The sequence below is a fragment of the Lygodium microphyllum genome, chromosome 7 (assembly GCF_053477565.2).
Source record: "Lygodium microphyllum isolate KBCC chromosome 7, Lygodium_microphyllum_v1.1.10, whole genome shotgun sequence".
Taxonomy (NCBI): Eukaryota; Viridiplantae; Streptophyta; class Polypodiopsida; order Schizaeales; family Lygodiaceae; genus Lygodium; species Lygodium microphyllum.
The window spans coordinates 134241025-134313113 of record NC_141141.1 but is presented as its reverse complement, the minus strand read 5'-3'; the positions used below and the strand labels follow the sequence as shown (position 1 = coordinate 134313113).

Sequence of the window (72089 nt, the reverse complement as noted above, 5' to 3'; positions counted from 1 at the left end):
ACGATGTTAGCTTAAGAAATAATTTGAGTATCAAACTCTAATATTAACGCTATATAAATTTCATAAAGTTTAACTTGGGAATTCTTGAAAAATTCCCAGAATTTCACACCCACAATAATTTTCAATGAAGCCCAAGAGAAAAGAAATATTTTGAAGCAGTCAAACCTCTGGAATTTGATGAAAAATGCGAGAATGTGGAAGTCAATACAAAAATTTGGATTGAATCCATGGAAAATTATCTTACTACTGCTAGAACTGTCCCAGCCAACCAAGCCATGATAGTTAAGCTAAAATTAATTGGTGAAGCTCGACTTTGGTGGAAGCAGTGGTGCCGAGATCAAGGTGTCCCTAAAAATACCATTACTTGGGATTTGCTGAAAGAAGCTGTAAGAGGAAGATATTTGTCTCCAACTTATTGCACCTAGAAGATGAATGAGTTCTTTAATTTGAAGCAAATGGGACTCACCCTGGAGGCATATTAATCCAAGTTTGTTTCACTTCTTAAATATGCACCCCCCATGGATAGGTCCAAGTTCTGCAATGGGCTAAATTCTTCTCTAAACACTCGTTTGGAATCAATGCGCCCAATAGACCTCCAAGATGTTTTGATTTGAGCTGCTCCTATTGTGCAGGATTTACAATTAAATCCTAACAATAATAAATGCTGGAGCTACAATAACTAGAACAAAGGAGGATTCAAAGGTCAAGCAAAAAGAACCTAAGGCCAATTTTATCAAAGTCAGAAGAAAAAGGCAAAATCCAATGTAGTTGGAAATTTTGTTCCTACCCAAGGAAACAGGGATGGTCTTGGTGCTTTCACTATAATGAGCCAAGGCATTTCAATAGAGATTGTCCAAAGCTTGGTGGAAACCATTGCCAAGGCCAATTTCGAGGTCAAGGCAGAGTTTCCCAAGGCTGTGGTCAAGTAGCTATGGCAAGAGGAAGAACATCAAATATTACCCTAAAAGAGACTAATAGGGAGGAAGACCCTACTATGGAAGGAGATATTGAAAGAGAAACTTTTCATGTTGCATTCCACAGAAAAGGTCCAAATTGTCAATATTTCTAATACAGGCATCAGTTAATTACCGAGGTAAATCATTTAAAGTTTTGGTTGACTGTGGAAGTACGCACTCATTTATTTCACCCGTGTGCTAAGAAGTTAGGAATAGATACAATAAATGCATCAAAACTGCTTGTGGAATTAGCAAATGGAAAGGAAGTACTTTCTACACAGCAAACTGCCAAGGTAGATTTTAACTATGAGAAAACCTTTCAAGTATGAGGTTCAGATTAATGAACTTAGGAGCTTATGAATGTTTACTGGGAATGAATTGGTTGATTCCCAATGATGCTCATATCCATTGTGGAAAAGGTCAAGTCACATTTCAGGATTTGAATGGTGAAATAGCAACTACACAAGGTGAAACAGAAAAACCTAAAGTTCAATTAGCAAAAGCTTCTCGAATTGTGAAAGGATTGAAGAAATGATTACCTATTTATTTGATCAAACTTAACAAGGTAAATCAAGATAGTCACAGATAGAAAAAGAACCATCCTAGTTAAAATAGTATGGTGACATATTTCATGAAGAGCTAACTGAGTTACCTCCGGAAAGAGAAGTTGATCATGAGATCAAACTTGTTCTAGGAGCCGCTCTAGTTGCAAAGGGACCTTATAAAATGTCTATTCCTAAAACCATCGAACTAAAAGAGAAACTCAAGCAACTTCTAGAACAAAGGTATATATGGGGCCAAGTAGTTCACCATGGGGAGCCCCAATATTATTCCAAAAGAAGAAAGATGGAACTCTCTGTCTTTGTATCAATGACCGAGGGCTAAACCAGGTACGGTGAAGAATAAGTACCCTATCCCAAGGATAGACGAGCTTCTTGATCATTTACAAGAAACAAGGATCTTTTCTAAGATCAATCTTCGGTCAGGATATTATTAGATTAGAGTCAAGGATGAAGATATTCCTAAAACTGCCTTCAACACAAGATACGGTCATTTCGAATTCATTGTGATGTCATTTGGGTTGACAAATACTCCAGCTACCTTCAACATGTTAATGCAGAACATTTTCAGACCTCGTCTCGATGGCTTTGTTCTTGTATCCTTTGATGACGTCCTAATTTATTCTAAGGAGGAAGAAGATAATGAACCACATCTTCGCATTTTCCTGGAGACAATGAGAGCACACAAGTTGTATGCCAAGAAGAAGAGGTGTGCCTTCTTCACAAAAGGAAGATTGAGTACTTGGGATTCATAGTGTCTGCTGAAGGTATATCATTAGGTCCTACCAAGGTCAAAGATGTTCAAGATTGGCCACCCCCAACCACTATCAAGGAAGTGAGAAGTTTTCTAAGTCTGACAGGATGGTATTGGGTATTCATCAGAAACTATGCCCAAATTGTAGCACCTCTTACAGATCTACTGAAAAAGCAAGTTGCCATTATCTGAACGCCAATTGAACAGTCTAGCTTTGAGCAACTAAAGCATAGTTTGATAAGTGCTCCTATCTTAAAGCTACCTGACTTAAGCAAGGAATTTGAAGTTGTGATAGATGCCAACTCTATTGCATTAGGATGCGTACTAATGCAAGAAGATCATCCTATAGCTTACTCTTCAAGAAAGTTGAAAGCCCATGAAAAGAGATACGCTACTCACGACCTGGAGTTGTTAGATGTGATTCATGCTCTCAAATTATGAAGACGTTACTTGCTTGGAAATAAGTTTTCCTTAGTCCACTAATCATAAAAGCCTTAAGTGCATTTTTACTCAGCCTAATCTTAATATGAGGCAACGATGGTGGATCAAAATTTTGTAGGTGTATGACTTTGAAATTAAGTTCAGACCTGGTAAAGAAAATGTAGTAGTAGATGCCCTTAGTCGTAAAGCCTTCCTTAATGCTCTTATCGTTGAAGAACCATCTAGGACAAAAACTCTGGCTGTACAATGGTATCAATGCCAACTAATCCTATCATCAAATTGACCAAGGATGAAGCAAATAAGGACCCAGACTATCAACAATTGTTTTGGGAAGTTCAAAATAAGGAATAGGATCCCAAACTCAAGACCAAGTATCAAGAATTCTCTACAGATGAAGACAAAGGACTTGTTTATTTCAGAATGAGACTATTCATCTCTTCAAGTCAAACTCTCAAGAGAAGGGTACTTTGGGAAGCACATGATTCTCCTTTTTCAGGACACCCCGGGGTATGCAAAAACTCTTAATGCTATCAAAAAAAGCCATTATTAGCAAAAACTCAAGGGTAATATACTTAAGTATGTTATTGAATGTCTAAATTGCCAAAGGATAAAATTTGAACGTATCAATTACCAAGAAAACTCCAGCTACTTGACATTTCCCAAATGAAATGGGATTTTATTAGCATGGACTTTGTAGCTGGATTACCTTTTGTACAAGAAGGATATAACTCAATAATGGTAATAGTAGACATGCTAACAAAGGTCGCTCATCTTATTCCAACAAAAACCAATTACAAAGCTTTAGAGAGATTTTTAGGTTACATGGGTTACCTAAAAGGATCATCAGTGATCATGATTCTCTTTTCACATCACATTTTTGGAAGAGTTTATTTGAAGCCATTGGAATCCAACCTTGTTTCAGTACTACTTATCATCCACAAATTGATGGGCAAACAAAATGAGTTAATCAAGTGATTGAGGATATTTTGCTTGCATATGGTAGCAAGGAACCTAAATGGTGGATTCAGTATCTAACCTTAGTGGAATTTGCTTATAATGCCTCCTATCATCGAAGTATTCAAATGACTCCATTTCAGGCACTATATGGTCAAGATTGTCGTATGCCACTAAATTTTTCTGATCCTACTCTAAGGATAGAAGCTTTGAGAAAAATGTTGGAAGAAATGGATGATCGAATCAAGATTATCAGAAAAGATATTCAAGCTGCCAAGGACTGACAAAATGCGTATGCTGATATGAAAAGGCAAGAATGAATCTTCAAAGAAGGAGACATGGTCTTCATCTATGTCCATCCAAAGAAGAGTTCTTTATCTTTAGGAAAATTTAAGAAGCTAGGTCTGAGATATAGTGGACCCTATAAGCTTCTCAAGTGCTTAGGACCAAGCGCTTACAAGATACAACTCCGTGAGAATATAAAAATCCATAATGTATTTCATGTTAGCTTATTGAAAACATACGTAGCTAACCCTAACCATATGCTTGATGATCAACAAGTTGTAATATCTAACCAAGGAGTCCTTGAGCTACAACCTGACAGAGTAATTGATGTAACATAGAGAAATTTGAGGAGTAGAACCCTTAGAGAATACCTTGTCCAGTGGAAGGATTATCCTGAAGAAGATGCGACATGGATAGATGAGAATGTTCTTTATCAACAATACCCACGATTTCTCTTGAGATGAGGATGTCTCAATTTCTCTAAGCGGAGGTGGATGTAATACTTCCACGCAATTAAAAGTTAGTTGGTTAGTTTGAAAGTAAGTCAATTAATAAGTTAGTAAGGTTACTAACTAAAGTAAAAACTAATTAACATTAATAACTAACAATTTTTATGTAATTAAAAAAATCGAGGATTGTAACCTGATATTTTTTTCGGATTGAAAAGAACTGTAGCCACCCATCACGGAAGTTACTACGTGAACAAGACTTATGAGCCATATTAGTCATTAATATCAATGTGTATAGTATGGATGGTCCAAAAATACTAGATTTTTGGATAAAACTAGCATATTTTGATATTGTGGATATTATTTATTGTAAATATCCCAAAAAGCTATGGAAATTTCTAGAACATGATTTCATATTTAAAAAAGCAAGTGGTTTTTTCAGCCAGTTTTGGAGATTTAATGAAAAAAAGAAGGATTGGTGAAATTGCACGTGTCGCAATCACAGTAGTTTACAAGCAGTAAATAGCACTTTGAACAGTGAGAAGGAGTGATCTCGAAGATTTCTAATCAAATGTGTTGGGGTTTTACCCCCATTCTGGAGTCAACGGAACCATCAGATTTGTGATTTGAGCATCAGATTGCATCTTAAAAGTTTTAGATCGTTGATTTTGCCAAGATTCCCTCCATAAAGAGCTCTTCTTCTCATCCACAACCCTTCTTCTCTAATTCAACTATAAATAAGAGGCATGGAGAGCAGTTAGAGAAGCACAAGGATACCCCAAGACACTATGAGAGAGAGGTAGAGAGAGGGAGGTAAAAGGATACCCCTCCAAGAGGTTGTGAGAAGGAGCTTGAGAGAGAGAGAGAGAGAGAGAGAGAGAGAGAGAGAGAGGAGTTACTCTGAGAGGCTGTGAGGGAGAGAGTTAGCTCAATCCCCCTATCTCGGTCTTTGAATAAGCCATCTTCTCTTACGCTCTCCGATCTCAAATTTATTCCACCTTCCCTATCTCTCGAGCATGCTCGCGGATGATGGTTCCAAATTGACGAGGTGGAAAGACCATGGGAACCACCACAATCGGTGGGTATTGTCAGAGATACAGGAGTGCCTGAGGTTACTGGAGTTGCCACTACCAACGGAACATCGGGTGTGGCGAAAGCAAGCAGAGCAAAGATGAAATTCCCAATGTCATTGTGCCAAACCAGGTTATTCACTATTAGGCTATTATTTTTCACATAAAATAATAATATTTATGTCATTTTTTTACAAAAAATAAATGTTAGTCTTTGCATCAAATGGTAGAATAGCTACTTGTTAGATTGCATGGACAGGATCCATATAAGAGTTAATTACGCAAAATATTAGCTCTATATTTTACACTTACATGAATTGACAAATCATCTAGAAAGCATACTAGTACATGCATAAACAATTAATCGCTATGATTTGTAATTGGATTAAGTGATATTCTAAATCATGGAATCATGATGGAAAGAGTTGCAAGAGGTTATTGCACGTATGACTTTATGTGCACTAGAGATTAGTAAAATAACTAGATATAACATGACAAGGTTGAGTGTCGCTTAAAAAGTGAAACTCTATTTAAAAGATCTGTAAGTCATCTCGTTAAGTTATTGGCATAATATATTTCTTTAAAGAATTCCACTTATGTTGGGTAAGATAGCCCAAACGAAAAATTCATGCCTTGCTTAACATGTTGTAAGAGATGTACTCAACAATTCTTTATGGGGAGGAGAATCCTCATTAGAATGTAAGGTTACCTTAGGATAAGGTCTACCTTGGCTATATAGAAGCTATGAACTGCATGATGGTGTGATTGATATACATTTGAAAGGACTTGAGCTTGTGCTTGAGAGAGGGAGTGTGAGAGTGTGTGGAGTGAGTGTGTGAGGGTGAGGGACGGTGGTGGAGAAGCTCTCCATCTTCTCCTCTCTTCTTCTCCTCTTTTCTCTTCTCTTCTCTTCTCTTGCTCGTGACAATGAAGCTTGGAGCATGGAGCTTGAGGATCGAGCTCGCTTGAAGCTCGCACTTGGATTGTGGAGCTATTGGAGTGTCCGGGAGAGGAGGCAACTCAATAGGGCATGGAGGTAAGCTCACTACACTCGTAGAGAGAGATAGCGCATTGGCTATGTGAGAGGTAGTCATTAGTGCTCAGCTTGAAACGCTTGTGAACAATAAGCGGTCCTCTATGGGTCTTGGCAGTTGACCCAACATTTTGGTTCCATTGTCTAGATCAACAGATTCAAGATTTGAGTGCTTGCGCACTCCGAATCAAGCATTGACCCTAAATCGATACTTGAGCTAGATAGGTAGGAAGTGAGGGAGTTTGAAGAGGAATTTGATCTCCTTAGTAAGTAAGTTTTTGGTTTTTTGGATTTGGAAAAGCATGTTGTAGCAGTGTAGGTGTTTGCTTTGTAATTTGGATGCATTAGGGTAGGAAAAAATGGAGAAAAAAAAGGAAAACAAGCATTAGGGTTTTTGTTGTCATAATAGGGCAAGAGGGTTTGATTTGTTTGTCAATTTTTTTTTTGGATTTTATTTGCTATTCTAGGTATATACAACTCTTCTCCTCTATCCATAGCTTTGATCTAGAGGTGCGTGCTATATGTTGTGACCTAAATCATACGATTTGATCGATTCACCATTGTATCTACCAAAATCGTGCTGCGTTCCGCTAACTCGAGTGACGATGATTCTCGACCGAACCCTAGAATTGGCCCTTGGCCCTATTGTATTCGGCCATTCTGCCCACCATCATTCGGACGCTTAGGACTCAACCCGACTAAATCAACCATTTGGCCCATCTTACTTGAACACTTGAAAACTCGGCCCTCTGCCAGCCCTGCCCACTTAGCCCAACTCCACTTGGACAAGCTGACATTTGGCACGGCCGAATTTGACATTTGGACCAGTTGCATTTTTTCCTTTCTCATTCGGCCCTCAACCATTCGAACAAGCCGAATAGGACATTCAACCCTTGCAATTCGGATTTGTTGGGCCGAATTTGGATTTTTTCAAATTTTTAACATCTAACCCCTAAAATCGACCTAGAGAACGTATAGAGCCGAAAGCACATCATAGATTTATCACTGGGCTGAAATCTAAAGCAAGTAGTTCAAAACTTGGCAAAGAACGGTCCTTCAAATCCTGCATGCTATTTAGTGTAATAGCCCTATGGGTTGGGGGGACTATCGCCGCCCCCCAAGATCCTTGCAGAGGGGGCTCTACCCCCTCCACACCTCCCATAGTTATCGCCTCAAGAGGCTTAGAGTAGCTCCGTAGTAGCAAAAGGTCTGCCTGTAGAGATAGTCTCGGGCAATAGGAAATGTGGGTACCAGGGGGGGCTCTGGCCATAAATCCTGCATTGTTCCTAGAATCTGTGGAGCCCCTTCGTGACCCAAGATGGGATCCTGGAACCCTAAATACTAGTTACATGGGTGGAATCTTGGTGGGTAGAATACCCTCGTGGAATTCTATATATCTTTCGCAGGGTCGAAAAGATAGAAATTGTAATAAGGTTCTAATATAATAAAGAAGTTTGTTTTATTCAGGGATTTTTTGAATTATATGCGTGTCCGTGAGATAAATTACGTGAAGGAACCTGTGATTTAATGGACTAATTAAGGAAGCTAGTTGTATACGTTCCAATAAATGTGTTGTAGGTAATTAAAATACGAAATATGATTATATTCATCAAAGGAAAGTGGGTGGGTGTAGCCCCCGATGGGTCCGCGTCCAATGGTAGGGTGGTCCAAGTTAGTTGGGAGCTTTTCTAAATCGGCAATAGAAATAGGAAGACAATAAATTGACCAACTAGTCGTTAGGTAGAACCAACTTGCATTGTTTTGAGGAGGTTGGAATGGGATTTTGCCTTATGGGCAAGAGGGTTGACGTACCGCACTCCCCTCCGTCTCCCATTCTCTTTGAACCAAGTGCAATGGCAAGTCCACTTCAGATCGAGTAATCCTATAGAAGTGGGAACTCAAAGTTATTGATGCTAGCTGGCATTTAGGAGACCCATCTGATTTTAGAAACCCAAAAATCCAGGCAGATCCTAGTGGATTTGGCCGGAACTCTTCCGTTGCGATGTAGACTTGGTGGGGTCTAAGTGACAAACCCCGTGATGTTCCAAGGGAGCGTCGGGCGATGTCATTTGGAAAACCTACTGATGGACTACAAAAAGATGCGCCTTCTGGCGGACACGTCACAACATTAGTGCTAATGATACACTCTAAAATTATGCTTCTTGTTCATTCGATTATGATTCTGGCATTCTTAAACATAGACTACTTCAATGCACTAACCTTGTTTGCCATGAACTTATTATTTATATGCCAATTCAACTACAAGAGACAATATGATATTGTGCTAATGGAGAGGTCATGAACAACTGTTATAGTGGTACTTTGCCACGTGTTGCTCAGTTTTTAGTTTATGCTCGAAATGGTAGCTTAGAAAAAGGGATTCCTCTGGCTTGGCCATCTTCAACCAACATAGGAAACATAGGCTATCTAATTGTTGGCCTTAGATTTTTCAAACTATATGACTATGACATTGTGAGTAATCTATTCCACTCATGCACTAGGAAACATCATGCTAACTACGAGCAATTCACTAGTGAGGTGACGTGTTGTGTGGGCATTATAATAACAATTGGTGAGGCATGGGGAGTCAATGATTTTTCCTTGTTGACTTGATCACCTTACAACGCTAGTTGGTATGGCCCGTAGATGGCATTGTGTGGCTTTTCTAGCTCTCCTAGCATGTGGTTGTACCTTAGATGCTATCTTAGTGTGTAGCGGTACCTTAAATGCATATTTCAATAAGTTCTCGATTTGTTTTGGCCTATTATAGGTTTAAGTGAGTCTCTAGGTGTAATGTCTCAATTTTCATCAATACAAAAGACAATCTTATCAAATTTACTTTCCAGTGATTGGCCGAGCCTCAAATAGATCAAATTTCTAGCCATGATAATAGATTAAACTTAGCCCAACTTAATATTCTAGCTCTCAATGCACATATGGGCTCCCAACATAAGCATCAAAATTCTCAACTTTAAAAACCAAATTTGGGTGTTAAGTGACACGTGAATTAGCCCTAAATTTAAAGGCTTAAAGGCTAAATAAGATAAAGTTAATTGAAACTTGTTAAGCTTTTGAATTGCTACACTAGAAAAAGAAGTGATGCCATATAATTTCCTACAAGGGAATTCAATCTAGATTACAACTACTAGGGAAAGCAAGGCATAGCAAAAGTGTAGGCAAATTGTAGTTAGTGTTATGTGTCAATTAAATAGTTAATATGAAGTGTTATTAGCAAATAACTAGCGTTAGTATTACTAGTGTTATTGTAAACTAATTAGGTTTATTTAAACTAATTAGTTATTGTTTCTATGTTAAGATACATAAACTTGTTGATTGATTGGCTGATTCTGATTCATTCTGAGTTTTTGCACCTAAATAGAGTTAGAGTGGCAAAAGTCAATGAGTCAATCCTAAGTGAGTCCTAAATTAGGATTACAGAGACATTACATGTGAGCAGTTGTTAGTGTCAATATAGTTAGTGATAGTTAGTTAGCATGCATTAATCAATTAGTGTTAGTGTTAATTAAATTAGTGCTAGTATTAGTTATAGTTAGTTAATTGATTCATGTTAATGTTATTTAGTTAACTGATTAGTGTTAGTGCTAATTATTGTTAGTGTTTGAATTAGTTGTTAATCAATTATTATTAGTGTTAGTTATAGTTAGTTAATTACCATTATTCAATTACCCTTAATATTATTAATATTTAGCATTTATTGATTAATTATTAGTTAGTTATTAATGTTTATTATTAATAGTAGTTTGCATTAATTAAGAAAGTTTTTTTTTTCAATTTTAGTAGTAGTTTTAGTAGCCTTGATCAGTCTGCCTTAATATTATCAATATTTAGCATTGATTAATTAGTTATTAGTGCATACCTTCTACTTATGTTTAAAAAAAGAGTGTCAATGTACTATCTTGATTTTATATTTCTCACACTAGCACGCAAGCTCTATTTGTGAGTCAATGAATAAAAATATCAACACCAAGTTTAATCTCTTTTATCTCTATTTATGCAGATTCAGATTCCTCTCGTACATCATCACCTCCGCATTAAAGTCGTGGTAGTCATGTGGCATTCATAATTCCAGAGAGTGCTCCTTCACATGAATCAAAGTCTTCGTCTTATTATGGGGAGAAGTAAATTCTATGTTGATGTGATAGATGTCGAGGCTTGTATATCAGAGGCCGCAATGCCACTGTCATTCCCATGAGTCAGAATATGGTGTTTTTGTTCATGCACCGACGCCAACATAATGACATCGGCCTATGGTTAGTGTTCTTTATATCCTATTTACTTATTAATGTTTATTATTAATGTTAAAGTTAGTTTCTAGAGTTTGTAGTTTTTAATTACACTATTTTAAGACGAGTTATAAGGGGGTTAGTTAGGTGTTAGTCATAAGGGATTATTTTAATTTATAAATTATCATTAGTTTAGAATTAAGTAGTTAGTGTTAGTTATAGTAGTTAATATTTACTCTAGCAATTTTAATAATCAATATTTAATGGTAGTTTTAGTAGTTGTAACTTTAGGTAATTAGTGATAAAGATTTTAAAAAGGGGATTAGTAGCATGTTAGACCTAAGAAATTAGTTTCAAACAAGAGGATTAGTTAGGGACTAAAATACTTAGCTTAACCTAAATTATTTGATTGATTAGTTATTAAGGATTAGTTTTAACTAAGTTGATTGGATAATAAGCGGGTTACTTAGGTATTAGGATTAATGGATTAACTTTAAGTAAATGGCTATTTGTCATTAAATAATTCATTATTCATTGTTATTTTTCATCATCACACTAATAATTATTTTACTTAAAATTAAACTAGTTTTCTCACTTACTTCTATCTAATCATTGTAGGCTTCAATTTAGCAAAGGCAACTGGAATCATCATACCTACAATCTTTGACAAGGTTAGATTCTACATTTTCCCATTTTTGTTCTCATTGACAGTAAAGGAAAGAGGAGAAAAGAAAAGAAAATTCTACACCTTCTCAAAAGACAGGGGAACTGCACCTTTTCCCATAATTATAAAATAACAAAAAGACATGTGCCAGCTCTTCAGCATGTTGTTTATATAGCATGTTCATGTGTTCTCTTTTCTCATTGCTTTTACAAAGTTATAAGTTAAGCCCCAAACAAAACATGTTTTTAAAAAAAGTCAAACATAAAAGACACCACATCTCAAGCTCTAATAGGGTAAATTTTGGTTTTCCATTTTATGTTTTGCAAGGTGCTCTTCATCAACGCAACATGCCAGGCCATATGAAAAGTTTCTAACCAAATCTAATTAACTCTAAACACTCGTAAGTATTATTTATGTAATGCATAGTTTAAAAGAAATGATGTTTCATTTTACTTAGATATAGTTGAAGACATTTTCTAGTTTTTCCAAGCATACAAATTAAGATGTAAAAGTACATTCACAATCAAGGAATAGTACTATTCGATTGGATAGATATATATTTTTATGCTAATAAGATACACAACAATAATGGACTTTATGTAGATGAGGACCTCATTAAGGTCTTTTGGGAAAAGGAAAACTATGGCTTATTTAAAAACATCACTAAAACCATTTGCTACAAGTTGGTATGATATACGCAAATTTGAATTACCTTGGAAAACAAAATGTGCAAGCATCATTGGCACACTAACAATATGTTCAAATTGTGGAATAGTCATGATACATCATTAAACTACTACCTTACTAACAAGTAATAGATACTCACAACAAATGCAAATTTCGACAACTTTGTAAAGCAATATCCTCATTCTTGTATGCCAACAATACACGATTGATATCATAGTCACAAAATATGTACCATATCATGCAAATAAAGGCCAAAACAAGCATGTAGTGGCCCTAGTACCAAACTACACAAAAGGGATTCTCCATGCTAAATCATTACAACTATAGCTTCTAAGCAATTGCAAATGGAACATTGGATCAACAATCAATTCTTGATAGTCCTTTGGTCTCGTGGAATGATGCACTACTTGCTCATCCATTCACCAGACTTAACTTGACAATGTCTACCATGGTTGATGTATTCGCATTTAATATGATGCATAATCCAATTATCCACATACAAAGATATGTCTTTGTGCCCTTAGCAAGCAATCAATTGAAAGGATTCTAAAGCTCCACCATGAAAGATTCCCGTTTGACCCAATGTTAGAAAAAAAAATGAAGCAACTTATACTTTGCTCGATAACATAGTCAAGCCCAACCGATGACAAGCATTTGAAAGGGCCAACCAATAGAAAATGAAGTAGGTTATACTTTGCTCGATAACATAGTCAAGCCCAACCAACAACAAGCATTTGAAAGGGCCAATCAACATGAGTTTGTATGCATCATCTTTTGGGATGTAACTTGACGGATCTTATCACAATGGTGGACTTGTGGAGCATGCCTCGCTTTTTTCTTATGTTCACTATAAATGAAATGACTAATGCATTATGGATTGAGATCAACACATTGAAAGCCATTGGGAAGGAGTTCAATCTAGAATTCTCATGGAAATATTATCTTGTCAAGTGTGTTATCTTGTTTCACAATATCAATAACCAAAAATAGACCCTGAAACCCAACAGTACATCTAATATTACCCCCTAGAGATGAGTACTACAATGTTGTGCCATATCACACAACATTACTAGCCTCGCGGGAGCCCACATAAACATTCAATGAGCAAAAAACTCATCCATCTCATTCTACCTACTGAAGGACACAATGAAGGTCGATTCAATCACAAGATTAAAGATTCAATTAAAAGATGCCAAAATACTAGGTCTACAAGACTTGGATTCAAACAAACAAAACTAGTCTCCATTGCAATACTTTCCAAGCTAATAACTCCCACCAAAGTGGCCTTGAACTACATGCAAATTCTAATACTAACAAGAAGCAAAGTTATTGAATACATAGATACCTCCTTGCTAGCATACAACAATGAAACCTCACAAGGACATAGATATCTTTGTGTACACAATTGACCTATACTATGCCCAACCATCATGCTTAGACAACTTGACATTCTATGAGTACCACAAAAATTACAAAATGTCATACGCAAGCCTAAACATGACAAGCTACAACCATGTGGTAATTAAATAATATTTAAAAATCCATAAAAATAAATTTAAATTTTGTCTTATTTTTTACATAATTATTCATGTAATTTTGATAATACCAACCCCCATTTGGTGAACTCAATGTGAAAGGCCTACCTTCAAAGTCCATAAGATGGGAGAACTAGTTAAAGATGAAGTTGTTATGACAATAGATACCAGAGATTTCATGAGAACTTAAAAATTGATTAAACATGAAGATATTGTTACCAAGGCTCTATAATAAGTGATTGTAGAGATGAAACTATTTGATGGCTAAAAACATTTCCAACTTTCTTTGCTTTTATGCAGAGAAGCTAGAGCTAGCTAGTGTACTAATAGATGATATGCTGAGATATTTTACCATGGTTATTTCTTATCAAATCTAGAGCCACATACAGTCCATCTATATAGATTATGAAAATATGTGGTCTAGTTTTAAGAGAGTCCTAAAAGAGGAGTATTTCATAGAGGATGTAGATAGAGTAACCAAGTGAACTTTCTTGGAGTGGGTTCATAAACCTGAAAATGGCCTTTATGCTCTAGTACTACAAAGAGAGTTTGAGATGAAATTTGATTAATTGGACAGTGTAGAGTAAATATATTTGCTTATAGAGAAAGTTCTTTTGTGTTTAAGGTTGCAGACCCTTTGTTGTAGCTAGAGCTAGAGAAGCTATTAGAGGATGATACTACATAGCAAGGCATAAAGATTAAGTGGAAAGATATGCAGGATATTGTATCTAAGGAGTAGGCTTCAACTCTCATCTTGATAATTTGCTTCATTACAAGGTCATTGAGCATCTACTCTCTACCTTTCTAATTATCCACCACAAGTCATCTTCATACTATCCTTAGGCCAATGGCCAAGCTGAGTCCACCATTAAGATTTTGCTTAATATTTTGGCCAAGACCATTTTTGCTTCACACTCTAATTGGGATAGCAAGCTTTGGCTACCCTTTGGGCCTATTGTAGAGCCATTAAATTTTCAACTAACTAGACTCCATTTCGACTCATCGATGGCACTGATGCTATTATGCCCATTGAGTTTCTAATTTCCCGTCTTCACATTGCAGTCCAGGAGCTTGGGACATGATACCACCCGTAGCTCTCGGCCAAAGGCTATGCCTGTGCAATCTAGTGTGACTAGATCAACTGAGGCTCGATCTACACAAGTGAATGTTTAAAGGGCAACAAAAGACACAACCACTTCTGATCTTCCTGAGAACTTGACACTGCAATCTACTAACAATAGCCAATCCACTAAACTTTCCATATCATATTATATGTTTAATTGAAAGGAAAGACATAAGTTTTTGCAAAGTTATAAGTGGACACACACACACACACACACACACACACACACACACACACACACACACACACACACACACACACACACACACACATCTTTTAATTATTATATCACCCTTTTTAAAAAATACCACTCTTTATTTCTTAAATATCAAACCTCTCCTCCTTATGGTATATAGGCTCACAAATCTTTTGGTTAGTCTGGGACCCCTAAGTTAAAGCTCTAACTAATATATAGAATATAGTACATATCACAATTGATTGTTCACATAAACCATTTATGATATACTTAGCTACTCTTTAGAGGAACCCTTGTACTTTGAATTCTATCTCTAAGGAATTTTCTCCAACGTGTTCTTAACTAAAATTTTATTTTCTTTGAAAAATTTGAAGCTAATAGAAATCAAACGTTTGGACATATGGAATGTCTATAGAGGGGCTTCTCTTAGTGGGACTTGGAAGCTCATTGAAACGATCTTCCAAATTACCACTTTTTCATGCTATAATAACTTATTTTGTGTAGGTTAGGAATATAATGGGAAGAACTTCCATTAGACTTACTCTTTTTTATATTTGAACTATTACATACATGTCACATTGTCAGAACACTATGTGTCTAAATTGTGTCATTGGATTTCAATGTGTGCCTATGGGATGAGTTATTTAGTGATTTATGTGACATGTTAAGAGTGAGTCAATGAATGACACAATGTAAAGTATTCATTCATATGCCAGATATGTAAGTGACCAAAATCAAATTGTTAGAGACCATTATGAGTATGCTATGATTTATTTTGAGTGGTACAAGTCTTCCAAGCTGAAAAATATCAAAATGTGAAATGTTTACAATAATAATAATATGTTTGACTATTTTCAAGGGATTTTTGTAATTTCACTTGCATTGGCTTATTGATCAAGTCTATTCGCTTCGATTTTGAGTACCTGATGATCCTATTCTGCGTTTGTATGTGAAAGCAATGGTCAAAAAAAGTTGTAGCCAATCATAGAAAAAACGAATACAAGAAAAGCAAATAACAAGAATTTGAAAGGCAAAAAACATGAAAAGAAATCGTGAACAGTAGGCTGGCAAATAAAAAAGTAATCTACTACTGTAATTAATAGGGATGAAGTAAAGGACAAATTATTCTACCTCTTTACGAGTGTCTTAGGCCTAAAAAGGCCTACTTGTTGTAAGAGGTTGTTTTTGGGACAAATTTGAAGATTTCTTTACCTACAGCTATATGTGATGACTAAAGGTTTTACTTGGTACTTTTATTATTGTAATTTCTTTTGGCCTAGAAGAGTGGTGCTAAGCTATCGTCTCAGACAAAGTTTGCTTAAAACACCATATTAGGGAATATGGGAATTTCCCATAAGTTTAGAACATGTGGTCAAATCTTTGGGTTTTTCATAACTTGAACACTATAACTCCAAATTGAGCTCTCTATAGCTCAATAGATTCCATTTTTCAAGTAATTTCCAATGATAGGTCACATCATATGGTTTTGAGAAACTTATGGGCATGTTATCCGAGTGCCACCTTTTTAGTATTCAAAAAATGGGAATTGGGAGATTCCCAAAATCACTAATATTGTGTTTTAAGCTATTGTCTTAGGGGCAATGTATTCAACTTGAAGGGGTTTGTTGTGGCTGTGCATAAAAGCAATATACTTGCTTGTTGGGTCTATTTGTTTCTTCTATTCTTGAATGTATTCAAGAGTTCCTATTTCAGTATTTCTATCTTTCATATGTCTTATCTTTTATTTGATCCCCATTAAATTTAGGCCTAGACCTTTCCAATAGTTAGAAGAAATCACCATAGCTTTATTGGAATCGAAAAAAATTCGAGAACAACTAATTGCCAAAAAATAGAGTTAAGAGAGAAGAGTGCACTAGAGATCAATTAGGCATAACCATCCCCCCATGCATGTATTTATTTATTTTGATTTTCTTGGTGCCTAAAATACAAAAAAATATCCCCAAAAATTGGCCACACATTTCTTTTCCTTGCATGGCTCATCTTTTCCAATTCTTTTTTCTAAAGGGGTTTGTTTTTCCTAAATGTAAGATCTAGAATATCAATCCTAATCTAAACAAAATATACAAGCATAAAATAATAATTTCAAGCTTTTATAAATTGGCCTAAAAATAATTCCTAGCACTTGTGCACATAGTCATCATGCTAAAGAATGTGGTATCCATACAATAATTCCACACTACTTGAGCACCTAATAAAAACTCATTGCACACCATTAAAAATTCTTTGATAGAATAATATCTTATTTTAATAATTTACTTCACCAAACACAAATCACATTAGTCCTTGCTATTTAACTACCAAACATTAGTAACTAGTGTCATATGCAAGCCTACACACAACAAGCTACAATCATAATATAATCAAATAATGTTAAAATCCATAAAAATAAAATTAATCATCATATTATTTTTCATAATTATTCTTATAATTTTGATAACATGCTGGGGGTTTAAAAATAGATGTCCTAAAATTGAACAAGATAATTCACAAATAAATGTACGAGTGGCCAACCATATGCTAGTGTTGCCTCAATGCAGTGAATCTACACTAAGATAATAAGAATTAAAAGATTTATGTATTACCTTAATGCAACGAATTTGTACGTACCCCCCAAAGGAAAATGAGATAGCCATGGATTTTCATAAGTCATTGCCTCAATGCGGTAAATTTGTGACCTTTGGACTGTTAATGTGATTGTGAATGGTAAGCAAGTTTCAATTTCTACTTATGGCCTTTAAGAGAATACAAGAGCACTAGGTCACCTTTATTAAAGGAATGCTATTGCACATGTCTATCAAACTAGGCCTTACATTGGGCCTTTTCAGCAAAAGAAAGGCATGTGCGGCCAAAAGACGAGTTTCAGTGAGGTGATCCAACTCCACACGATGGTTGGTACAAGCACTAGAGCCGTGATGTGAAATGTGGATGCAATGTGTACATACCTAAAAATACCACAATTTTGTTGAGATGGCAAGCTCAACATGTGCGAACATTGATGATGGACCACCTAGATGGGTCCACATGTCTACATTTAGCATGTTGGTGGTTATTATGATCCTCACATGGCCATTGACTTATCAGTTATTATATTTAGTTTGTTGCACCTACCTATAACTAGCATAGTTATAGTGCTAGTCGATTAGTATAGTCAATTATGCATTGTTTGACTTAGTAGGTCACTTTCCTTTATGTTGTATCTCATCTATACTTTGTGTATATTGTATTGTATGAAAAGAAGAAGAAGAAACCAGTAAGAAAATATTTTGGCCTCCATCTCTCCTCTTGTGCTCTTTAGCGAGCTTTCTCTTGTGTGTATGGTGCGTGTTTATCATAGCAACTCAGGCAAGTCCCCCCACCACACGATTCATGACATGGTATCAGAGCGATGCCACTAAGGGAGCCTGATTTTGAAGGCTGAAGTGAAGAAGAAAAAGAAGCAATGATTCGAGCAATCAAGCAATGGGTAAGCAACTCTCCTATTCTTCCACTCATTCTCTAGAATAGTGCATATGGAGGTACCGAAAGTAGAGTAGAGCAAAATTTTCAATTTGCTACGAGATTTGCTGTGCAAGCAAAGGATTGCATATTCTACAAATAGAATCTTTAGGGTTGTCCCTCCACTTTTTTGGGCATCTGAGGCCATTTTGACCCCGATTTCAAACTCACAAGGTTGTAGACACAATTTCATGATACATTGCAAGTTCGATTGTGTTGACTGAAAGAGGGCATGCAGGTTAAAGATTTCGAATCTATAAGTTATATGGTGTCTGCCTGGAAGAAAACACAAGTTTTCTTTGCTAACAAATTGTAGATTACATGTATTATTGAGCAGCTAGTGAAAAAGACTACTTCATGTGTTGCTTTGCACTTGTTGTGAAAGGTTATAGAAGACTTACTTGCTATTTTGAATCAATTTTGTGATCATGGTAGAGAATAGTAGAAACCCCATCATTAAGAAGCTGGACACGAACAACTACGCATCATGGAATTTTCGTGTAACAAACTTCCTTATTGGAAAAGGCCTCTATGAGTTTGTTTTAGGTGAAGAAAATGAGTCAGAGCTAAGTAATCATGTGATTGCAGAAGAATTAAAGGCATACAAAGAATGGAATACAAAAGAGAAAAAGGTAATGTATTGGCTATCTATAGTCATTGATAACATTATGTTGGGGCATATCAAAAATGTAAAAACTTCACACGTAACTTGGTCAATTTTTAAGAACATGTTTTTAGTAAATACAAAGGCACGAAAGATTCAACTCAAGCAACAGTTGAATACTTTGAAGAAAGGGAAGATGTCTATAAATGAGTATGTTTCGAAAGCGAAAAGCATTATAGATACCTTAGTAGCTATTTATGCAATGGCCTGATGATGATGATTTGGTTTCATCTATCTTAGATGGCCTTAATAATAAAAAGGTCTTATCACTTTTGTGTATGTATGAAAGCCATTCTCATTTTTTGATGAGTTGGTCTCTCTCATGATCACAGAAGAGATCAACATGTAAGGTAAATCATCTAAAAGAAGTAGTGAGCAGGTCTAAGCATTTAACTCAAGTTCAAGAAGGAGATGCGGTAGATCCTCTTCAAGAGGCTGTGGTATGGGACTTGTTGGTGATAACCAACAAAACAAGTTAAATCAACAATTCGATAAAATATAAGTTTCAGGAGGCTATGGAAACTTTAGAGGCAAGGGGAGCTCCAGAGAAATAGGCGGATGATAGAATAAATGTTCTAGCAATTCTGGTATTATTTATCATTATTAAGGCAAAACAGGTCATATTACAGCCCATTGTTATACTAAGAAGGATGATATTCATAGTGGTAAATTGTAGCAAGAAAACTATGCATCACATTCGTAACAAAATGAAGACAAAAATGAGTGTATGTTTTTTATGCAACATATGATGAATGTTGTTACAAGAAAGGGAATACATGATGATGTATGTTATGTTGATTCGAATATATCTAATCATATGAACAATCATACTGAATGGTTTGGAGAGATGTAGGATTTACAAAATCTAGCTTATGTGTAGACAAGTGATGATTCATGCAACCCAATCTCACACATTAAGAAAGTTCACTTGTCCTTGCATGATGGTTGGGGACAAAGAGTCTGTCAAATGTATTACATGTGCCATCTATCATAAAGATTTTAATGCCTATTGGTCAAATGGTAGAGCAAGGATTGTAGGTTTGATTTAATGCAAAAGACTTCTTTATGGAAGATTTTAATGATAAGTGCAGGTTGATTGCAAAAGAAAGTAGAGTTGATTGCATGTTTACTTTAGATGCTAAAATTCATGCTATGAATGTTGCTATGTATGCTAAAGGAAAATATGATATTATAGATATTGAAATATGGCACAAATGTATTGGGCATGCAGATGTGCAAAGGCTAAAATTAATGCACTCCCAAGGGTTGGTTACATGATTACCTATTTTTAAAGTTGTAAAATTTCATTAAGTGTATGAAGCATGTCAGTTTGATAAGTATGGAAAATAACATTTTTTGCATAGTAGAGATGTGAGTAATAATATACTTAATATTGTGCATACAAATGTTTGGGGGCCTACACAAAATATATCTCTTGGTGACAGCAAATATTTTGTCACGTTTATTGATGATTATTCAAGAAAGTTGTGGATATGTTTTATGAAGGAAAAGAGTGATATATTTGAGCACTTCAAAACTTTCAAGGCTATTGTTAAAATATAAATAGGCTTGAAAGTTAAGTGCTTGAGATCAGATGGAGAGGAAAAATACCTCTCTAATGAGTTTATTGACGTCTTGAGGTCTCATGGGATAAATAAATAGTTTACTTGTAGGTATATCCCACAACAAAATATGATTAAAAAAGAAAAAATAAGAATATTACAAAAGTTGCATTGGCATTAATGGTTGAAAAGAATATGCCAAAATATTTTTGGTATAAAGCTATTCATACTACTATCTATATTATAAATAGAACTCCCACAGCTGTAGTTCATGAAATGACCCACAAACAATGCTTTACAAGCAATAAGTTTGATGTGTCACACTTAAAAGTGTTTAGTTATATGCATATGTTCATGTACCAGATGAGCTACGAAAGAAGCTTGATCAAAAGGCTAAAAAATGTATTTTTGTTAGATACTCTTTAAAGCAAAAAGGGTATCATTGTTATAACCCTATCATAGGTGAGTTTAGAGTGAACAAGGATATTATTTTTTATGAGATGAGTAGTTGGTATGCATCTACTAGTGACGCATTGGATGATGGTGATGATTATGATAGTTATGTGAAAAAAGAAAAGTAAGAATCATGGAGCCCTAGTGGACCATAAACATCGTTTAGTGCTACATTTATAGTTACCCCTTGGTCTAGGAGACTAATAAGCAACTACATGATTCAGTGATACAAAAGTCTAGAATGGTTAGATGCCTTGTTAAAAGATTTGGTTTTGAAAGTTATATAAGTCACCATTATGCTTATATGGTAAAGGCAATTGACAATGTTGAGCCCACTTATTTTGAGAATGTTATTGGTAATGCTCATTAGGATGCATCAATGGATGAGGAGATGGCTACATCAGAAGCCAATAAGACTTGGGAGATCTAGTACTAGTGCATAAGGGCAAGAAAGCTATTGCGTAAATGGGTCTACAAAATTAATCATAATGCAGATGGTTCTATTAGTAGGAATAAGGCTAGGCTGATTGGCAAAAGGCTATGCTTAAACATATGGCATAAATCATGAAGAGACATTCAATCCACTTGCTAGGATGGCAACTGTTAGATGTGTGATTGCTTTTCGACAACATCCAAAGGTTAGAGTTTGTAGTAAATAGATGTAAAGAATGTCTTTTTGCATGGTGAATTGAAAGAAAATGTATATATAGAGTAGTCAATAGGTTATGAGAATTTAGAGAATCCCACATGCATGTGCAAGTTAAAGAAGGTGCTCTATGGGTTGAAACAAACACCTAGAGCATGGCCTGACAAGATTGGAGAGTACCTAATCAACATTAGGTTTTATGTTTCTCATGTTGATCACTCACTTTATGTGAGAAAGGAAGGTGCAAGTTTAATTATCAGTCATTTATGTGGATGACTTGATCATTGCAAGGGACAGTGATAGTGGGATTGCAGAAGTCAAGAACCGTTTGAAGAAGAAGTTTGAGATGAAGAATTTAGGTGAGCTAAGGTACTTTCTTAGTATTGAGGTGATCAAATGTGACAATGGTATATGGCTATCCCAAAGGCAGTATGACTTGAATATGTTGTTCAAGTATGGTATGACAACATGTAAGCCTCTTTCAGTGCCATTGGAGCAAAATGTAAAGTTGAGTGTTGATGTTGGGGGTGAGATAGAAGACCCTACTAGGTTCAAGAGGATAGTAGGAAGTTTATTTTACATAAGTATTACAAGGCTAGTAGACTTGAGTTATGCTATTGGCCTTGTCAGTTAGTCTATGCAAATACCTAGAAAGCCTCATTTGGATGCAATTTAACACATATTGAGGTATGTGAAGTCCACTTTACATTATGGAATTTTTTATGAGGTAAGTAAGGATATACAAATCTTTGGATACACAAATGTAGATTAGGCTAGTAGACAGAAGGTCTACTAGCATATTCATATTTTTTCTTAGTAGTGCAGCAGTTACATAAAGCAACCTACCATTGATTTATCGAGTGCAGACGCTAAGTACAAAGCTACTGTTATGGCAATACGTGAGATGGTATGGCTGTAAAAGTTATTGGGTGATTTAGATGTGTAGGGAGATGGTCAAGTTGTCAATCATTGTGACAAGATGAGTAGCATACAACTAGCTAGGAACCCAATGTTTCATGCTAGGACAAACCACATTGAGGTGCATTACCACTTTGTAAGAGAGAAAGTACTTGCAAGTGAGATTGACTTGGTATATGTCAACACATAAGATCAAATAGTTGACATTTTCACAAAGGCATTGGGTACAGAGAGGCTTCAAAAATTTCGAAGCTCATGTGGAGTTGTAGAGATATAGTTGAGCTTGAGAGGAAGTGTTGAGATGGTAAGCTAAACACATGCAGACATTAACGATGGACTGCCTAGTTAGATAGGTCCACACATCTATGCTTAACATGTTAGTGGTCATTATGATCCTCACATGGCCACTAGCTTATCACTTATTACATTTAGTTTTTTGTACCTACCTATAGCTAGCATAGTTATAATGCTAGTCACATACTGAGTATAATCAGTTATGTATTGTTTAGCTTAGTAGGCCACTTTCCTTTATATTGTATCTTATCTATACTTTGTGTACATTGTATTGTGTGAAAAAGAATAAGAATAAACCAACAAAAAAATGTTTTGGCCTCCATCTCTCCTTTTGTATTCTTGGGTGAGCTTTCTCTTATGTGTATATGTGTATGGTGTGTGTTTGGCATAGTAGCTCAAGCAAGTCCCCCTACTACGCAATTTGTGACAAAATGCACATATATTATAAAAAGAGAGTTGGATTTTCTTTTAGAGAAATGAGATTATATTTTAATGATTCAACATGACCATTTGTATACATATTCTAAAAATGCTCGTAATTGTATATATATTATGAAAACACATATACAATATACATTCATACATACATGTAAACACACACACGTATGCACATGAACACGAGTAAGATAAAAAATAGCGAGAGAGAGGGAGAGAGGGAGGGAGGGAGGGAGACTAGAATAATCAATGAGAAAGAGAGAGAACTATAAAAGAGAGAAGGCAGAAACTAAAGGAGAGGAGAGAATGGATACAAACTTATATAACATGTACTTAAATGCATTCATGCACACATATGCAAATACATACATCCATACACAAACACATACCTACCTCCATACATGTATACAAATGCACACACGTGTAAACAATATGTACACATATGAGGTGAAAAAATATAGAGACAAGGGACTTGAAAATAATGATGAGAGGAAGAGAGAGGACACACACTTATGAGACCACAAAAATGGAAACACTTCTATTAAACACACACCTTTATATATACATATACATATATATATGCACATGGAGAGAGAGAGAGAGAGAGAGAGAGAGAGAGAGAGAGAGAGAGAGAGAGGAGAAGGAGGAGAAGCAAGAGGGACATGACAATGAAAAGGAAAGGAGAGACAATATAGCGTTAAAAAAAGGGAGGAGAAACAATGATGAGTTGATGAGACCTTACAAATGGATATCTCATGGACACACACACACACACACACACACACACACACACACACACACACACACACACACACGCACGCACGCACGCATACATATATAAATATAATTATACACATGGACACAAATTCAACTACCTACTTTAGAGAAGATAATAGAATAATATTTAGAGTGAACAATTCAAAAAATATATAGTTTGAAACATTTAATTGATTATATTGAGGCCTCAATATAATATCAATAATATTCATTAGTATTATATTATTATGATTTATTATAACCTATTCTCACAAAAATAACTTTTATTAACATATTATATTTTACTTATTAAAATTTATAATTTAAAGTAGATAATTTAATAATATTTAAAATAAATAATCCAAAAAGTATGAAGTTAATACACTTTTTATAATGTGATATTTTGTTATAACATTCATTACAATATGTATTTCTACATGAAAAAGTACTATAGCATTTTCTTATTACTTTATTCATCACCTAAAAATAAAAACATTTTAATATCTATGATGATAAAAAAATAATATTCAAAATGTTTATATGATACGTATTAGTATTAACATCTAACCATAAAAGTTGTTATATACAGTCCATTACGTATTATATATTTTTTAAAATATGATATTTATTATTACATTAATGATACATACTACACACTACATATTATTATGTTATTAACACATTTTATCATATAATATCTTTCATGTATATTATTAATTTATTATTATTAACATTCTAATATATATTACACTATAAGATATATGTATCATACCGACGTTCAAAGCGATGAAAATGTTCATAAAAAAATTTGCCCCGGTCATTGCTAAATGCGTCGATATTAGCATCTCCATAGAACCATTGATATTGGCATCACTATCAGCGTCTGTATTTGTGTCATTTTTTGCGATGCAAATACCGACGCCAATAGTGACGATTTGCGATGCATATTGTGATGTCAATAGCAACACGTGCAGATAAATTTGTGACGCTAATAGTGACGGTTACAGAGAAAAAAAATTTGTGGCAGGGTAACTTTCTACCCTATCACATATAGCACATGTATTGTATTTACATTCTACAAATGGATTACATGTTAAGTGTACAATGGTCATCAAAATGAGCGCAAAATGTACTAAAAAACCCACAAGATTGAAACATAAATAAATACAAGATTGCTTATGAAAACTCATGGAATCATAGCAAGATACAAAGAATGATAATAACATAGTACATAGAAGATGCCTGCATAAATCATAGGACCAAAAAGGAAGAGGATGTGCACTCCATGAATCCAAGCGTGAGCTATAGATCCTCGCCATCCGAAAGCTCGTCCCAATGCAAAGGATATTGAATGGAGTTTGCAAAAAAAAAAAGTTGCACATCTGTCCACTATACATAATGCATTTTAATAAAAATAGTAACTAGGGACAAGAAAGATAAGTAACTTATTGGACCACCGCGTGCATAAAGCCTATTGATCAATGCAGTGAGACCGTGTCTCTCTGCATATCGAGTCTCTAGGCCGGTGGGATCACGGTTTATAATGGAGTGCTGCAAAGAAAACAAAATACAACCGTTAGAAATACGATTGTCAATACAAGCGATATTGAAAAAAGAAAGTGAGAAGAACAAAAGAAAAACTTACAAAGTCCTCCAAATAAGTCATGTGGCCACCACTCCCAAGATGATGGACCACCCTTGCCTCCAATTGTGCACTCATTACCTCACGTTGTTGTCTCTAACGTCCCGAAGAATCTACAGCCTTTTCCCCGAGTCTCCGCCAATCATCTACATCAAGCCACTCACGCTTTGAGGCACTACTCTTGAGTGCCTTATGTGCGTCCGATCATCTGTATGACATGTACGCACGCATGCACTCTATCATCCAGCCTGTGGAAAACCTCAGTGCTGCAGTGGGTACTAGAAACTCCTCATGCAAGGATGCTACTATATGGTCCTTGCTCCCCTCCGGTATGTTCTTCCAATGGTCCAAGACATTGTGCCGAAAAACTTGTTGGCACAACTCTTTCATACGAGCCATCACCCTCCTCCCCTCATCATTCATGATCATGGCTTCTGTCTTGTCATCTACAAGGTATCCATACCCCTTTGGGGTATATCTAAGATGTGTCCTCTCCCACCTACGACCGTGCTCTTGGGCATAACCAGGAGACCCCTGTACATCTGGTTTTCCCACAGGGGTGGTATCTCTCGGAGTAGCACCCATAGGGGTGCCACCTACGAACGACTGAACAAAAGCTGAAGTCACTGGAGTAGACGTCCCCACAGGTATGACAAATTCTACGGGTGGCACAACTCCACCTAAACGACGAGACAAAGACACTATATCGATGCCTCTACAACAACAGCCTGAGCCATCCTCTCTCGAACCTGCACGAGAGCAAGAAGTAGCACCCGTATCTTGAGCCGACCATGGGTTCACTATATCCACATCTCCATAGCATCCCCCAGAATCAGTCCCTCAGTTCGGCCCAAGTCTAGAGCGTCGACCTCACCCATTGGAAACTAAAGCATAAGAGCATGCCAATGTAGATCTAACGAAACGGCCTGATGGTGTCCAAGAAAGCCACCATATCTCTGAATCGATCCATCTGATCTAGAGACACATGTATAAATATATCCTACAACTTCTCATCTCTCAACTCATCATACTCTCCAAAATATCATCAAAGATCACATGCACAGACAAAAAGTAATGTTAGCATAGTCAATATAAAGATGTAAGTAAAGCACATTAATATAACTCTGAAAAAAATGATGTTATTTAAAATGCATATTCTAGAGTACCCTTATAAGCGATTCATCAACAAATTATGTAGACGGATGCTGCAAGTATGATATAGCCTATGGTCCCATGCCAATCTCTTGACACAACTCCGCATAGACTGGAAGGTCGATAGACACATCACCACAAAAGAATGAGTCCACCTCATTGTCAAAGAATTCTTAGCCTCCTATCTTTCCATCATCGTTACTTGATTTTGCCTTCTCTACATGCTCCAAGCCATCTTCGACTTCCACCCCTTGTAATATCGATCCCTCCATTTGCATACTATCCTCATCTACATTGCGAACATTGCTTTCATCATACACTCTCACATTTCGGGAAGCTAAAGGCACAACATACCACCATCGAGGCTTGGGGGTGTCACTCATTAATATATGTATATATAACGTGAGTTCAAAATAAGGGGTTTTTAAAATACTATTTTTATACATTTTTTACATATAGAACGGTGTCATATAAAGAGGTTACTTACAGATTGAATAGAAAAGGGTTGTGTTTTATTCAAGAAAAATTTATAGATTAGGATATTTATAAATAGGCCATAAACACACGTTATATCGAGGATATATACATAGTGAACCCCCCGAGCATCGAGGTTGTCGGGGGTTTGGATAGAAAATTACATGTTCAAAATTACATACAATAGAGATTCAACATTTGTGATATATACTATGCCGTAATAAAATTTTAAAAAATAGTTTATGCACATGTTCACAATGGGCCAGTAAGACAAACGTGTCACGCAGATTTGTCCATCTTTTTTCAAAATCTATTTCGAGAAATCTAGATGGACCTCATAACGGTTGCCTCGGCCCCTTCCAATACCACTTTGAACCACTACACATCGAATATAATCATGGAGAAGCTACGGTAATCCACCATGATAACACTTTGCAAGTTTTCAAAATACTACATCTCATTTATAACGATGTTTGGATCCGTGGCTCGCCATCAGCTCTCTTGCTCGAACTTTGCTATGACACCACAATCCGTTGTGAAGTGCATTTTGTCGATGCGCTCGACGTAGAAATGTCACCCAAGCGACCAACAAGAACGGAAGCCTACTTACCTAAGCACTCCCCGAATCCTAGAAAGTCATGTATGGTCCACATGAGAATATTGGTGGACCGTCGACCATTGCGCTTGCTCATATCTTCCACGATGATCCCTTCCTCCCACAAAATCTTAAACTCATCGACTAATAGACTAAGATAGACGTCCATATTCTTGACTTTGTAGTGGCCCTAGAAACGAGCAAGCTAAGGATCAGGTGTCCTTTCTTCGTAGAAAGCCATGGTGGGATGTTGTAGTTAACAAGGACTACATGCCACACATTGTAAGAAGTTGAGCGGAGACCGAATGGGTTCATGCCATCCATAGCAAGATCGAGCTGAAGATTCCTTGGCTCTCGTGCAAATCCTGGAAAGGCAGAGTATATGTGGTTCCATGTGCATGAATTCATTGATATTCATTGGACTCAATCTGTGGATCTATTCTGCGCATGCCACATTGTCAAGCTCGCCATGCCCGACATACAAAACATGTGACATATATGAGGGATAAGTGGAAAGTGTCGAAGAACTTTCTAAGGGATGGTTTGCCCTTGGAAGTCCTATTGATACTTGTGAGTACCATACTTTGGACATGTCTCCATAGTCTTTTACTCTCCTCGAAACAACACGCATATGTTGACACATGCATGGATACTATTGTAGTCCATGCCAAGCTTTCATAAAACATGACGTGCATCATCACGAAACTCATGGATAGTATTTTCATGTGGCAATATATGATACTTTAGCAACTTGAAAAGAAATCATAAAACACATTGAAAAAGCACAATTGTTTTTTATCATGGTGCTGAAAAGAAATTGACGAAGCATATGTAGAAGGTATCTGAACAACTCGATCACACTCGCATCGCTCCACCCATATTTTGCTTGCACACTTAGGAGTGCAAGCAGCTTCTTCAGACGAGATACTCAACACCCATCATATAATGGTATGGATGCTTCCTCTCTTAACGGATTAGATGTCTCGACATCGATGGGTATCAATACATCGATCATTGCCTCCATCTCAAGCTCCAAGATTGTAGGAAAGTCTGAAAGGCTACCTGTCTCCTCTGGTATTAACAGTATAGACTGGGTCGTGCCTTCCAAGTGGTGGATTGGCTTAGGCACTCTATCTATCGCACGCTCATAAACTCTTCTAAGTGGTTGCAATAGGTGCATTACTCCCTAGGATGAGATGTCACCTCCCTGTATAAATATTACGACCATGTCTAATGTTTTTGTATATGATACTCAATTAGTTTGCGAAAATAATATAAGGCATAATTGATACACATTTTTCTTACTGTTTGCTCAAAGTTTGAGATCATCGCCTAATCAACGATCTTCGATTGAAACTCACCGAAGCATCATACATGTTCTATAGACAAGTGACACTTTCCTCTGATTGCTAGCTTGCATTGAGAGCAAGGACACGTGAATGCTGATTAAGATACACCTCACGATCTTGAACATCACGACCATTATTGTTTTCCATTTTGTCTACGTTACGACAAACAATTGGTTTTTGTTCTCATTCTCTTTTTCTTTCTTAATTGTTTGAGAAGGGATTTCTTCTCTTGTAACTCAATAAAATTAACGTAAACTAAAGTCTTGGTTTTCTCCTCCTTTCTTTGCATCTTTCTTTGTACTCTTCATTCTATGTTCTCTTCCCCTTCTCTCTCTCTCTCTCTCTCTCTCTCTCTCTCTCTCTCTCTATTTCTTTGTTGCCCTTCTCTTTGTTTCTCTCCATCCCCTCCTATTTTCTCACTCATTCTCCTCTCTCTGTCCCTCCCTTTGTCCCTCTCTCTCTTTCTCTATTTCTTTGTTATCTTTCATGTTTATTCTCTCTCTCTCTCTCTCTCTCTCTCTCTTCCTTTTCCTTTCTTCGTCTCCCTCTCTCATTTCCTCTCTTTCTCTCTCAATGCACCTTATTCTCAAGAAAAAAAAGAAGAAAAAAGAAGAAGAAAGAACAAGAACAAACCAAGAGGAGGATGGATTGTTCATCTCCGCTTTGCGACAAACCCTCTCTTTGTTTCTCTCCACCCCCTCGTGTTTTCTCACTCATTCTCCTCTCTCCCTTCTTCTTTCTCTCTCTCTCTTTAAATTAGCTAGAAATCATGGCTAGAAATTTATAGATCTAAACTTACTAATTGTAAAAAAACCTACTAACTTGCTAATTGATTATTTAAATAGATAACAATTTAAACAATACAAACCTCTCTCTCTCTCTCTCTCTCTCTCTCTCTCTCTTAATCATTGATCAGTAATCTAAACAATTTAAAGCAAAGTATCTAACTAAACTAACTAACTAATAGATAAATATATAAATCTATCACCCCCTCATGTTTTCTCACTCATTCTCCTCTCTCCCTCCCTCTCTAGTGCTCTAATTGTTATTAAAAACAATGCAAAGTATCAGCCATCCTCGTAGTTCTTTGCACATAGTAGAGGATGTGAGATACTAAGACTATATGATTGGAAGGAAAAGTAAATGAGTGATGAATTAAGTGTTAACAAGTGTGTATATCACACACACACACATTATAAAACAAGTGCAAGATGATGAAATCATTATAAAAGCATGATATTACACTACACATGTAGTTTGTTATGGTAGCTTTTGCATGATTTAGAGTGTGAGCATAAAACTAATTAAGTGTGTGAGCTACGACCAAAATACGATGCTTATGTGAGAATTCTCTTGTCACTTCACACACACACACACACACACACACACACACACACACACACACACACACACACACACACACAAACATAATCATACACACACACACACAAATTCAACTATGATAAATTATAGTCTATAGTAGATAATAGAATAACATTTGGAATGATTATTTAAATTTTTTTTTCATAACATTTAACTAATAGTAATGAGATTTTAAAATAATATTAATATAATATTTATTAGTATTATAATATTATGATTAATTATGATATATCCTCATGAAATTAAATATTTTAAAAATATTTTATTACTAAAATTTATAATTTAAAGTAAATAATAAAATAATACTTTGAGTAAGTGATCTAAAAAGTATGAAGTTAATAAAATTTTTGTAATGCATATTATTTCAATCTCAAATTGTTATATATATATATGTATATATATATACATATATATATATAAAAGAAAAAAAACAAGACAAAGGAGGGATATGAAAGAAAAAAAGAAAGGAGAGACAAAAAAGAGGAGAAAAAAATGATGAGCTTATGAGACCACACAAATGGATACACACATATATGTATACACATATAAATATAATCGTACACACATGCACACAAATTCAACTACAATAAATTATAGTTTACAATAAATGATAGAATAACATTTAGAATGAATAATTCAAAAAATATGAAATTTATCATATTTAATTGATAATAGTGATATTTTAAAAATATCTATATATTTATTAATATTATAATATTATGATTTATTATAATATATTTGTATGAAATTATTTTTACTAAAATATTTATTTTTTGGTTTTAAAATTTATAATTTAAAGTAGATATTATAAAAATAATTTGAATAAACGATCTAAAAAGTATGAAGTTAATAAATGTTTTGTAATGTGATATTTTATTATAACATTCATTATAATATATACTTTTTAATGAAAGTACTATATTATTTTCTTATTGCTTCAAGCATCACTTAAAAACAAGAGCATTTTAATATCTATGAAAAAAAGGAATAATCAAAATGTTTATACGATATGTAATAGTATTAAAAGCTATGTAATAAAATTTATTATATACAATAATACATTATGTATATATACTCTTAACACAATCTTTATTATTACATTAATGATACACACTATACAATATGTATTATCATGTTATTAACACATTCTATCATATATATATATATATATATATATATATATATATATATATGATAATGATTATATGAATAATATATTGATTATTATATCATTAAAATAATGTATTATATACTATTATCTACATTTCATATTAATCTCAATTTGTTATACATATACTATAAAGCATCAATAATTTTATTAATAATATGCATTATGATATATTAATGTTTTGTTATATATTATGTGTAAAATATTATTGTATTAACACATATTATTATTATATGTATTATAAAATAAGTATTATTATATTATTAATATATGATTATATATATTCAATATTATTTTATATATGTTATCCATAGGTCATTGTAGACTACATATGTGCACGCATGTTTGCTACATGAAGCACATCTTAGGATGTGAAGTGCTCTAATTGTTATTAAAAGTGGTGTAAAGCACCGGTCAACCTCCCAATTCTTCATACATAGAAGAGAGAGTAACAGCATAAGACTATATGGTTCGAAAAAAGAATAGAGAAGCGATAAATTAAGTGTTAACGAGTGCGTATCACACACACACACACACACACACACATTACATAACAAGTGTGATATAATGAAATCTTTGTAGAAGCATGACATTACATTACACACGTGATTTCATATGATAGCTTTGCATGTTTTTGAGTGTAAATTGTAAAATTAATATAGTGTGCAAGCTACAATATCAAAATACGTCACTTTTGTGAGAATCCTCTTGTTGTATGAAGTGTGTTGTCCCAAGCGACACTAGTAGTGTCACCTAGGTGTGTAGCTTAGAGTGGTGGGCTATATGTTGGATTATCTTTGGGGGGTTGGAGGACTTGGCCAGGTGGGCGGCCTCATAGTTTTCCAATTTTAAAGCACCTTAGATATTGGCAAACCAGCTGGCTGTTGTAGAGTTATATAGTGTAAAGATCAGGGCTTTGTAGCTATACCATGGCATTGGAGACTGAAACACTTATATAGTAGTTTCAAGTGTTTCTAGTTCCAATGCCATGGTGTAGCTACAAAACCCAAAGTTACTACTACTCCCTGTATAAGTGTTTCTGGTTCCAACGCCACCGTATAGCTACAAAACCCTGGCTCCAACGCCACCGTATAGCTACAAAACCCATACCCTTAAACTCATGGTATAGCTACAAAGCCTATACCCTTGCTGTTTACATATAAACTCTACTCTGCTTGGCAAACATAAATACTTTTTCTAGTGTCAGCAACCGACAGAGAGAGACAGATCGCCGACTCACCTGATACATGCCGCAGACAAATTACCTGATACATGCCGCACACAATTTGACAAGACTAGCATTGAATTCCATTCAATTCGTATAGCTTTGTCGTCATCGAGATTATGGATTCTGGTACGCATGTGTCAGCAAAGCAGAGTACTGTCGTGTCTGTCCGTCTGTCTCTCTTTTTGCATTTAGAAACCCTAATTTCTAAACATAGGATAGTAGAACTGATTCTGTAACCAGATCAGGATCCCTTCTTTGAGTTCTAAACCCTTGTTTTTGCCAATAAACCATGGACCTAGAAGATTAGAAAGCGACAAATCAAAATGCTGGAACTATGGAGTGTATCGCCATTTTTCTGTACAACTAAGACAGGGCTTGTACTGTGTTCATGAGTGGCATTTCTCTCTCCTTGATAGAGAAGAATTCAATACGATGGAAACCTGGAACTTGGAAACAGAGCAGAGAACAGAAAGGATTTCTTCGAACCGTGCCATGACAGCCCATCTCTGAACTCTGGGTGGTTAACTATTTAATGAGATAATTAATGATAAACATCATTCACTCTGTAGCAAGTCCATCATACGCGTTTCATTGAGCGAGGCGATTGAATATAATACGATAGTTTTATCTGAGATTCAGTCCGGGACTTATTTATTTGGACCTGCTCGTGTGAAGCAGGTTCCATTCCAAGCCAGTCAAGCAAGTTTCTTTTGCTAGCTTGAGAGAGAGAGAGAGAGAGAGAGAGAGAGAGAGAGAGAGAGAGAGAGAGAGAGAGAGAGTATGTTGTTTTCTTCCTTTTCTCTCCTCTCCGTCATATGAATTTGGTACAGCCTACAAGTCCTCTGGGAGATATTTGGAGCAATGGAACTGTAAACAAAACTAAGCACCAATGTTAGGGATAAAACTGTTTGAAAAGTAGATTCTAGGATTTTGATTCTGGCTCAATATGCTTTGAAACTTAGTGGAGCTAGAATAGGATTTGTAAAGTAAGTGTGAAGTGAAAGGATCCAGAGTCCGATATTTGAAAGTTGCAATGGAAATTCTGTGTGCCATTTGTGCAAAATAAATAAAAGAAAGCTTGTAAATGCATTGATTTAGAGGTCAATCTACAGCCGTGGAAACATAAGACTTCAAACTTAAATCCATTGATAGAGGTGATTATTCAGAACCCTTCAATCAGAGTTGAGGACTAATTGGTTTGGAGTTGAATCTATGGCTGTGGAAAGCAATATTTCGAACCTGAATCCATCAAGGAGATAGATAAAGCTGTTCATTTGGAACCTGGCAGTCAAAAGTAAGGACAGTTGAATAGAAGATCCACTGGCACGAGCAGATATGAATCCATTTGTATACATTAACTGAATATATTCTATTTTAGAGGCTTCAAAATGTTTTGAGTGTCAAAAGCAGAGTTTTTCCTAGAGACTGGGGACCTAGTTTTCCTCGTTTGCAAAAGCACACAATTACTAAAATCTGTATTGTTGTTTGCTCTATTGTTGCATATGCAATGCGCATACTTAATCTGATCATTAGTCTTGGTTGGAGGTCCTCAAAGGTTTGCACATGGAAATCTGACAGATTTTCGACAAACTCTCTTCCATTTGTAGCTCTTAGAATATCTCATTGCGTACCAGCCAAATTAACAAAGTACCCTTTCTCAAGTGGTTTCAGAATATGGTAACTAATTCTGGGGTTGTGATAAACCAATGAAATAATGGCTGCACACGATCAAAGAAATTTGGAAGTCTCCTCTGCCTTGGAAACTCAAGTGCTTTCTATGGATAGTAATGACAGCAAATGTTCCTACAGGGGTTGTAGAATCTTCTAGTTATCTGACGGTTGACAGTTGTCCAAGGTGTAAACTGCGATCTGAATCCATGTCACTTGTGATGTGGAAAAGAAGGGAACTCAAGGCTTTCTAATGCAAGGCAATTGGATTTTGGACTGAAATGAACACCCAAAAAGTTAGTATTGGGTCAAACTGAGTCATCCTGAGAGATGTGTTTCTTATACACAGCAGATTGTTAGGGCTTTTGTCTAGTCATCTGTTTGGACCATTGTGAATTGTTGTGCCTTCTCCAAACACTCATATAAGCTTGTCAGTCAACTTATACAGCCTTGGACATTGCAACAACGCTCAGAAAGTCTCATGGTGAATGTACTGCCTTGTAACTGTGGGTTGTTTTTTGTACTATTTTGTATTTATTGATATTCTTTATTCTCTGTGATTAGAATAAAACTAGCATTTTTGACAGCTTCGTGTTAATCCACAAATGTAAAATTGGTGTGGAGAAATAACTTTCTTCATATCGAGAAAAGCAATGGGGAGAAAGAGAGCTCTAAAGAGAGAGAGAGAGAGAGAGAGAGAGATTTACGAGAGAGAGAGAGAGAGAGAGAGAGAGAGAGAGAGAGAGAGTTGTGGGGCAAGACAACACAAAAGCAACGAAAGTTGAAAAGAGCATTGAAAGACGAAAGGAATTAAAAAAAAAAACCAAATGCTTTTTTCTTGCAATGGTTTGGTAGGATCACTAGCATACATGTGTTGAGCTAAAAATGCATTAGCTTGACATAAACAACTCCAAAACACGCTTAACTAATGAAGAAACCTCTTATTTTAAAAAGAAATGCCATCCTAAAGTTATTGTGTCCCACATATAAAACCCTAATTTGGGTGTTCCATACTTTCTATAAATATGCATGTAGCCTACCACTTTCCCTCAATCTCGTTTTTGCAAGTTTCAAGAGCCGTATCCTTGCTGCCTACACCCCGTTTGTGGAGGACATTGCAGTTAGAGCTTCCTCTAGCCATCTACTACCATTTGGTGCTTGATTCCAGTCTTTGTTTTTTGTTTGTAACCGTTGCATGGTACCTTGGAGTTGTTGCCTATAGTTTGCTGCTGCATTTGGTACTGTCACTATTAGCTTGGAATTGTCGCCCTGATCTTTTGTCTTCTTTGAATGTTGCGTTTTTAGTTTTTGGTTGTTGCCTTGACATTCTCTCACCTCTGTTTGCCGTGTTTGCACCTAACAAGTGTTGTCTAGTTTTTCTCTCTCCTTACGTAACTGCGTTTTTAGTCTTTCTCTCTCTTGCATTGCTGTCTGCATCAAATCCAACCTTTCTTGGTTTCGTTTGTTGGTGTTTGACACACGGAGGTTGCCTTTGCTACGATTCGGGATTCGTTTGGAGTATGATACACTCTATAGCTCATAACCTCTGCCTTGATACTAGAGATATGAGAGTTGGAGGTTCAGTATTCATTGCATAGTGTGTTTGCTGCATAAGCACTGTGTACTCATTATTCATTCACTTTATTATTCATTGTGTTAATTGGGACTAAGCTACCCTAACCCTAATCCTAACTGTGTTTTGTATTTATCAGCTTGTGCTTTGTCGTACAATTAGTTTTGTGCTTTTTGTGTTTAGATCATTTTTTTACATCTAAGTACTCTTTGAGAAACCTTAGCTTTTGATTGGAAAGCTCATTTATGAAAGCAGGAACAATAGAAGGGTTAGACAACTTTGAACACATTTAGAACACTACTTTAGTCTCCATAGCCATGGACAGAAATGATTAGGAGTAGGTTTCTCAGCTTGCTACTATCCAATTTAACATGGATGGAGAACCATCAGACTATCATGGAGTCCACAAACCATGTCAAATTTCTGCGGCTGAGTATGATCTCATCCTTATGCATAGGGCTTAGTAGGAGGTTGAAGGTAAGTGTGAGTTTTTTCCTTTAGATTCGGAAAACTAATGATCTTGCAAGACCTGCAGAATCTCCAGTATAGACTGGTCATTCGCAAGTGGAACCTGGCTCGGATTACACCATTTCCACATTACTTCTTTATTCAATGTTAAATATATTTTAAATTCTATTCCAATTGATTCTGTATTTTCTGTTGGATCGAGAGATGCTAATCAATAAGAGACTCTTCAAAACAAGCTTTGGTTTGAGTAATGAGGAAGACATGTATTTCTTCATGAACTCAAAAACTGGGTAGGAAGCTAAAAGAATAACTTGTAAGTATTCCTATCCTTCCTTTTCCTTAAAATAATTTTATTTCTCATGGTCAATATGGAGTAGGTGCATCTTCATCTAGTGCATTTAATAAACAAAATAAAACAATTATGTTTTCCACAACAACATCCATCACAAATCCATTTGGGCTTCCATTCCTCCCTCGCTCCCTCATCTTCCGTTGTATCTTTCTTTTCACTTCCATTAAGTGCACCACATTATTTACACCACACCACACTTGGGGGGTTTTGCATATTTAGGCACAGCCTTTGGGATCTTTACATACTTGTTTTTGAGTGGTGTACCTAGGATGAAGGCTTGATCTCCCACACATATACTTTTGGGCTATCCCTCTAGGAGTGCATCCCATACATACTCCAGTGTGGATCATTTGGTATCACAATTTGTCTCTATGTCATTACCTAGTGGACCATCCGATCATTTTGTAGTGGCCCAGTTGACATTTGGCCAAGGCTATTATGTCCCAATGCCTCCACTTGCACCTACGGTATCATATGGCTCTATGACCGTTTCGGTACTTGTTTTCGAGTGGTGTACCTAGGATGGAGGCTTAATCTCCCACACATATACTTTTGGGCTATCCCTCTAGGAGTGCATCCCATACATACTCGAGTGTGGATCATTTGGTATCACAATTTGTCTCTATGTCATTACCTAGTGGACCATCCGATCATTTTGTAGTGGCTCAGTTGACATTTGGCCAAGGCTATTATGTTCCAATGTCTCCATTTGCACCTATGGTATCATGTGGCTCTATGTCCATTTCGGTACCTCTGCAATAATCGGCACTCCTTGGACATCAACAGTCTATTTTTGTCTATTCATCTTTATCCTCTTCTCCTTATTCAACACCACCATTACCATCTTATCCTCCATCTTATTCCATTTATCCATCTTCCCAGACACCTCATGGTTCTAGCTCCTCATTGGCCAAGCATGTATTTAATGACAAGACTTGTTTCAACGGGTCAAACTACACTACATGGTCAAATTTGATGAGGTATGTCTTAGACTCTAAGAACCTATGGGATTTAATGTAGGGGTTGGAACCCCAACCTGATCCCACTCTTGTTCCATACAAGGTCATCTGTTTATGGAAGGCTCATAATGCCTCTGTTATTGTTGACGAGCTTATGTAAGGCTTGTTGCCTGAGTTTCACTCTTAGCTTTAATATTTCGACTTAGCATCCGAGCATTGGGTACACTTGACTGACTGCTATGTGGCTCGGGATAGGACCCATCGCATCAGTTTGGATCATGAGCTCCAAAATTTCAAAATCAGAGACAAGGATGACTTGAAAGTCAAGTTGACTGAGTATCGACGTCTCCTCGCAGAGATCTTAACCATTGGTGCTCCTAAGTCTTGTGACGATTAGATTATCCCGTTCCTTAACAAGCTGCCACGAGAATATTTTCATTTTATACAGCATGTGATTTTGCAGTATTCCGAATATCCACATTTTATGAGTTTGAGTTTCAGCTGTTGCGTTATGCACAATTGCTCGATTAATTTCATAATATGTCCTCGATAGAGGAGGCTCTAGTTGCATCTTCTCAGAGGGGGCAACAAGGCAAGGATACACAAAACTCAAATCAAAATCAAAATAGGGCTAGTAAAAACCAAGGAAACTCTCAATCTTCTCTTAAACTTAGATGGTAGAATGTACCTAAAAAGAATAGGTATTATTAACATTATCAAAAGGCCATTATGACGATGAGTGTCGATCTAAGGCAAGATATACTTTTTTTTTTCTCTCTCTCTCCTCCCCCTCTGTCTCTGTCTGTTGTCACTGTCTTTCTCTCTATATCAATAATTGGTGTGTAGAGTAAGAATAGCTACCCTTTGCCTAAGCCTTAGGTTAAGGCTTTTTAGTATTAGTTAAGGCTAATAATCGTATGGCATTCGTTTAATTAATGCTTCTAAGTGGACGATTGTTGGTATGGAATTCAACGGCACAATTGAAGGTGTAGTGTAGTGATGATTACGAGGATAAATCCTAATCGCACATTTTGATTGTAATGACGGCACAATTGAGAGGAGATGGTGGCGTTGTAACAAAGTCATCGTGATTGATCAGTTCATTGGCTAGCTCGTAGTTAATTTTCTTTTTTATATTTTCTCTGGGCCAAATCTAAGAATTAGACCCCTGCACCTCAGTCGGGTAACTCCCAATAAGGAAAGCAGGGTGGTGGCAATCCTGAGTAGGGGTAGTGGTGAGGCAAGACCCACATTGCCACCGGTTAGTCATCACAGCTGACGAACTACTCAACTCTAGAGGGTTTGTCTAACTGGTTTGTAGAGGCCCACATTGTCTCCTCAGAGACATTGGATGCAAGTCTTGTTCACATTTGCGAGTTATCTCTTGATGAGATGCTTGCAGAGGCCCACTTGTCACAGCCAAGCACATTAGTATCCGTTTGGCTTGTGGACAGTGGAGCTATCCATCACATGACTCCTAGAGTGGATATTTTCATTTTCCGAGCCCCTGTAGTCGGGAGTGTCTACATAGGAAACAACTCCTTGGTTAAGATTCAAGCCTAGGGTCATGTCAGTTTTTTGAATGACTTGGGTCTAGATCTTGCTTTGCTGGATGATGTTTATCATGTCCCCTAGATTGGGGTGAACTTGTTGTCTGTTTAGCAACTTTGCTAGTTGGGACGAGCAATTTTCTTCACAATGAGAGGTCATGGATTCACTAGTTTAGTGATTGCTCGCGGCATGGCATAGCCTAATGACCTTTATCACATGACGCACTTTCTTTTCGAGCTGATTGTGGATGACTCGGTGTTCCATTACTTCCAGGCTTTGGCCATTATACGGGAGCCTACAAACTTTAAGCGTCTTTGGTATTTTCACTTACGACATATTGGCTATGACTCTCTTTATAAGCTATCGTGTTAGGGATGATTGAGGGCCTTCCATGCCTAAAACTATCTCGTGAGGCCTGTAAAGTATGTTAGCTAGGTAAGTAGCATCGTACACCCTTTCCTTAGCAATCTATCACTCGTGTTGGTGGAACCCTTTAGGCTCATTCATGCGATTTTTGCGTTCAGCAACACCATTTTGCTGAGGAGAATAAGGAACTGTAAACTCATGATGAATACCTTGATCCTTACAGAAGTCATCAAATAGATTGGATACATATTCACCGCCATTGTCACTGCGAAGAGTCTTTATAGAGAATCCAGTTTGAAATGACTAGACTGCCAAAGAGCTAGTCTCCTGGTCCATGTTTGCATGCAGGGGGGGCAAAAGCCAGCAAGGGTAGACTCATCATTTGAGGGAAGCTGTTGAGAATAGCAAATGATGCTTGTATGTACTCCCATGAAGGCTTGCCCATAAGTGGCTTTGTATGAGAGAGAAGCAATGATGAATGCTTTAGGAAGAGATGTCCAAAATCCCATAAGCACGATGAGGAAAATGTCAGAAGTGGTGCAGCAATGGAAGCGTAAAGAATATGCTGAAATAAATGCTGAAACACAAGACAGAAGAAAGAATGAACACAGTAGACAGATGAGAACTCAGATGTATGCTCGGGAAATGGAATCCATATCGAACACGAGACAGCAGCATACAACGGTGAGTCACTGGCTGCGTGGGCTCCTCAGCACCGGCTCCTCTCTCCCAGTAGAATCTCCACTGATGGCTGAAGCACTACAGACTGTGGAGGAGGAGCCCTATAAATAGCCACAAAAGTGGGGAGCATAAAATGCAGGTCGGCCAGCATTTAATGCTGGTCGGCCAGCAACAAATGCTAAATAATACATCATAAATGGCCACTAAAATGTGCCATAAAATACTGCATAAAATGCCCAGCCTCTAACACAGACTCACACCATGAGCTGACTAATATCTGCTAACACCCTCTCTCAGATCATGTGTGATCGGATACAATGAAATAGTACAATGATGGAGAATCATAAACTACACAACAAAGAAACACCAGAAGGACCATGGATGTCCAAGCGGTGAGTGGCCAGCCCACCACCAAGATGCCTCGGAGAGTATCTGATGTCGATGTCGATCGTACCAACAACACCTGAAAATAGAGAAGACTCATAGCAGCTCTCTGTGTAATGTCACCTATGTCACTCAGGACATACAAAGCCAATCTGCCAAATATGTCTCTGAACATGTGACCATGGAGTTCTCGCCTTTGGCAAAACCACCAAAGTGTCCCCTCATGTGAGCTCCAGACGAAAGCCTCTCGCTCTCTGTCAAGAAGAACAGCTCATCATGAACCCAGAAATCAACGCCAGTCTCTAGGATTTCACTGCCAGATACCGTCGATGCGTCAGGGACGTCCCTCTCTGGAACCTGTGCACCTGTATCAAAATATAGATGAGGCACTGCAGCCCCACCAACACCCGCTCACACTCCCTCTCTGGCACCGAGGAGTCGTGAGGGATGACCGCATCACCACCACTAGAAAGCAGCCGAGGAAGGGGCCACCAAGCCCTTCCCGCGATCCGAAGAAGAGGATCCCTTCCGCGCCTTGGACTTCTCCTTGGTCGGAGGATCGGAGTCGAAGTCTGATGAAGGAGAGGACTCATCGGTAGAGTCACCATCCCGCTTCATCTTCTGCTCCTTCTTCCTGGAAGCCGCTAACTTCTTGCAGTCCTTCCGCAAATGTCCCTTCTTGCCACAGTGGTAACACTGGGCCTTCGACTTCTTCTTCCCGTCACCCCTCTCTGAAGCTACATAAGCCTCACCTCCATAATGTGCCGGAAGCCGCCCCTGTAATCTCAAGGATGCCTCATGCTCAAGAAGCATCGAGGACATATGTGTAAAACTGACAGGAGACGATGATGTCTGCGCCCGCAAAGCATTGGCCACTCCATCAAACTCCGGGGGGAGCTTGTAGGAAGTGCACGGAGGAGCCATATGGAGAGGATAAGAAGAGAAGTAGAAGAAAAGAGGGTCGTTGAGAGAGTGAGCACAGCCAAAACGCAACCAAAAACACCAAAAATAGTGAGTTCACATGCAATATAACCCAAAGGCTGACCAAAATAAGCCAAAAGCTGCTGCACAAAGTCAAAAAATCAGTCAAAAACTGCCAAAAACAGCAAAAACGGCCTGAATAATCAGAAAAACAGGCAAAAATAATGCTGTAAACAGCAAAACACAGGCTGCAAACTGAAGAAACAGGGGCTAAAGACTGTTGCCAGCAGGTTGATGAAGAAAACACGGGCAGCAAAGAGTGGAACAGCAGTAAACGCAAATCTGTCCAGAAAAACGCAAAACGCAAATGCTGAAACACTGTCGCCAGCAGCAAATCAGCAGTCGCCAGCAGGAAGGACAGCTGGCTGATCAGCAAGAAGGGTGTAAATCCTGAAATCAGCAAGAAAACACAGCACAAATAGGTTGCAGCCTGAAATCTGATACCATGTCAGAAGTGGTGCAGCAATGGAAGCGTAAAGAATATGCTGAAATAAATGCTGAAACACAAGACAGAAGAAAGAATGAACACAGTAGACAGATGAGAACTCAGATGTATGCTCGGGAAATGGAATCCATATCGAACATGAGACAGCAGCATACAACGGCGAGTCACTGGCTGCGTGGGCTCCTCAGCACCGGCTCCTCTCTCCCAGTAGAATCTCCACTGATGGCTGAAGCACTACAGACTGTGGAGGAGGAGCCCTATAAATAGCCACAAAAGTGGGGAGCATAAAATGCAGGTCGGCCAGCAACAAATGCTAAATAATACATCATAAATGGCCACTAAAATGTGCCATAAAATACTGCATAAAATGCCCAGCCTCTAACACAGACTCACACCATGAGCTGACTAATATCTGCTAACAGAAAAGTGGTACTATCCAAAAAGCTATAAAGGCATGTACTTAAAACTCATTTGAATGGAATGGTACTTTTCAGTTTGAGTTACTCAAGATTGTGTTTATGAGTCCAAGCTAATCTATCTTGGAACCTAATTCGCTTGAGTTACAATTCTTTATCTCAATTATGTCGTTCTCTGTGGTCCCATATTCTCTACCGCCTTTAATGGCGCATTGCACTTTTTTTTGGTAGTGGATATTGTAACTAGATACATATGGGTATACTTCCTCGAATACAAGTCTGATGCCTTTATTTATTTCAGTGCTTGGGTGTTGTTGGTTCATAACTAGACTAGTCATTGTGTGGATACTATGAGGAGTGATTCTAGTGGTGAGTTTACCTCCCATGAGTTTTTTGAGTTTCTACAAGAGCAAGGCATCGTATGCTAGCTCGTCTCTATCAACTCCTTTGCACAGAATGGAGTTATAGAGTGTAGGAACTCGACAGTTTTGAATATGGTACGCTCTATACTATTCGTAGTAAAGCTTCTTGAGTGCCTTTGGGTCGACGTTGTTAATATGTTAGTCGAGGTTGTTAACATGTTAGTGTACATCCTCCAACTGATGCTCGACTACGGTGGTCCCTAAAAAGACTTCGTACAAGGCATTCTTTGGCTCTTGGGTTGTTATTTTTCACTTCAGAGTTTTCGATAGCCATGCTAATACGCATACTTGTGATAACAAGATGTGACAACTCACCTCCAAGTAGATCTTTTGATTTTTGTGGGCTATTCTCTTGATCCCACTGTCCATTTGCACAAGGATACCTTCGATTAGCCTTTTGATGCTTATATCTATCGTTTTATTATGGGAAAATTACTCTGGTTGATTCATACCAAGCAGATCTTGCATTCTTAGTTAGTTTGCTTAGTTAGTATTTTAATGCACCTAGAATGTCTTATTGGATTGCTTATCTTCGTATATTAAGATATTTAAGGTGTACCTATAATTATGGACTAACTTATGGTCATGGTTTATGCTTGCAGGGATACACCGATTTTGATTGGACGGGAGATCTTGACACCTGGTGTTTCAATGGAGATTATCTCTACACCTTGGGCATGGCATCCATCTCTTGGGCTAGTTGTAAGCAGGAGATGTTGGCAACTTCCACAGTGGAGACAGAGTATTGGACTTTTTTCGATAGTGCTACGGAGACTATCTATTTGAGGAACTTGCTGGCCGCATTAAGTTTTCTTGCAAGTCACCTACAATTGTCTACTGCGACAACCAAAGTGCCATTGCTCTTGCGGACAATCCTATCATCACCTCTCAGACACAGTACATGGCGGTTCATTACCATTTCACTAGAGAGTAGGTTGACCTAGGTACCATTGGTCTAGAGTTTGTGTTGTCAAGTAATAATTTTATAGGTATTTTGACTAAGGCGGTTAACCGGCTAGTTCTACATTATCTTTATGTGGATTGGCTTGGATATACCCTCCTCTACTTCTTTCGATTGATGGGAAGAGGGTGCTTTCCTCTTACTTCTCATTTTAGTTTGAGAGGGGGCAATTTCTTTCTCTTGATAGTGACATGATAATGTTTACAAAATTTTCACTTTCAGACATTTATGTATTTTGTAGTGTATATTATGGACTTTGTAACTTTATCCACACTGTTAGTATGATATGATTATAAAAGGACGCTTGGACAAGTGAACAATTTTTCTGTGAGAGATGTCCAAGTGACACCGTTGTATCGTATTCTTTATAAGCATGAATACTTGCACCTTCCTTTGCATTACCCTATGTATCGGCATTCTATTCATGTAAACATATATCTGTATGTATTTATCTCTTTTTGGTCACCCTTGGAGTGGTCAACCCTAGATCCACCATACTCGTGGCATTGCTCATGGCAGTCTCTGAAGGCACTACTTTCCTATACTTACATGTTGGCTTTGCTTGTCTTGCTTCCTTCCGTGTTTTGCCTCTCTCTCTCTCTTAATATATTCTCCATAAGATTGGCACACGCCCATACACTTCAAGAATCCCTAGGTACTTACCCTAGTAGTGTGTGGAATTGCTTTGCTTGTTTTATGAAGGTAAGAGAAACTATCTATGCTTATTTTCCCATACTTTGGGGCATGGTGACTAAATGGGACAAAAACTAATTTGAAACCATAACTTAATGCTAAATATTTTAAAAAAGTTACACCAAAATCCCTTCAAAAAAGAAGAAGAAGAGAAAAACATAAGTCCATTGTTGAATCCGTCTTTATAGGACTTGGTAGGCTCTTGGATAGCTGATGTGCACCCGACACCTTGGCTTCTTTGGGGTGATTACTTGGGCTTCCTTGGTAAGATAACCATTGCCTCTGTAGTCTTGGTAGGTCATTGGACATCCGACGTGCACCCTTTGCCCGATGCCCTGGCTGCCTTGGGGTGGGATGCCTTGGAGTCAAAGAAAATATATATCAAAGGCTTATTTTTCACGGCTCAATTTTGGGCCCGAGAGGGGGTGTTGAGCTAAAAATGCATTAGCTTAACTTAAATAGCTCCAAAAGGCTTAATTAATGAAGAAAACCTCTTATTTTAAAAAGAGATGCGATCCTAGAGAGTTACTATGTCCCACATGCAAAACCCTGATTTGGGTGTTTCAAACTTTCTATAAATATGCATGTAGTCTACCACTCTCCCTCAATCTTATTTTTGCAAGTTTCAAGAGCCGTATCTCTGTTGGCCACACCCTGTTCGTGGAGGACAGCATGGTCAAAGCTTTCCCTAGCTATCTGTTACCATTTGGTGCGTGATTCTAGCCTTTGCCTCCTGTTTGCAGCTGTCGCTTGGTATCTTGAAGTTGTTGCCTATAGTTTGTTGCTGCATTTGATGTCGACGTCAGTATCTAGTGTTGTCGCCATCAGCTTGGAAGTGTCGCCTTGACCTTCTCTCTGCTCTAAATGCTACATTATCAGTTTCTGGCTGTTGCCCTAACATTCTCTCATCTTTGTTTGCTGTGTTTGCACCTAACAATTGTGATCAAGTTTTTCTTTCCTCTCAAGTAAGTGCGTTTTTAGTCTTTTTCTCTCCTGCACTGTCGTTTTCTTTAGATCGAGCCTTCCTTGGCTGCATTTGTTGGTGTTCGACACACGAAGGCTGCCTTTGCTGCGATTCGGGATCCGTTTGGAGTATGACACACTCTACAGCTCATAACCTCTACCTTGATCCGAGCATTGTGTGTTTGCTGCTTCATTCACTTTATTATTCATGTGTTCACTTTATTATTCAATGTGTTCACTGTGTCTAAGTTCGCCTAACCCTAAACCTAATTGTGTTCAATGTTTATCCGTTTGTGCTTTGTCGTACGATTGGTTTTGTGCTTTTTGCGTTTAGAGCATTTCTTGATAACATGGACACCCTTTTTTCCTTGCTGTACTATATTACTAGGAGAACTAATTAATTGCACAAATAACAGACAAATACTCAGAATGAAATGAATGAGAATGTAAGGATGGGTACAAGATCCTCTGGCCAAGTGAAGAGAGACAAAATATTAATAAGGAGCTCTAGGACTTGTGCCAACAGTAAGAGTATTCACACCAAAGGTGAAGGCACAAAGTAGAAGATGAAACACAAGGGTTAGGGACACTCAAAGAGGCTGTCTAGACTGTATAGAGCTGAAAGAAGAGTTGTGGATGCTATGAACAGCAGGGTGGAATGTGTGGCACTTGTACAGATCCTAAATGTGACCAAGTGCCAAGTAGATAGGACTTGATGTTGAATAATTTGGGATGTCAGAATTTTTATGTTTAGTAGAAGGCTGTAAATGCAGCTGTCAGGTGATGATTAGATGAGATGACAGGCTGAAAACCTATGTTTGCAGCAGCAAACAGCGGTGTGAACGTTTGGAGCACCTATTAGCACTAGAGCAGGTGTGGAGGCAGCAGTGGCTGCGTTTGGGGCTGGGCAGGTTCAGACAGCATCATCTAATCACATGCAATCTTTGTGGATAGCTGGAGCAGTCAAACAACCACCTGGCACAATTCAGATGTAAGACAATTGAATAGTACCCAACTCAACCTGCTCTCTAAGAGTAGTAATAGTGGACCCAAACATGCTTCATTTGATGGGACAAGACAAGATTGTCTACAAGAGCAATAACATTTTGACACGTGCTAAGGAACTGATGTAGGTAGATGGTCTTTGCAATACCATCTTTGAGTACTAGTTAACCTTTGGAGGGGAAGTGTCCATAGTTTGCTACTTTTCTAGACCAAGAAAATAGAGATTGAGGGAAAAAATGTAGCCGCCATAGGAGCATTGAGTATCCTGTGAAGATATGCTAGTGTTTGCACAAAGAAAACATAGAATATACGAACACGACTAAAACACAATATGTTAACTTAGATAGTAATGCAATAAACACAAACCCTAAAAGCGAAATGCAAAATGCACAAACACAAAGAGAGAAGAGAGAGAACTTTGAAGTGAATGAATGAATGTTATAAATGATGGAAATAATGTATGAAATGCTCAAGGGTAGAGCTGTCCAACAATAGGTGGCTCTCGTGGGAGCGGGTTGAGGGAGGGGTTGATGTGTCATTTATCGGAGATGGATCCTGAGTGTAGTAACCACTAGTTGGAGTAGAAGCCGATGATTAAAAGTGCTGAAAACACAAAAATAACCTGTTGTAGATGCAAACGCAAATCAGGCTGATGCTGGAAATGGAAGGGTAGTAGGATGGAAAACAAAATGCATCAATCTTTGGGGTTGGAACTGGTATACAAAGCAATGTAATTGCTCAAAGATGATGGCAATTGATCACCGGCAGCAATGGGAGGTTGGGCGATAGCTGTAAACTAGGTAGCGGCAGTTGCTCGGGGAAGGACGGCTAGAGAAAGAGGGGTGATGGCTGAAACCTGCTAGACAAGGATGATGCTGAATGGTGGGCAACTTGTCTATTTATAGATGGAGAAATATCCTCCCAAATTAGGGTTTTGTATGTGAGACACAGAAACTCTCTAGACCCGCTTCCTGTTTAATGAAATTATCACATGTTTTGGGGTTTTTCTAAAGAGCTAATCGGTATGGAATGAATTTTTAGCTCAACAACCTCTCTTAGGCCCAAGATTGGAACTAGAAGGGGATTGGAATAAAAACTCAAGCCCATTTTTTCCCCAAGGCGTCCCGGCGTCCCACCCCAAAATAGCTAGGGCATCAGACAAAGGGAGAGCATAGATTGCACCAAGGGGTGCTCTGTGCAATGAAATGCATAGAGTAGTGTGCTATATGATGAGAATATATATGTAGCAAGTGCCACTTGGACAGTGTCCCTTGTGGGAAAATTGTTCACTTGCCCAGGCGCCCTTGTACAAAGATGATGATAATCATGCAATGCAAAGGGAAGGTATAACAAGGGAGACCGATGTCGAAAACATGTGCTGAATCTTGTAGAATACCAAGGGTAGGAATCCCCTTTCAACCTTGGATGTTGAAACCGAAGGAGAAAGAGGAGCTTGATATCGGGCTTTATGTGGTGTCGAGAACCATGATGAGAGATGAAGATAAGAATGAAGCACCTCGATTGGAAAAGCAAGGTAGAAGCCACTGCTATGGTAGCTTCAAGAGAGATGCTACACAATCCACCTTGGGAGGGGAAGCCTTCTTACTGGTAGAAGAGCAAATCTCTTTGGAAGATGAAACCATGAAAGAAACAGTGCACATCCCATGTCTCTTGCCCAAGAAGGACCAGTATAGACTTGCTAGCCCTACACTAAAATACAAAACCTTGCTAAAAGATCAGAATCTACAAAATAAAGGTTAGTAACAATGAGATGTAAAACAAAAAATTAGAGTCAAATAAAAAATAATACAATGAGTGTGTATGCATAAGTGATCGCAGTGGAAGATTGAAGAAAGAAAGACTAAGGATGTGGCCGTGTATGTCCATTAGCAAGTCTTTGCCAATGAAATGCTTGACAAGGTGGAGAAGTGGTTCTAGATGGCTGTGTAGAGGATGACCTACAAATGGATGCAAAGAGGGCAATGGGTGAGGAGCTAGCAAACCGATCGATTAATCCTTCAAGAGTATTAAAAGATATAGGCTATTGAGGCTGTCCACATGCCATGTGTCCAGGGGCCATAGGGATAGAAGGAGCAAATGCCGCAGTAATAGGGAGCGTAGCCCCACTAGACTGTCCAACAAGAGCAAAGACAAGCATAATAGTCTGTTGAGGTTTCTTAGGAGGAAAACCCTATGATATGTTTCCCTAGGATCCAACTTGCACATGAGACACGATACAAGCCAAACTCTACCATAAAAGGGATTGGACATTAGACTCACCTCCTAGCCGTAGAGCCAAATGGTCTCATTTCCCAGTTGTAGAGCCAAATGGTCTCACCCCCGGGCAGAGGGCAGCACATCAGGTCACAATCACATCCAAGGTTGTCACGTCCGATGGTGTCCGCTTAGTACCGTCCGATACTAGTACGGTACTAATCGGACTAATAAATCTTGGATCTACATCCGATGAGAAAAATTGTACATATAAATTTAATACCTATACTGAATGCTGGAAAGTAATACACTTTAAATATTTAGAGACTTTATACTAGAAGTTTACATATTAAGAGCTTGAGGATAGAGAGGATAGCCAATGGAGAGCTTGAAAGTGGAGGTAGGTGGAGATGTGGCGAAGGAGAGCTTCAGAGAGTGGGGTTAGAGAGCTTGAGGAGAGAGTGTTTGAGAATAGAGAGCTTGAAAGTTGAGCTTGAAATTTGAATTTGAAATTAGAGAGGGAAAGAGAGGGAGAGAGTATATTGCTAGAAGGAGAGAGAGAGAGAGAGAGAGAGAGAGATTTGGGGTATGTACAAGTGTGTTGTGAAGAGGAAGCCTAAACAACACCCACAATTTACCCCAAAAGTGACCCCAAATGGTCACAAGCAGGCACTTGAAATAGTTGGATAGTTTCCCTCGGATGCCATTGGACATGATCGGACATGTCATATTGGATAGGACGGATCGGGTGAGTTGACGTGTCCGTCAGACGTGGACAACTAGGACCACATCCCAAGGGTTAGCGTCCCATACTACTAGCCCACACCATCTTGGTGTATGGATGCGTTAGCCAACGGGCCAAGAGTCCAAGAGTGTGAATGTGCTCAATACGGCCTTGAGTCCTATAAATAAGACTTGGATGTCCTAACCTTGAAGTGTTCTTTGTGCATTCGCACTAAGTCACTTTGTAACTGTGAGAGTGTGCCACAGAAGAAGAAACACGAGTACAGCGAGAGAGAGAGAGAGGGAGGAAATAGAAGACGAAGGAAGAAATACTGCACTGATTGAAGAAGAATGCTGAATAGAATGATGAGGATTGATCAGTTCCTGCATGCAGCCTGGAGCGTCAGTGAGGCACCAGATCAAGCAAAGATGATGAAGGTAGCACCAATGATGGAGAGTGTCGGAGAGGAGTGTGTTGAAGATAACCTGCATAAGTGAGAGAGTGATTAGTGAGGTGGCTATAAATAGCCAATACCCTCCAAATTTGGCCGACTGTTGCAAGAGGCCCTAAATCTGACCGGCTGCAACAAATGCATAAAAATGACTGCATTAAATGCAATCCGTCTGCTGAAAAAAATGTGAAAAATGATGACAAAAATAACCAGGAGTCGTGGAGCAGTCTAGCATTGACTAGAGGTGGAAGCCTCCTGACAGACTAGGGAAATGTGTCTAAAATGGGAGAAATGCACACTAAATTGCTAGAGCTCCCATGTCTTGGTCAGACTTTGACAGGAGCTCACAACCAGGAGATGACAGTTTGACATGACAAAAACAGGTAGGCTAACACTCCCTAGCATTGACTAGAGGTGGAAACCTCTTGACAGACTAGGGAGATGCACAAGAAATGTATCTAAAATGGAAGAAATGCACACTAAATTGTTAGAGCTCCCATTTCTCGGTCAGACTTTGACAGGAGCCCACAACCAGGAGATGACAGTTTAACATGACTAAAACAGCTAGGCTAACATCCCCTCTCAGATGTTGGGAGTATTTGAAGACCCAGCAACCTTATGTGATGAAGTATAGCATCTAGAGGCAAAGGCTTTGTGAAGAGATCTGCGGCATTGTCCTTTGTGGGATAGTAGGCCCCTGCTAACTCGGATTCCATGATCGGCTCTCGAACATAGTGATACTGAACCTCAATATGCTCATGTGAGCATGAAACATTGGGTTCCTCATCAAAGCAAGGCATTTTGGTTGTCCATGCACGACTCCACAGGTCCTGTATGAGGAAAGCCAATCTCTGCTAACATACGACGGAGCCAAACTACCTCCATGGTGGTAGAATAAAGGGCATGATACTTAGCCTCTGTAGAAGAAAGAGCTACAATAGGTTGCTTCTTATTGCTCCAAGAGATAGCTCCTGATCTAAGGGAAAAAGCATAACCTATAGTGGACCATCTCGAATCCACATCACTTGCTCACACTCCATCCAAAAGAGTAACATCCTCTCCATACATGATCCCATAGGATCGAGTCCTCTATAAATACCGAAGAACGTGTAAGGTTGCTCTCTAGTGATCTTGTGTAGGAGTCTTCATAAAAGAAGATAGCAAAGACACCACAAAAGAGATGTCTGGCTAAGTGTGAATAAGCCCGATCAAAGAGCCAACAAGGCATTTGTAACAGGTAGCATCAATAAGGGGATCTCCGACTACCATAAGCTTGGACTCGGGGTCCATGGGGCAAGAAAGAGGCCGACACTCGGCTAGATCAAACTCCGAAAGAAGCTCGGAGATGTACCTATGCTGTGAAATAAAAATGCCTTGTGCCATTTGATAGATCTCCTGCTAAGGAAGAAGTGAAGGATCCCAAGATCCGTAATGTCAAACTTGTTAGAAATCAAGCTCCCTGTATTTCCCCATCCTTCTTTATGTCGTGTGTGACAGACTGACTCCAACTAGATACAGCTGTTCATGTGTGTGTCATTGAATAAGTCGGTGTAGGGTTAATATAACCTTAGTCGGGTATTGGTCAGTTAGACCTAGAGTAACACTTACTCTTACTTTGTGTTTTTTTAGACAAAGTGTGGAATAATGAAGAAGAAAGAACATGAGCCTGAAGGCTCTTGAGTCTGCTCCACTCTCTGTCTGTCTCTCCCTCTCTTCGAATATGGTATCAGAGCTAAGTCTGGTGGACTCTCAGGGGGAGGAGGAACTGAAGAAGACCTGCAGAAGTTGAAGACTCAGTTTTGTCAAAGGTCAAGCAGGCTGCCATTGTTTTCTTGAAGGTATGCATTGTAAGTTTGTGGTCTTCATTGGATGAAATGCTGGCAATGGCTTGCTGGGGAGACTTGTAAGACTTCATTGAGCACATTAGAGTGCCTGGTCATCATCATTACCCTCATCACGTGCTGCTGGAAACAAGATTACAGACCTGCGTGACTGTGCCTGATGCAGGCTGAATCTCCATTGCCCACAAATCAACACATTGGTTGCATTCTAAGTGGTAGAATGCTTGGTTATGCCCTTGGGGAGGTGCTCAAAGGTTATAAGAAGCAAATGCATTGACGGGAGCTCATGTGTGAGCTGTAACAGTGAAATACAGATCTGGAAAACAGTGAAGACCTGCTGTTAACAGTGACAGGGCAGCATATACTTGACCTTGGTTGATGTATTGAAGTCATATGACACGTACTTTGGCCATCATTGAAGCATAGGCATTTGCTTGAAAGACATATGTACTTGCTCTTGTGCATTGGAGCTGCAATTTGTGATCAAAGTACTCTGATCTGAGAGCTTGTGACAGGCTGAAAACTGTTATGAATCTATGAGAAGCAAGCACTTAATGGTCCTGGAATATTAGATGACTTTGGTCAGTACTATGTACTGTATGACTTGGCATATAGCTTGCAGATGTCTTGTGGATCAAGAAGGGAGTTGAATGCAAAAGTTTGAAGCTACAAAGCTTTCGATACATCTATTTCTGTTAGAGTTGAACCCCCTGATTGGGATGAGCTAGTTGCTTTGCTGTTGCATGAGGAGGTAAAGCTTGGATTGAATACATGTTCTAGTGCGTCTCAGGGTAGAGACACTGTTTTGTACTCTAGCCAGTGTGGCAGAGGCGGCAGAGGCCGTGGTTTGTTTCGAGGTCGTGGTGACACTCGGAACACCTATGGACAGCAGCAACAGGGTAATTGGCATAGCACAAATATACAAGGCCAGCGTGGATCTGGCGGCTCTAGAGGTAGGGGGAGATCACCCCGTGGTAGAGGTGGTGGGTCTGGTTTATGGCAGTCCAATGATCAGTCAAACAGAGATAAGGATTGTTATTATTGCAGCAGATATGGACACATTGCAAAGGATTGTTACAAGAAGCAGGGAGATATGAAGGCAAAGGGCAAACAACATGGGCACTATGCATCTTTTAGCGGTGCTCATGATGAGCAAGTTGACAGATTGTTTACCATGCAGCATGTGTCCAAGAATGCATCTAGGCAGAATAAAGATGATAGATGGTACATTGGCTTTGGGGCTTCAAATCATATGACACCCCATGAAGAGTGGTTCGATGAGATGGTTGGAGGTTTACATGGTTATGTGTGTACTGGGAATGACACCCAGCATGACATTCAGCACACAGGAATTGTTCCGTTGATCGTTTAGCGGTGCTCATGATGAGCAGGTTGATAGATTGTTTGCCATGCAGCATGTGTCCAAGAATGCATCTAGGCAGAATAGAGATGATAGATGGTACATTGACTTTGGGGCTTCAAATCATATGACACCCCATGAAGAGTGATTCGATGAGATGGTTGCAGGTTTACATGGTTATGTGTGTACTGGGAATGACACCAAGCATGATATTCAGCACACAGGAATTGTTCCATTGATGATGTCTGATGGCAAGAAAAAGAGCCTGCATGATGTACTGCATGTATCGTCAATAACCAAGAATCTTTTTTCTGTGGGATAGATGGCGGAACAAAACTTGCAGGTGAGATTCAATAAAGATGGATGCTTTATTGAAGAATACGGTAATGGCTGCAAATTAATTGCCAGAGGCAGAAGGGATGGCAGGATGTTCACATTGGACGTATCCATTTCAAAACTCAAGGCAGCCATGTTTGCACATGATGAGAGTGCTATTCGGGATGTAGAGATTTGGCACAAAAGGATTGGCCATGTCAATGTACAAAAGCTGAAATCTATGTGGCAGAAGGAAGTGATACTTGGATTACTTAAATTCAAGTATAACGACTTTGGTCATGTATATCCTGCATGTCAGTTTGGAAAGCAGGCAAGATTTCCCTTCATGAAGCATGTAAAGAATAGTTCGAGACCCTTGCAGTTAGTGCACTCTGATGTTTGGGGTCCGTCTATAATACTTCGTTTGGAGGAGCCCATTATTATGTATCTTTCATTGATGATTTCAGTAGGTACACTTGGCTGTATATATTGAAGCATAAAGATGAAGTATTTGATGCATTCAGGGACTTCAAAAAGCATGCTGAAAATGAGTTGGGCTGCTATATCTCTTGTTTAAGATCGGATGGAGGCGGTGAATATGTCTCTAAGGAGTTTGATAGGTATCTTGCAAAGTATGGGATAAGAAGGCAGCTTACTTGCAGCTATACACCGCAGCAAAACGGTGTTGCAGAGAGGAAATACAGGGTACTGATGGAATCAGCTAGAGCTATGCTGAATGAAAAATGTCAGCCTAATGCTTACTGGGCTAAAGCAGTAATGACTGCTGTCTATGTGCTGAATCGAACCCCTACAGTAGGGATTCATGAGGTTACACCTTATGAGAGGTTGTATGGTCACAGACCTGACATTAGGCACTTAAAATTTTTTGGATGCATTACGTATATGCATATACCAGATGAAAAGAGAAAGAAATTGGATCCTGAAGCAGTAAAGAGCGTGTTTTTGGGTTATGCACATGAAAGCAAAGCCTATAAATGCTATGTGCCGTCTACGCATGAGACGTTGATAAGCAGGGATATTGTCTTTGATGAGTTAGCTTCCTGGTATGGGAATCCAATTGCTGTGCCTACTGATGGATGAGCTAGCATGGGTAATGCTGAAAATACCCCTGCAGTTAGTACATCTATGAGTGGTCAGACAGGTGATGTATTATCTATAGTGAGTCCTTGGTTTGGCAGATTGTGGAATCGCACTCCTACGTCCACTGACACGGATATGTCAGTGAGGGGGAGAGTGGATAAGGGAAAAGAAAAAGTGTTTGAGGATGTAACAGGACCTTATGAGTCGTCCGGCAGTGATAGCTTGGAGAGTGAGTTTGGGATTCCGTTTGTTATGACGCAAGGTGCTAGGTAAAATCGGTATGTATCACCTCATGAGAGGTAGGCTCAGAGTGAGCCACAGTTGAGGAGATCTGAGAGGATTAGAAGGCCAGTTGATAGGTACTCTTACACTGGATATTCAGCCCGTCATTATGCTTATATGATGAAAGTGATAGGTTTTAAAGAACCAACCAAGTTTGATGAAGCATTTTTAGATGAGAACTGGCGTGCTGCCATGGATGAGGAGTATTCAGCTTTGACTGAAAATGGAACATGGGATTTAGTGCAGTTGCTTGATGGCAAAGTCCCCATTGGTTGCAAATGGTTGTACAAGGTTAAGTTTAAATCAGATGGGTCATTGGAATGCTACAAGGCTAGGCTAGTTGCAAAAGGGTATGCGCAGTAGTATGGTCTTGACTATGAGGAGACTTTCAGCCCTGTGGTGGCTAAAATGGCTACTGTCAGAACCGTCGTTGCATTGGTAGCAGCTAAAGGCTGGAAACTATGGCAGATGGATGCAAAAAATGCATTTGTGAATGGTGAGTTGCAGGAAGAGGTCTACATGGAGCAGCCTGAAGGCTATGTGCATCCAGAATTTCTAGCACATGTATGTAGGTTGAAAAAGGCATTATATGGGCTGAAACAAGCACCCTGAGCATGGAATGCTCGAATTAGCAGTTATTTACAGCAGCATGAGTTTAAATTGGGTGATGCTGATCACAATTTGTTTGTGAAAAAGACAGGTCATGGCTATGTATTTTTGGTTGTCTATGTTGATGATCTTATCATCACTGGAGATGATGAGAGCGGGATTGTTGACATTAAATCATGTTTGCAGGCTGAATTTAAAGTCAAAGATCTTGGTGAGCTGAAATATTTTCTAGGCATTGAGGTAGTAGTGTCTACGCCTCAAGGCATATGGTTGCTACAGAAGCAGTGTGTTCATGACATGTTACAGAAGTATGGTATGGCTGAATGCAAGGCTATGGATACATCCTTAGAGCAAAATGTCAAGTTGCAGATTGATGTTGGGACAGAGATTGAGAATGTAACCATGTATAGGCAGATGGTAGGCAGCTTGATCTACTTGACTATTACTCGTCTTGACTTGAGCTATGCTGCGGGGCTGATCAGTTAGTTCATGCATAAGCCTCTCAAACTGCATTTGGATGCAGTTAGGAGAATCATGAGATATGTAAAGGCTACAACAAATTATGGGCTGTTTTATGTATATGGGAAACCCCTTGGCTTGACAGGGTTTACTGACGCTGACTGGGCTGGTTGTGCTTATGACAGGAGGTCAACCAGTGGCTATGCATTTGGATTGGGCAGGAGCATGATCAGTTGGCAGAGTAAGAAACAACCTACAGTTGCATTGTCTAGTACAGAAGCTGAGTACCGTGGTGCGGCCTTAGCGGCATGTGAAGCTATTTGGCTACAGAAGTTACTGAATGACTTGGGAATCCACTTGGACAACAAAGTGAAGTTACATTGTGATAATCTAAGCAATGTTATGCTTGCAAGCAATCCTGTCTATTATGTAAGATCGAAACACATTGAAGTTCATTACCATTTCATCAGAGAAATGGTACTAGCAGAGCAGATTGACTTGATGCATGTGAAGACTGAAGACCAGGTAGTTCATCTATTTTAGTCAGCTGCTTGGAGTGTTGCAGATGGTTTGAGCTTGAGGGGGAGTGTTGGAAATCAAGCTCCCTGTATTTTCTCATTCTTCTTTATGTCGCGTGTGACAGACCGACTACAGCTAGATACAACTGTTCATGTGTGTGTCATTGAATAAGTTAGTGTAGGGTTAATCTAACCTTAGTCGGGTATTGGTCAGCGGGTATTGGTCAGTTAGACCTAGAGTAACACTTACTCTTACTTTGTGTTTTTTTAGACAAAGTGTGGAATAATGAAGAAGAAAGCACATGAGCTTGAAGGCTCTTGAGTCAGCTTTACTCTTTGTCAGTCTCTCCCTCTCTTTGAATAAAACTTCTGGCTCAAAATGTGCGGAGTCCAATCAACCTCTTGTGTAGAGCTCCCAGTGATGATAAGGTCATCCACATACAAAATAATCAGAACATAGCTGTCACCTGCAACCTTGTGGTAAAAATTGGGGTCATGTACCGATCGATGGAAGCCACTTTATAAGAAGAATCGATCAATCCTTTGGTACCAATCTCTGGGAGCTTGCTTTAGGCCATAAAGGGCCTTCCGTAACCTGTAGACATGGTCCTCCTTCCCCTGTATAAGAAAACCTGGAGGCTAGGAAACATAAATCTCCTCCTCTAGGATGCCATTCAAGAAAGTGAACTTGACATCCATTTGGTAAACATACCAATGATGATGGGCATTGATAGCCAAGATATCTGGAATAGTAGACATGCGAGCCGTAGGTGCGAAAATCTCAAAATAGTCCAATCTTGCGTGTTGTGGAAAACCCTTGGCAACAAGCCTAGCTTCGTGCTTGTCCAATGAATTATCTATAAGATATTTGGTCTTAAAGACCCACTTCACACCAATCACCTTTCCCTTCCGAGAATGCGAAACCAACTCCCAAGTCTAATTTCACTTGATATAATTGAGCTCAGCTTGTATAGCTTGCCTCCAAACATCTTGTGCAAGAGCCTCATTAACTGTAGTAGGCTCTCTATCTTGAAGAATCAGTGATATAAAAGCATAGTTCACACAGAGTAAACTATCTTGTTGGGCCTGTAATCGAGTAGATCTGCGTGGATGTGAAGGGTTAGCAGGAAAGTGAGAAACACCAGAATCTTACATAAACCATCTTTACCAGAAAGGAATGTGGAGAGGCTCATCCTGCTGCAAGGGAGACAAGGAAGTCTCAGGTACTTGTAATGCATGTGTTGAAGAAAGGGACTTCCCCTTATGAAGTGAAGGGACATTCTCCGGATTTGAAGAAGGCTCTCCTTCTGACGTTGAAGAATCTCTAGAAGACTCCGACGAGTACTCGGTGAAGAAGTAGCATCTGTCAGGGGTGAAAGGGAAGCAGGAGTAGATGTAGGAGTAGGTGGAAGGAGAGGAGCCGATGACGAGCGAGGGGTGTTAATAGGGAACCTGGAAGGAAGAAAAGGAATTGAGGGTAGGGGAGGGTGAGTTGTTGATGACGAGGTATCACTTGCACAAGAACCATCAACCGGATTGTCGGAGGCCGCACCCTGATTGAAGACCACAACCGGGCTCACCTTAATCCTCCGTGTGGATGGGTCATAGAGCCGATAGCCCTTCACGGTCATGTTGTAGCCCACGAAGATAAGCTTCGGTGACTTCAAGTCAAGCTTTGTTTGCCTCTTCTTCTTGTCCACATGGACATATGCCTCGCATCCAAAGATACGAAAATGGGACACAGAAGGCTTCTTCCTAGAGAAAGCCTCGTAGGGGGTCATGTCCGCCAAAGCAAAAGTCGCAGGTCGGTTGCAGATGTGAATCGTGGTAGCCGCCGCCTCACCCCAAAGGGAATGCGGTAGGCCCCTATGCTCTACAGGCCATCTCCAGCATGGTCTGATTCGCCTGCTCTACCACACCATTCTTAGATGGTGTGTTCAAATGGGAGTGCTCCACCCGAATCTTGTGATCTGTGCAAAACTGAGAAAAGAGATTAGAAGTAAACTCACTATCCGCTTGTATGCCTCGGACCTTGGAAGTTGTTTATGTCTCCACTGTCCTTTTCTGTGGGTGGTTAATTCTCTGATTTGCTGCTATTAGTTATTGTGCTTGTAAAGTTTATGTTGTACTGCCTTTTAGGGTTATGGAAGGCCGGTTTTAGAGGGGCCTTTGGATAGTGTTCAAATCCACTGAGGATCATTGATGGGGGATTGGGACGTGACTATTAGGACACCCAATGGAGTCTCTCTTATCTCACCTTTGATCATGATAGAGGTGTGACTTGCACTCTTTACTTTTAAAGAACTCAGCAGTCTACAGGACATCGTTTTAAATGGAGCTTGTTACATGGGACTTCTGGATGGCCAAATGTAGACATGCCATGGATTATTAGACCACCTCTAGTCCAAAGAGCCCAGACTCTTTTGCAAGTCTGGATAGAGATTATTCACACTGTCAAAGCTACATGTCCTAGGCTAGAGAGCTTGCGCAAGAGATGGGGAGCTCTTTTAGCCACCTGGAATTCAGGCATCATCTTTCAGCGACAGCCTTGCATGTCTTGGCAGTAAGATAGGGTCTTCATTGAGCCCATTGTTAGGACTCTCCCTTTAGAGCAGCCAATTTTGGAGATTGCCTTCCCTTTTTCTGTTGGTCTGGGCTCAGTTCTGTGTTTTGTATACCATAGTTTGCCAGCTGAGCTGAATTTCTCTTTTTTCTTGGGGGAAAGGAAATATGCACTGCGAAGCTGATTATGCTGCTTCTACCGCTTTTAATGCAAGTCCTGAAGGTGTTGCAAGTTGCAGGTGGGTTATTCTTGTCATGTGCTAGATGTATCTTGGGTATACGTAAAGATGCATTAATACATTGTAACTTCACTTGGAATGACCTCAGTATTGGCACATTAGCTGCTTTAATAAATAGATTAGTTTACATCTTTGAAGTGCCTGATGGTTTTGGTAGATTGAAACTCACTAATGCATGCAATTTTAATGTTATATTCAGGGACATCTAGTCAGGACTACGGTACTGTTGAACGTGGTATGGCAGAGGTGAATATTTTGTGTTTAAGTAAACTTTGTACACACCAGGATACAGGCCATGTAATGTGCAATGACAATCTTTCTAATAGCCTTGCATGCTGCATGTTGATTGTTTTGGAATTCTTAAAGTCACTGGAGTGTCCTATTAAATGTTAGTGTGGTAAGTTAGAGGTTGAGGAGGATGCTAAAATGTACTTACGATGCAGAAATCCAGTGAGAATGCTTATGTAACAGTGGATGGTGATAAGAGGGATCACACTATTAGTGAGTTGGAGAAAACCGCTGGTACTAAACCATCTGAAGAGAGGCACCATGTTGTGGACAGTTATGATCAGCTGGATGCTACAAATGTGAAGGCACCTGGACTTTTCCAACGAGCTAAGGAGGAGGTTGAAGCCATTGTGGGAACATTACATGAGAAGCATCATCCTGTGAAGCAAGAGTTCTCACAAGAACATCATCACACAAATGCAAATACTAGTGATGCATCATGTTGGATAAGTATGGGAAAAGCATTTGAGAAGATCTGTGGCAAGCATGACACCTAGGCTTGATTAAGTCTCCTATGTATTCTTTCGTTTGTTTTTGTAATTCCTTTTCAATGTGGGATAGAAAGTATATTAGGAAATGAGAATAGCTACAGCATTTCCAGGACAACATGGCTTCAGTAACTTGTTCCTCTAATGCAAGTTTGCTATGAGACCAACTGTCCGAGCTAACAGCAATGCGCACAGGTTATAACTAACAACTTAAGACCACTGAGCTTTAATAGGTGCTGGAAAAAACACAGCTATTTCTGATCATATATGCGAACAGAACCAAGGTGCTGGTAACTGGCGGACACCTTAAGGCTTAAATGTTATGTTGAGGATGACTGAAGTGACCCAAAACAAACATGTTAAGGATATTTTGAACTGTGCAAACTTGAAGTGACCAATGATCAGGAAGGTGTAGCTCCCTTGAAAATCCTCATATCATTTCAAACTTGATAGCTGACAATCTGTCTCAATATCTAAAAGCTCTCTAGATACATATGAGTTGCTAACCTTTTTTGGACTCAAAATGAATATTGATTATAAATGAATAACACAGTTACACGGGCACATCTAAAAGCTCTCTAGATACATATGAGTTGCTAACCTTTTTTGGACTAGAAATGAATATTGATTATAAATGAATAACACAGTTACATGGGCACATCTGCTCAGTTGAGTAATTAGTGAACTTCACCAGATCATTTCTATCTACTTTACCTAGAACACAAGCAACCCCAAGATACCACCAAACTTTGACCACCACTTTCACCCATTTCACACTTTCAATTGGCTCTTTGAATTTGGCTTTGTTCCTCGATCGCCAAATCTCTTCTAGGGTTGTTGATTTTGATGAGGTGGGACATCATCTCCTCTTCTTTTGGCAATTGCTTACATTCCCCAAAAGTGCATGCACTGAAGTCATTACCCTGCTCAAAAGCAAAATTGATGTGAGGCAAGATTTTGTTCCATGGTAAGTGTTGCAGAGTAGCCGTCCTAGAATATGTGTTGAGAGTGTCTCTTTCTTGGTTTTTGTTGGGAGTCTCTTTCTTGCTACAAAAAATCAATGCCATTCCCAAGGCATCTTTTATGCATTATGTTGGTTGTAAGCACTACTCTTGTTGTGACTTGGCATATAAAACACATGAACTTGCAATGGGATTTTGAGGTCTCATAAGGCTCTTAAAGCTTTTCTATTCAGCTAGTGCTCATGTTGATCCCCCAGCATTTAATACTTTTGATGATATACCCCTTTTCTTTGCTTGAGCAATTTTTTTGTAGGCTTGATTTTAAACATGCAGTGAATTTCCTTGCCTTCAATAGTAAGAGGTATAAGTAGAACCTAGCCATTGGGAATATAAACACTCTCGTGATCTTTAGCCTTAGATGAAGTGATTAGGATGTAGAGTTCCAATTGGTAGCTTTTTCCTCAATTGGTCCATGATCCAACTAGTCCTCATGCTTTTATTGACACCAATTCCTATTGGATAACCCAAGTATCTAAACGTGTTCCCCTTGTTTAGCATTTTCCATGTCTAGCCAAGATTTCTTGATTGCTCTTTTGTGACATTGATTAATTGGGACTTTTGGAGGTTAATAGCAAGGTTCATGGCCTTTTCATAGATGTTTAAGTCTTGCAATGCCTTGGATAGATTTTCATTATTGGCCTCAACCATCGTTAAGAGATCATATACATATCCTTGATTTAGGAGCTGTTTACTCTTGTATCTCATTCCTTCTATTTGACCTTGAGCTGCCGTTTTGTTTAACATGTAGAATAGGGGGTGGGTGGTTGTGACACATAGTAGCAAGCTAATCAGATATCCTTGCCTACCTCCTTGCTTGATTTGGAATGGTTTTAGCAATGCACCATTGTTTTGACACTTGGCCTATTGCATTACTTGCTAATAAGAAGGGTAAATTAGCAATTTTTTTTGTGAAACCCATTGGAAGCAATGTCTTCCTCAAAAAGGCTCAAGTTGTTTTGTTAAAGGCTTTCTTTATATCTATTTGTAGATACACTATTTCTTGCCTTGAGAGTTGCACCCTTTTGGCGATCAATATTACATTGAGTACATTATCAAGAATTGAGAGCTTTTATAAACCCATATTGCTATGGGTTTATGTATTAGTTCATGATAGGGCTTATTCTCTTAGCAATGGCCTTGACAAGGATTTTATAAATGGCACTCATCAATGAGATAGGTCTCCATTGACCAATTTTGAAATAGAAACATTGCGATTGCTTTGGTACTAGTGTGATAATGCTTTGTGTCCAAGTGTCTGGCAATCTTCTCTTTGCCCAAAATCCATTGATCAAGGTCCATTAGGGGAGTTTTGAGGTCTCAAAAAAGCCTTGTAAAAGGTCCTAAACAAAAAATATTCGGGGGTTAAGAAATTATTTTGTGGTTTTTTAAAAAGTTTATTTTTTGATGAATAAGCATATCTAAAATCATAAAATGTCATTATCATAACGTTCATGTGGCTTATATCAAATTTAGAAATCTAGGCCTCCATAAAGGTGATAATGATTGACCCAATAATAATATTTTATCATAAAAGTGATAATGAATACTCAATTTGCATTTTTTCAATGTTTGCTTCTCCCTCCATCCTTATTTCCTTCTTTGTTTCTCCTCATGTTTATTAGTTTTTTCCTTGTTTTTCTTCTTTTTTAAATTCACATAGTTTTTTAATTTCTATCCTCAAATTGCATCCTTAGATGTAGATCAATGATCCAATAATATTTACATCTCTAGTAAAAAATCTATTTATCATCTTCATATTAAGCTAGAATATAAGTATGGTTTGATTAAAAAAAAAGAACAAATAACATCGTTTCAAAGTCTATGAAGTATATGTGGAGATTTGAAGGAAAAAAAATTGGATGGAATGTTATGTCTTGAAGCTTGCATAAGCAATAGCATATATCCTTTCTACGACAACTCTTCGTTTATGAGTTTTTTTGGTGATGGTTATAATTGGTTTTTAGGATATAACTCCATCTTGTTGTAGAGAAATATATTTTGAGTTTGGAGAATTACTTACTAACAAACATAGATATGAGTTATTGCATGGTGAACGAAAATCTAGTATGCTTTTTGTGTTTATTAGCATTAATACATTAAGAAAATAGGTGTACGGTAAATTATTTATGTAAATTACACATGAAGATTATTTGAAAAGATTTTCAATGATATATAATAGTTTTGCATTCTGGATGATATTTAGGTTTGGCTAACATCTGGCAAATTTGTACTAGTTAGCATGTCCATGGACATACTATTTGATAAAGGTTAACCTACTGTCAAGGAGGCTCTACTTGGTTATAAGAATTGTATTGGGAGCATTGGTTACTTGAATTTATGTAATGCATATATTGTTAATTGCAAGACTCTCTATATGCCTACTATAATCTTACGTATAAATTTGAACCTTGTTAATAAGATCCTCTAGAAGTTCTTGAAGGTTGAAATGAACATTTAACTTTACCTTGATATAATTGAATTTAGACGAATTCCCTACTTTGTCAACAAAACATCCACTCATTGGATTTTCAAGATGTTTTGAGATTAAACTTCTCATTAATGAGGCCCTACCTAGTAATAATATTCATCTTGGGAGCACTGGTTACTTGAATTAGCGTAATATACATAACTATCAATTGACAGACTCTCTACATATATAGTATAACCTTCCATATAATTGGAAGCTTGTCAGTAAGATCCTCCAAAAACTCTTGAAGGTTGAAACGAACATTCCACATTGCCTTAATATACTTAAGTTTCTTGCTTTGTGAAGAAAATAAGAGGAATATCATTATTTGTCTCCTCAATCAATTCTCGCTCCATCCCTTTAGAGAATAGCCTCTTTTTTTAATCAATTTTTATCACAAATACTTTACATGTACTTTTTTTCTATCCAAAACAAGTTTGTCAGTAAGATCCTTCAAAAGCTCTTGAAGATTGAAAGGATCATTCCACATTGCCTTGATATACTCAAACTTAGATGAAGTTTTTGCCTTGTGTGTCAAGAAGAGGGCAGGAGAGAGAAGAGAGAGAGAGAGAGTGCAGAAGAGAGAGAAAGATTGCAGGAAGAGAGAAAGAGAGTGACGAGGAGAGAGAAATACTAGAAAAGGAGAGAGAAAGACAGAAAGAGAGAGGAAGAAACTATGAAAGCTTAGATAGAGAGGTGAAGATAAAAGGAGACTTGTATTATAATCTGATGATCCAAAAATCAAGTCCCTAACACCTTATATACCAGCGAGTGTAGCTAGTATTTTTCCATTATTAAATCCCCCTCTCTTACATTCCATCCCCACCCGAAGGTTTTTGCCCTAAAAAATAATTTGGGCACTTATGATAACTGGGCTGGAGCAGATCAGAGTACTACTCTGCTGCATTATTACAAGGGTATACTAATGAATGAAGAGGTATTATTGCGTATGATGGGTCATTGGGGTATGTACGATACATGGGCCTTATTGGAAAATTACAAAAATGAATTTGGACCCAAATATCTTGAGTAAATGCGAGTTGCAGATAGTGGACAGCAAACTGTTTACTACAGGGCCCTGCTGTAGTAAATCTGTCATAACTTTTTGTAGGAGATTCCGATTGGGGTGTGCCATATATCAAAATGGAGCTCTTGAGGAGTACTTTCAGCCTATGTATGATGTCCATTGCTATCCATAGTACATAATAAAATATGCTTTGAAGCAGAGAGCTATCTGCAGTCAATCTGAGAGAAAACATGGCCATAGTTAGCTAGATTTCAGCCAAATATGCTTCTAGTAGGTATGGAAACTCTTCCAAAATTGAAGCTGGCCTCCAAGAAGCTTCCTCAAATGGTAAACCTCGCTACTTAATCAAGTATTTCATGATGGAGCGAGAGCGAAGCTTCTTTTTCCTTTGTCCTACGACTTGCTCGGGTATGTATTGAATGATGCCTTCTTCATCTATCGGTGGTAGCTCCTCAACATAATCCACTGATGATCCAATGAAGGGCTTCAATTGACTCACATGGAAGACATTATGAATCTTCATGGATGGGGGCAATGCCAACCGATATGCCATGTCTCCCACTCTTTTGACAATCCAATATGACCCATAGAACATGTGAACTAACTTATTGTTGGATCCATCCTTAAGTGTAGCATATCTGGATTTGGGCACCTCCAAAAGCACCAAATCCCCTTCTTGGAACTCAACATCCCTTCTTTTGTCATCAGCATAAAGCTTCATTTGATCTTGAGCTTTCTTCAAGTTGACTTCACACTGTTGAAGTAAGGCTTGCATTCTATCCAACTCCTCCTTGCTTTGCGGGTTTATTTTATCATTGAAGATAATTGTGGGAAGGGGTACCTTACAGCCATACAATGCCTCAAAATGTGAAACTCCAACGCTAGAGTATGTAGAGTTATTATAGGCAAACTCAGCCATATGCAACCATGAGTCCCAAGCATGCTGCACATCATAACAGAAATGTCTCAAGTAAGTTTCCAGCTGTTGAGATATCGAGCTCCACTCGTGATACGCCAGGGTGACCGTTGTATATTTATGTCACCGACTTGTCAGTTGCAGACGCGGTTGGTACACCGCCCATGAATAATAGCTACATGATAGCTATCCTTATCTATTCTAGTTCGTGGCTCAGTTAGTATGCCACCTTAGTTAGTTGAGTTTGGTTTGAGACCCATATAGAGGGTTCTTCTATTTCTTTGTACTAGAGTTCTTTTGGCTTACACAACTAAGAAGAGGAAAACTGTTTTCAGCCTCCACCCTTGTGTGTCTTCCCCCATTGTGCAAGCAAGAAAGCTTCAAGCGAGACTCCTTCCTTCTCTCCCACAGTCTTGACATGGTATCAGAGCCTTGTTCGTGGTAAGGAGCTCAAGAAAGCAAGCCAAGCTCGCGGTGGTCTGGTAAGAGGAGCAGTGTTGCTTTCATTTTCTGTTTTGGGAGCAGATCTCTGCAGGTAGCACAGCCGGAAATTGCTGGAGTGCATTGTCTCAGGTTGAGACGCCCTTCGCGGTGAAGCAAGAGGGCAGTATATGCTGCGGGTGAGAGCTTTAGCTCTCGGCGACCTTGTTTTTTTGATTTGAGGCCATTTCGGGGCCTGTTTTGGAGGCGGAAGTTTTCTGCACGCACTCAGGAAACGTCCCAGTTTTATGCTGTGCAGCCACTGTTCTACAGGTCGGTGAAAAGTTACTGTAGAAATTGCATCGTATGCTTGTGCGCAGAGACATTGGGAGTTTCAGAATCATCCTTGGTTCCTGTTTATGCAAAATCGTCACTAGGAAGTGACTGTGTGGTCAAATACCACTTTCGCCAGTTTTGCAGATTTGCCCTTGTGAGGGTGAAGCTGTGTTTTTTGCAGTGACAGAATTTCTTGCAGTATTCTGTAATGGCGTCTGATTCTCTTTCACAGATTGTCACTGAAAAGCTTGACAAGAACAACTTCCAGGCATGGAAGTTTAGAATGACGAATTTCCTTATGGGAAAAGGATATTGGGAATTTGTTGCAGGAAATGAAGAAGAACCAGTTCTTCCTGATGTTCCCAATCAACAACAAATGCAGGCATTTAAAACATGGCATGAGAGAGCCAGGAAAGTTATGTATTGGCTATCTATCAGTATTTCAGACTCTATGATTGTGCATATTCAGGATGCAAGTACGCCAAAGGAGGCATGGGATACTTTGTCAAAAATGTATAGCACAAATACGCAAGCCAGGAAAATGCAGCTCAAGCAAGAGTTGCATAATGTGCAAAGAGAAAGTATGAGCATCAACGACTACCACATGAAGGTGAAGAAGATTGCAGATGCACTTGCTTCCATTGGGTCGCCAGTGGAAGATGATGATTTAGTTTCCGTAACCTTGAATGGTCTAGGAAAGGATTATGCACAGTTTCGGACATCCATTTCAGTTCGTGAAAGATTTCCTGATTTTGAGGAGTTGATTGCTCTTCTAATTTCTGAGGAACAGAGAAATGGTGGTGCATCTTCTTCAGGAGGAACTTCAAAAGAAGCTGTCTTCTACTCAAATGCTGGAAGAGGTAGAGGCAGAGGTAGAGGAGGCCGATTTGGAGGCCGTGGCAGAAATCAGAATATGCAGCAAACTCAAGAAAACCAGTCCTATGGAGGAGGACGTGGTAACTCTAGAGGCAGGGGGAGCCAAAGAGGTCGTGGTGGATGGCAAAGAGGCCAAAATGCAAACAGTAATGTTGAATGCTACTACTGTGGTAAAATGGGTCATATGGCTAAAGACTGCTATAAAAAGCAGAATGACATCATGAATGGAAAACTGCAACAAGGGAATTATGCATCTTCTAGTAGACAGGGTGATGACAGAAATGAGCATTTGTTCATGGTGCAGCACATGAACAATTCTATGACAAGTGCAGAAGAAAGCAATGATGTATGGTATGTTGACTCAGGTGCATCAAACCACATGACAGGTCATGCAGAATGGATGGAGGATGCAAGGAAAATGGAAAAACCAGGATTTGTGGAGACTGGTGATGATACTGCACATCCCATTGTGCAGATTGGAAAAATTCCCTTGTCTATGCAGGGTGGGAAAAAGAAATACCTGTCCGATGTATTTCATGTCCCGAATATCACCAAGAATCTGGTTTCAGTTGGTCAAATGGTTGAACAGGGCTTGCAGGTCAGATTTAATCCTCATGGATGCTTTGTTGAGGATATGAAAAATAAAGGTCGCTTGATAGCAAAAGGAAAGAAGAAGGGCAGAATGTTTACATTGGATGCAGACATGTCTGAATTGAGTGCAGCAATGTTTGCACATGGGACCGGTGTAGTTGCAGATATTGATATCTGGCATAAACGCATTGGTCATGTTAATGTACAGCGACTTAAATCAATGCAGGCCCAAAATATTGTTGCAGGATTGCCCAAATTCAAGGTTGCAGAAATGCATAAGGTATGTGAAGCCTGTCAGTTTGGAAAACAGGCAAGGAAACCATTTCCTAGACATGTTCAAGAGAGTGAGAAGCCATTGGAATTAATCCACTCTGATGTGTGGACTACTAAAGCTGCATCTCTTGGAGGCTGTCATTATTTTGTCACTTTTATTGATGACTATAGCAGAAAAGTTTGGGTGTATTTTATGAAAAAGAAAAGTGAAGTTTTTGGGCATTTCAAAACTCTTAAAGCTATGGTTGAAAAAGAAACAGGCCTGCAGATAAAATGCCTAAGGTCAGATGGAGGGGGAGAGTACCTCTCAAATGAGTTTGCAAGGTTCCTGCAGGAGCATGGCATAAAGCAGCAATATTCATGCAGTTATACCCCACAACAAAATGGAATTGCAGAAAGAAAAAACAGACATATTGGAGAGGTGTCTCGTGCCATGCTCAATGAAAAAGACCTGCCAGATTTTTATTGGGCTGAAGCAGTTGCTACAGCAGTCTACATAATGAACAGGACTCCCACTGCAGCAATACATGGAATGACTCCAGAGGAGAGGTATACTGGTAGGAAATCAAATATTTCTCATTTGAAAATTTTTGGTTGCATTGCCTATGTACATGTGCCAGATGAGTTGAGATCCAAGTTGGATCCAAAAGCTGAGAAGTGCATCTTTATTGGTTACTCTCTGCAGCAAAAAGGGTATAGATGCTATAACCCTTCTACTCGTAAGTTTACAGTGAGCAGAGATGTTGTTTTTGATGAGATGAGTAGCTGGTATAAACCAGTAAATGTGATTGATGATATAGATGCACAAAATGGTAATGCTGCACAGAATTCACAGCAGCAGTCACAAAATATTAGTGGACCTGGAGCGTCCTCTAGCAGTGGTTCACATTCTTCGCCATGGACAGGCAGATTGAGATCAGGAGAATCTTCTCAAAGTAATGCAGATAGTGGTATGCAGGTATCACGAAAAGGAAAAGAGAAGGTTGATCAGCCCATGTTTGATGTGAATGCAGGTCACTCTTATGTGGATGGTGAATCCAGTGGCTCAGAACAGAGCATTGATGATGAGTTGGGTATTCCTTCTATTGTTACACCTGGAGTAAGGAAGACCAGGGATGTTTTGAGAGCACCTGGGAGTGAACCTACTTTGCGCAGGTCTACGAGAGCTAGGTATCCTGTGGATAGGCTGAAATATGATGGATTTACAGCCATTCACTATGCATATATGGTCAAGGTGATACAGGAACCAGAACCCACTTCTTTTGAGGAAGCCATGGGAAAAGAAAAATGGGAGAAAGCCATGGATGAAGAAATGGATGCCTTGGAAGCAAATGCTACATGGGAGTTAGTACCTTTGCCTAAAGGTAAGAATGCAATTGGCTGTAAGTGGGTTTATAAGGTGAAGCACAATGCTGATGGTTCTGTGAACAGATACAAGGCAAGATTAGTAGTCAAGGGGTATGCACAAACATATGGCATTGACTATGAAGAAACATTCAGTCCGGTTGCAAGGATGGCAACCGTAAGAGCAGTCATTGCTATGGCTGCATCAAAGGGATGGTCTTTACATCAGATGGATGTAAAGAATGCTTTCTTGCATGGTAATTTGCAAGAAGAGGTCTATATGGAGCAGCCACCAGGTTATGTGCATGCTGTTCATCCTGAGTTTGTTTGCAGGTTGAAGAAAGCTTTGTATGGCTTGAAGCAAGCACCTAGAGCATGGTCTGACAAGATAGGACAGTATCTTGTCACTATTGGATTTCAGATTTCCAAGGCAGATTTCTCACTTTATGTGAGAAAAACAGAGAAAGGTATTATGCTGCTTGTCATTTATGTTGATGATTTGATTATGACAGGTGACAGTGATGAAGATATCCTTCATGTGAAAATGCTATTGAAGCAGAAGTTTGAGATGAAGGATTTGGGAGAGCTGCGTTATTTCTTGGGCATTGAGGTGATTAGATCACCAAGTGGGATACAGCTCTTGCAGAGGCAGTATGGATTGGACATGCTGTCCAAATATGGGATGACAGGCTGTAAGCCTATTTCAGTTCCTTTGGAGCAGAATGTGAAGCTGAGCACAGATGCAGGTGAGCTTCTAGAAGACCCTACTATGTACAGACGCATAGTAGGAAGCTTGATTTATATGACTATTACCAGGCCAGATTTGAGCTATGCTGTTGGATTGGTAAGTCAGTTTATGCAGGCTCCAAGGAAACCGCATTTGGATGCGGCTAGACGCATACTTAGGTATGTGAAGTCCACATTGCAGTATGGACTATTTTATAAGACTGGGGTTCAGATACAGTTGCATGGATACACTGATGCTGATTGGGCTGGTAGTATTTCTGATAGACGATCTACCAGTGGATATGTATTCTCTTTTGGGAGTGCTGCAGTCACTTGGAGCAGCAAGAAACAGCCTACAGTTGCCTTGTCGAGCACAGAGGCTGAGTACAGGGGTGCAGCAATGGCTGCATGTGAGGTAGCTTGGTTGCATAAGCTACTTTATGATATGCATCAGCCTTCAGATGGGCCAGTTGTCATTTATTGTGACAACATGAGTAGTATACACTTAGCAAATAACCCAGTCTATCATGCTAGAACAAAGCACATTGAGGTGCATTATCACTATGTGCGAGAGAGGGTTTTACTAGGTCTTATTGATCTAGTTTATGTCAGCACAGAGGATCAGGTAGCTGACATATTCACGAAGGCATTGGGCGCAGAGAAGTTGCGCAAGTTCAGAGACCTGCTTGGTGTGCAGGAATTGGGATTGAGCTCGAGGGGGAGTGTTGAGATATCGAGCTCCACTCGTGATACGCCAGGGTGACCGTTGTATATTTATGTCACCGACTTGTCAGTTGCAGACGCGGTTGGTACACCGCCCATGAATAATAGCTACATGATAGCTATCCTTATCTATTCTAGTTCGTGGCTCAGTTAGTATGCCACCTTAGTTAGTTGAGTTTGGTTTGAGACCCATATAGAGGGTTCTTCTATTTCTTTGTACTAGAGTTCTTTTGGCTTACACAACTAAGAAGAGGAAAACTGTTTTCAGCCTCCACCCTTGTGTGTCTTCCCCCATTGTGCAAGCAAGAAAGCTTCAAGCGAGACTCCTTCCTTCTCTCCCACAGTCTTGACACCAGCCACTTGTTAACCCTCTCTGTCTAGCCATCGGTCTGTGGATGGTAAGGAGTGGAAGGGGCTAATTGATTGCCCAGAGCTGAAAACTGCTTGCCAAAAGTTACTCATGAACTTAGCATCTCGGTCATGCACAATGACGTGTGGTAAGCCATGTAATTTGAAAACATGTTCCATGAATTGGTTGATGAAATGGGCTGCCTTGGTGAGTTTGTCCACAACTACATAGATGCTATTCCATCCCTTTTTGGTCACTGATAGGCCGGTAATGAAGTCCATAATACTGTGTGTCCATTTGCCTTTGGGCATAGGCAATGGCTGCAGTAAACCAGCTAGTTTTAAGGTGATGCCCTTGTTTTGCTGACATGATACGTAGCTCAAGACAAAATATTTTACATCCTTCCATAGGCCCTTCCAATGAAAGCTTTTAGCAATCTTGTCATAGGTTTTAAATATGCCCAAATGACCAACTGTAGGTGAGGAATGCATTTG

At 38.8% G+C, this 72089-nt stretch overlaps 1 protein-coding gene across 1 annotated transcript; it reads left to right on the top strand.

The window, feature by feature from the left end:
• The first annotated feature begins 33168 nt into the window (after nucleotides 1-33168).
• Nucleotides 33169-61072, top strand: LOC148033989 (uncharacterized). The gene is made up of 4 exons (XM_087681986.1): nucleotides 33169-33312; nucleotides 44055-44382; nucleotides 59949-59995; nucleotides 60193-61072. Exons 2-4 carry the CDS (start codon nucleotides 44130-44132, stop codon nucleotides 60532-60534), a joined length of 642 nt encoding a protein of 213 aa, XP_087538112.1. The 5' UTR covers nucleotides 33169-33312; nucleotides 44055-44129; the 3' UTR covers nucleotides 60535-61072.
• The last annotated feature ends 11017 nt before the right edge of the window (nucleotides 61073-72089 follow it).

Excerpts from the sequence above, each read along its gene's own strand:
- LOC148033989 (XM_087681986.1), top strand. The coding sequence starts at position 44,130 with ATGGCATCCATCTCTTGGGCTAGTTGTAAGCAGGAGATGTTGGCAACT. Across the intron at positions 44,383-59,948 it reads CATTACCATTTCACTAGAGA|GGACATCTAGTCAGGACTAC; the intron begins GTAGGTTGACCT and ends TGTTATATTCAG. Across the intron at positions 59,996-60,192 it reads TTGAACGTGGTATGGCAGAG|AAATCCAGTGAGAATGCTTA; the intron begins GTGAATATTTTG and ends CTTACGATGCAG.